Here is a 72,089-nt window from a genome sequence, read left to right as displayed (position 1 = left end):
AAACAAAGCAAGGTTAAACAGTTCTGAAATGCAAAGCAACAAGATAAATATTACCATTCCAAAAGTTAAAAACAGGGGAATATAAAGTATTCAAAACAAAGCAAGTCCAATATCCAGCAGGACACATATTAAGTCCTAGAGTTCCATGCTCAACATCTGAAGCAATCTTGTTGCAAGCTCCAAAAGGCTTGGGTGATTCCACCCCCATGGGACTTCTGGCAATTTCAACTCCTACAGTTTTTTCTTAATTCCTCTCTGCTTGCTTTTTGCAGTTTTCCTTGGATCATCCACATTCCTGGCTTTCCCAATCTTCTGGGGTCTCCATTGCACCTTTGGCTTCACACTTATATTTTAACAAATTGCCCTCTCAGAGGCACACTGCTTGGCCAGCCAGGCCCTTTGCTATCGAGGTAGAAGACCTCTTACCCTCAGAATTTGTGCATTTTCCTTGCACCTAAAATCAGCACCTTATGGATGCCACCAAGGTTTGCTGCTAGCTGAAGCAGTAGCCAGGCTTTTCTCTCTCTTGGCTGTAGGGGTCAGTTGCCTGGATCACAGGGCTCTGTTTACCTGATTGTGATAAAAACTTCTCCGTGTTGCCGCCATTCTGGAACCTCATGTGGCCTCTGTTGCTATTCCGGAACCTCATGTGGCCTCTGTCGCGTTCTGGAACCTCACTTGGCCTCTGTCACCATTCTGGAGCATGGCACTCTGCAGCTTTTCCCTCTGAGCAAATTGTTTCACATTTTCCATGAGGCTGCACTGGGTGGAGACCTGCTACCTGGAATTCCCTGGGGTCATTTTTCTTATCTCTCTGTTTCTCTTCAGGAATGAAAATCTCAACTGTGTCTTTACAATCCACAGCCTTCCTGGAATTTTCCTTCTTGCCAAACTCCCAGCATTGTGAATTATCCTGCTAGGCTCTTTGCTCTTGATTAGAAACATAAAGCTGGCTGAAAGCCCCCAACAAGAGCCATGCCTCGGTGTGAATGTTTGATTGTTTTTAATTTCCTTTTCAAGATTAATCAATCCATTGCCCTTTTTCTCAGACTGAGGCAAAGTCTCTGGGCAGGAGCAAAATGCATACAAACTTTCTGCCAAGCCATAACACACATCATGTGGAGTCCAACAACCAATGCAGTCCTTCCAAGCAGAATCCTCCCAAGCCTGGTCTTTACCATGAGGTTTCTATCAGCCTCCTGGTGTCTGCAGCTCTGACCAGACTCTCCTCTACAGAACAGCATAAGGTTCTCCAGCTCTATGCATCCAGGCAACATGTCAAACCTTTTCCAAACTCTTCCCACAAGCAATTTCCAAAGCCTCTCAAAAAACATGGTCAGGTATAGTTACAGCAAATGACACTACTCCTGGTACAACATTCCATCTTAGTTACTTTATGCTCATCGCTGAGACAAAATACCTCATGCCCAAGTTGGGAAAGGAAGGGATTATTTCTTACAGTTTTTGGAGGTTTTAGTCCACACTCATTTGGCTCCCAGGCAGGCGGGCATGGCTGGGCCCCCTTTCACAGTGGCTGCAAACAGCCATCTCAAACCAGCAAAGAGAAAGACACACCTTCTTCCTGCCGTTACATCACATCCTAGCTCCACCCCCATGTGGGTGTAGCACTGACACCATCAATCCAAGCACTAGACAATAAAACGATCACAAGTGCACAATGCAGATTCATGAGGCATGGGGGACACAGACATAAACCATGACAGTGTTTAATATAGACGTACATGTTACTAAATTTTGGTTGGAAAACTGAACAGACAGTCTGCACTCTCAATGTTTGAGTGTTTATCCATATTTTATGCTTTGATTTTGCAACTTGAAGAACTAATTCTCATAGATCAGTATGTAATATATCAACTAGGTATTTCTTAGTGCTAATTTTTTGAATTCCTTATTATTCTACTTTTTTCTATTTTCTTTTCTTCTTTCTTTATCTATTTCAATACAAATAAATCTAAGTGACAGAAGTTGGTCACCAGAGATTAAATATCATATTGTTTCTGTTGTTGGATGCATGGAAAGTTAATTAAGGAATGCAATAGAGGATAAATGTTGAGAATTAAGAAGAATTCTTTGAAATAGGGAAGAGAAGAAAAGAATAGGACGAGGAAAGGAAATGAAGAAATGATTGAGTTATAAAATGGAAATTATTGTAAATGGTGAAGGTAAAATTGAATGAAGGCAGATGAGAAGAACATGGGCATAAAGCATAATTTTGATATCTTATGCACAGGTGCACATTCTCTATGTTGACTGTGAACAATATGCCTGAAAAGTATGTAGTACAAGAAAGTAAAAAAAATAAAACAAATTCAAAAGAAATAGATACAATAAAAACTTTCAGTACATCTCTAATGTGCCATCTGGAAAACAGTGAGGTGGGATTCAGGTCTCCTTCTATTGAATCCTTGATGGAAGGCCTAGCTGGAAAACAACAAGTTTGCATGGGGAACCACCTCCAAAGGCAAATTCAAGAATGAGAAAATGTCAAAACTGAGGATGGTAGAAAACTGGAACACACATCTGTGTTTGTGAAAGCAGACAAAAGAGAAGCTTTGGAAGAAATCAAGTGATATCTATCCCTGAAGTGGTAGCCCTTCTTCCTGGCTTCCTTTCGTCTTCCTTCCTTCCTTCCTTCCTTCCTTCCTTCCTTCCTTCCTTCCTTCCTTCCTTCTTCCCTCCTTCCCTTCCTCCATTCCTTCCTTCCTGCTTTCCTTTCATTCTTTTGGTTTTTGATTCAGGTTAGTATGTAATGCCAAATGCCTTGAAATTGCAATGATTTTCCAGCCTCATCCTCCTGAGTGCTGGGATTATTGATGTGTGCTAAAACACCTTGCAATTCAGAATTATTGTGTTTGTATTTTGAAGGGGTTAAAATTAAACACAACGAAATAGAACAAAATAGGACATAAGAAAGCAATGTAAGAGATATAAATTTCAAAGCTAGATGAACTCAGATCTTCACCATCTATAAAATCATCTCTTGTTTTATTCCAAATACTTGTCCATGCCTTGGCTTACAGAGAAGTCATAAAAAAACATAATATAAAACTGATCTGAACACAATAAGAGAGGCATTTTAGGTCTTCGATACCAGACAACAGGGAAGTCACTAATGACTGGCCTAGAGTCTCTAGTTCACTTCAAAAAAGTTGTCCATATTTTCAGATATTGAAGCTAAGTTAAAACAAACAGGCTAAAATAACACCATTATTTAGAACAAAGCAAAACACGGATAAAAGTATTGGCCTTCAAAGTGATAATAGAAGCAAATCTCCTCTAAGTTCTATTTTGTTTTGTTTTGTTGTGTTTAATTTTATCCCCTTAAATTTACAAAAACAAGAATCCTGAGTTGCAGGATGTGGTAGCACACATCTATACTGCCAGCATTCAGTAGGCTGAGGCAGGAAAATCACTGCAATTTCAAGGACATTTGGCATTTTATAATAACCTGGATCAAAAACCAAAAAAAAAGTAAGGAAAGAAAGAAGGAATTAATAAAGGAAGGATGGAAGGAAGAAGGAAAGGGAAGAAGAAGAAAGGAAGAAAGACTACCACTTCACAGACAGATATCACTTGCTTCTTTCAAAAGCTTCTCTTTTGTCTGCTTTCACATACTCAGATGTGTGTTCCAGTTTTCTACCTGACTCAGAAGTGTTATATACCCTCAGGATCCAGCTCTGCTTTTGAACTAAAAGGCTAAACGCTTAGTCATTGGGGTCTTTGAGCCCATCATTTTCAGCCACCACTTTTCTTTTACTGGGACACATTCACTTCATCACTTAAAGACACGGGAAACTGCTAACTTATTTACAACTTTTTATAATTGATTATTATCCTTAATCATTTCTTTCCAAGTTTAAAATTTAATATTTATGTAATACATATATGGAAATTTGTCCACATCTTATTACTTACATTGGAAACTAGATGCTATTTATCTCTTTTTCTTTAAGTTTTTGGAGTAAATGTCCACCCAGTAATTTATATTTGGTTATTAAATAGAAGAGTATGAGGTGTAGGTCTTAGTTAATTTCTACTCATTGCTGAGACAAAATACCTGAAGGCCAAGCTGTGAAAGAAAAGGTTTGTTTCTTACAGTTTTGGGAGGTTTCAGTCCACACTCAGTTGGCTCCAAGGCAGGTGGGCATGGCTAGCCACAGCCCATGGTGCATGCAAACAGCAAACAGGAACCAGCCAAAAGCAAGACATACCTTCTTCTTGCCATTGCATCATATCCTGCCTCCACCCCTATGTGGGTAGAGCACTGACACCATCAATCCAAGCACTAGGCAATGAACCAATCACAAATACACAATGCAAACTCATGAGGCCTGGGGGACACACACATAAACCATGACATTCCACCCCTGGCCCCCTAGACTCATGTACATCTTTTATACAAAAGACATTTAGTCCACCTCCAAGAGATGCCAAAGTCCTAACAGTTTCAGCATTGCTGAATAGTCCAAGTCCCAAATCTCCTCCAACATCTATGGCAAACTCTGAACTGTAACCCCCTGTACAAATGAAACAAAGTTAAGCGTTTCTGAAATGCAAAGGCACAAGACAAACATTACCATTCCAAAAATTACAAACAGGGGAATATAAAGCATTGGAAACAAAGCAAGTTCAACATCCAGCAGGACAAACCTTAAGTCCTAGAGTTCCATGCTCAGCATTTGAAGAAATCTGGTTACAAGCTCCAAAAGGCTTGGGTGATTCCACCCCCATGGCACTTCCTGGGATTTCAGCTTCTGCAGCTTTTTTCTTAAATCCCCTTTGCTCGCTCTTTGTTGCTTTCCTTGGATCATCCACGTTCCTGGCTTTTACAAACTACTGGGGTCTCCAGTGCACCTTTCACTTCCCCTTTACATCTTCACAAATTGCCCTCCCAGGGTTAGACTGCTTGGTCTCCGAGGCCCTTTGCAATCAAGGTGGAAGCCATCTTACCCTCAGAATTCGTGCATTTTCCTTGCACCTAAAATCAGCACCTTTTGGATGCTGCCAAGGTCTGCTGCTAGCTGAAGCAGTAGCCAGGCTTTTCTCTCTCTTGGCTGTAGGGGTCAGTTGCCTGAATCACAGGGCTCAGTTTTCCTGATTGTGAGTAAATCTTCTCTACCTTGCCGCCATTCTGGAACCTCATGTGGCCTCTGTTGCCATTATGGAGCATGGTGCTCTGCAGCCTTCTCCTCTGAACAAATTCTTTCATCTTTGACATGAGGCTGCAAAGGGTGGGGACTGGCTTTTTTGGGATGCCCAGGGGCCATCTTTCTTATTTCTCTGTTTCCCATCAACAATCAAAATCTCAACTCTGTCTTTACAATACACAGCTTTTCTGGAATTTTCCTTCTGGCCAAACTCACAGCATTGTAAGTTATCCTGCTGGGCACTTTGCTCTTGATTTGAAACATATAGCTGGCTGAAAGACCCCAACAATAGTATTGCCACAGCCTCAAGGTTTGATTGCTTTTTAATTTCTTTTTCAAGATTAATCAGTCCATTGACCTTTGCCACAGGCTCAGGCAAAGTGTCTAGGCAGGAGCAAAATGCAGACAGACTTTTTGCCAATCCATAACACAAACCATGAGGGGGTCCAACAACTAATGCAGTCCTTCTTCCCAGCATAAACCTCGCAAGCCTGATCTTTACCATGAGGCTTTCTAGCAGCCTGATGGTCTCCTGAGCTCTGGCCAGAATCTCTTCTACAGAATAGCCATAGCTGTTCCAGCTCTATGCATCCAGGTGACATGTTTGAACCTTTCCAAAGTCGGCTCACAAGCCATTTCCTAAGCCTCTCAAAAAACATGGTCATGTAAATTCACAGCAAATGGCCCTGTTCCTGTTTACCAAATTCTGTCTTAGTTACTTTTTACTTGTTGCTGACATAAAGTACCTGAAACCCAATCTGGAATAGGAAAGGTTTATTTCTTATAGTTTTTGGAGGTTTGAGTCCACACTCAGTTGGCTCCAAGTCAGGTGGGCATGGCTGGGGTGCAGGCCATGGTGGCTGCAAACAGCAAACAGGAACCAGCAAAAAGCAAGACATACCTTCTTCCTGCCATTACATCACTTCTTGGCTCCACCCCTATGTGTGTGGAGCACTGACACCATCAATTCAAGCACTAGGCATTGAACCAATCACAAATAAACAATGCAAACTCATGAGGCCTGGGGGACACAGACATAAATCCTGACAGGGGAGAAACTGCTTACCAGCACCAGTATCTATTCTACTTTTGGTTTTCTAGTGTTTAGCTGAGCACATTTTGAGCAGATAAACCATATTATCTAAGGTTTTTGTCCAGCGAGTGTGATGATGAGATTGGGTTCTATTTGGAAGTGTGCAAATGAAAAGGATCCACATAATTTCTCTAGGATTTCTTACAGACAAGAGTATTTCATCATTATTCATTTTTATTGTGGGTTTAAACACAAGAAGTCATCTCAGGGACATTTATCTTTTCTATACCCTATATGTGGAATCAGTCATTTCTTCAAAGAATTCTGGTATTTCTGTGTGTTTTGTGCTGATATAATAACGTTTATGAAGCAGTGTAGTTTCTGAAGTAATTTTCTTAGCTCATTGCTTTTGAGATTTAAGAGAATGTTTCAGGCATCTATTTGTCTAATCTAGGGATGGATGATATAACAGTAGTTATTACTACTGAATTATTCATGGCCTGCATTAGTCTCAAGTGTTATGACTCATTCTTGTGGAGATTAATTCATTCCTATGTAATTGGACCCATGCCAGTGAGTTGCAACTTTCAATTTTCCTAGGATACAAATGGTGTATGCATGGGGAAAAAAGCACAAGGGTCACAGTACAGAAATCTGAGACCACTTGCAGGCCTCTTTCTTGATAGAAATTACAACAAAGCAGGAGGAGAGAGAGAAAGAGCAGGAGGAAGACACATTCCATTGGATGTAGCACATTTATATGTAGCATTGGGAGATTCAGTATCATGTGCAACCTCTCCATCTAAGAACTTATCCCTATAACTTGTCTCAGGCACACAATGATCTTCAAATTAGAGCAGTAAGCCCTGTGAGTTGACTCAGGAAGACCCTGTTCTTCCTACTAGCCTTGCTTTGGCCACACATGTGATCCATTTTCAGCTTCAGCTACTCCCCTGAGTGAGCCAGACTTTCTCTACCCCTGATTGTAGTGCTATGATATCCTAATTAACTTGTAGTAGGTTCTAACTCTTTAAGGTTTCATTACTCTATTACTGCTACACTATGAACCCAGTTCCTGGAAAATGAAACTTAAGAGTTCAAATCAGCACAAGACTTTGCTCAGTAGCCTAAGCTCCTATTTCTCAAGCATGTAGTCATGAATTTGATCTCTAGTACCAAAAACAAACAAAAAAAATTTCAAACCATACCAAAACCATGGCAATGTGCAATAATTCAGGCAGCTGTGCAAACTACTGAGCCCCTGGTCAGCATTTCCATTGTTGAGACAAATATGCTTGACACATAACATAAAGCAGGAGGGGTGGGTTTGATTTGTGTCTTCAGAGTTTAGGTGGCTCCAGGCAGAAACTTTGTGAAAGAATTCCTGGTAGAGTAAATCTGTCGTTTTCATGGCAAGAAGGAAAGGATCAAAGAGAAAGAGCAGTGAGAGATTCTCCCCCACCCCAGGAACAGCCACTGCAACTCAGCTCCAGGGGGCCCCAACTCTTAACAGCCCATTCAACTATGAACATCCATGGATGAGTCCCCTCAGAAGTGTAGTTCCCAAGTCAGAGACTCCTAATCTCATCAGATTGATGATTTGGATTAACTGGAACAGAGTCATGTGACCAGTCAATCCAAAGGTACTTGAAGTGGCAGATAAAAGTGCTGTGTGGAGATATTTGGTTTTAGAATTTCAATTTAGCTGTGCCGAAGTAATCTCAGCCACCTGGTAGTGAAATAGGTTTACTAAAATATTTGATAAAGCCTAGGCAATTTAGGAACTTTGTGAGACCTTGTTTCAAACAAAACAATCTGAATTGGTATGATAATCCAAGGTATAATCCCCAACACCATTCCTTAAAAAAAAAAAAAAAAGCAGCCTGTAAAATGGTATTTTAGCGTCTTTAGAAATTGATAATTTTTTTGGATATTCAAGTTGTTATTGTGCTGTTTTCAACATTATGTTCAGAGCTTTTCTATCTGATACACTACTTCAAATTTCACCTATATTTTATTAAAAATATACTTTTTTCCCAAATGTGTAACTTGGTTGTACCTCCAATATGCAGTGGCTTATTTCTATTTTGTATTCTTGTTTATCATCATAATACCACTGCATTACATTGAGTTGTATGAACTGCTTGCTTTAGCTTGTTCATGGCACATGAAGTGTGTGTTTGAATATCTGTGTGTGTATATGTATGTGTGTGTGTGTATGTGTGTGTGTGTGTGTAAATGGATCCTATGTCTTCAAACATGAATGTAACCCTACAATTGATATCCTCCACACACAATCCATGAGATAATTATTTCTCTAGTAGAGGCAAAGTGGAAGGAGAGTAGCTGGACACATCCTCCAATAAACATTTTGGTTGTTTTCATAGCATTTTTTCTTCATTCTTTTGTCTTTTGTTGACACAGGGTCTTGCTATGCAGTTCAGGCTGGCCTTGAACTCACTTTGGAGCCCAGGCTGGGCTCCAATTCATAACAATCCTCCAACCTGAGCCTGGGTAATCCCAAGAGCTGGGATTACATGCTTTAGCCACCATGCCCGGCTTATAAAATTTCTTCTTTATTTAGGACTGAAATTTCAGAATCACTGGCACTTTCTGTTCTTGACAAACTCAGGTAGGATTGTACTTCCACAGAAGTTTCTCCTAAATGGGGATTTCTTCCTAAACACATGTTTTGGCCACCAGAATTGAGTGTCCATAGGGTTCAGCCTATTCAATTCCTTTTACTCTTACTTGGAACTTCAAATCCACAAAGATTCCTGCAGTGCAGCCTTATATTCTCACATTTCCCTTTGTAGAATTTCTGAATTTTTATGATGATATGGGAGTTTAATTCCTCTCAAGTCTTCAGAAGTCTTTCTGTATTTCTTTCCCTCCTTCATGCATAGTTTGATTACTGTTGATTCTTTATATGTCCTTGTGAGAAATGATCTAGCTATATAGTTCTCACTGGTCTTAAATTAGCAAGGATCCTCCAACCTCAACCTCTGGAGTGCTGGGATTAGGGGTGTGTACCACCCCGCCTAGCTGCTGTTGATTCATGAATACTCAAATTTCAGAAACGTGCTTTAACTCTTTAGAAATTAGGCAATAGAAGAAAAAGACCAGTGGCCTTGTTTACAGTCCCAGAACACAACAGTCTCAGGCAGTAGGATGATGGAAAGTGTAAGGCTTGCTTGGACTACAAGCAAGACACACTTTCAAATTTCAAACAAAGAAATAAATGACAAATAAAAAAGAAATTCAAAAGTAGCAAAAAGTAATCTTTTTCTTTAATGAGACAAAATACTGGTGGTGTAAGTATTAACTTAATCTGTTAATTTGAGTAAGCATGCCTAACTCCATGGGATTAGACCCACCCTAGGGTGGATACTCGCCTAAGTGGTATAAAAGGGAAGCCAAGAATGAAGAGTTACATCTTTTCCAGAAGAAATCACACCTTTCTCAACTCAGATCCAAGCCTTCAACAGGATTCTCTGTGTCTTCAGCCTGACAACAGACTTTTTGTGTCTCCCATATGTGACTCTGCATGCAGTTTTGGTAAGTATTCTTCGAACTTTTTGCAGATTTGATTACATTGCACTAAATCTGTTTATTTAGAGAGCACTGCCAGTCACAGGTAGGGATAATTTAGGTAGTTTACATTGGTCTGTATCATAGTATCTTAGATTTAAATCAACAAGGAGCCCTTGTGGAAGCAGCACTATTTCATTTTAATTCATCTTCATGGCATTACTATTAGAAAGCAATAAGAATACTGACTGGACATGCTTAAGGGGAGTCAGACAGTGGGTGAGCTCCAAGATTGGCATGATGTCATTAAGGACAGTTTTCTGTCACTTGTCCTGAAAAATAATTCTCCCTTGTCATGGGCAAGCTTCTCTTCCATGAGCCTCAGTTTTTCTTCAGCTGTTGATCTTCCCTAGTGGTGGCAGGCCTGTGTCAGCCAGCCAAAGGGCACAAGTAAATGACTCCTCTAGAAGGCTTGATGTGCATACTGCTTATGAGAATAGGGAACCCAGGTCCCTCTGTCAGCGACTTTGGTTGATTCCAGGTGCACTATTTGTTCCCAGTTGCAACTATATGAATCAAATGGGATGGATTGGGGAAGTTACCCAGATTAGCCTGGCTGCTCTCATGTAGGAGAGGAGGACAAAGGATTGATAAACCAGGAGAATACTGAAGAGAATTGTCCCAGTTATTTGGGATCAAAGAGGGAGCAAAGGAGAGCAAGTGAGTGGGATAGACATCTGCTGGTCAAATCACAGGCTCCTAATGCCAGAGCAGGGACAATAGAGAGAGGTACAGCATTTTTTCTCTTATCCTGAGGAAGGTTTTTAACCCATCAAATTCCAAAATTCTGTGTGAAGTACAATACAGTGTCATAGGCCAAAAGCGTAGATGAGGAAAGGTGTTTCATTTGGCCCATATAACAATGGCTTCAGAGCCACAGTTTCTCTGAAGTACACTCTAGTTACCCGTCAAACACATGGACTGCTTCAGAATGTTAATAGCAATGGGAAGGTGTTAGTGATACAGTTGACCAAGAGGCACGCTAGCTTGCTCTTGTAATCCCAGCATTCTTGGGGATTTACGTAGGAGGTCTCTGAAAAGTGCACCCCAAATTTGGAAGCCTAGTGAATTAATTAGACTGAATCTCAACACCATAAAATGAATAAAAGGACAAGACATGTAATTCAGTGGGCAGTCTCTATGCTCAATCTCCAGTAGTAAAAAACAAAACAAGATGCACTGTGTCATAGAATGTCATCAGAAGGTAGATTTTTAATAATGTAATTTGCTGCTTGTAGGACTAAATTTTGCTGTGGAGTTCCAGCTCTACTCAATGCTTAGTGATTCTCATGCCACAGTCATCTGAGTGGTAAAATTATATGCATATATAGTGGTATAAGTATTAACTGAATGTGTTAATTTGATTAAGGCATGCCTAACTCAAATGGATTTAAATAGCATAGGAATACCCACTCTAGGGTGGATCCCCACCTTTTATACCACTTAGGCGAGTATCCACCCTAGGGTGGGTCTAATCCCATGGAGTTAGGCATGCTTACTCAAATTAACAGATTAAGTTAATACTTACACCACCAGTATTTTGTCTCACTACAGAAAAAGATTACTTTTTGCTACTTTTGAATTTCTTTTTTATTTGTCATTTATTTCTTTGTTTGAAATTTGAAAGTGTCTCTTGCTTGTAGTCCTTTGCATAAAAGGAAGCAAAAAAGGAAGGGTTACATCTGTTCCAGAAGAACTCAAACTGTACTCAAAAAATATTAAAAAGGGGATTTCTTTAGTGAATTGTTTTTTAAAGGAATCAAGACAGGACTGAATAGTGACTAATTATTAAGTAAATATTGGTAAATGTAAGTCTGATTAATTAATTTTTTAAATCTACACATCAGGCTATCTAGTTTGTGACTGCCGTATCTCCCTGCTTGTCTTGGATCTGCTGAATAGAGTGACATGTCTACAGTCTGGTGAAGAAAGAAAACCTGGGAGACCCTCTTTCACTTTCACACTGGTGCTGTCAGGAATTCAAGAAATGTCCAGTGGGCCAGTAGCTGAGAACCAGCATGCCACAGAGATCAAAGTAGTGAAATTCTCCTACATGTGGACCATCAGTAACTTTAGCTTTTCCCTAAAGGAAATAGGTAGTGCCATTGAAAGTTCAACCTTTTCACCTGAAGCAAATGGTAACCTGAAATGGTGCTTACGAGTATATCCAAAAGGGATCAATGAAGAAAGCAAAGATTACCTGTCCCTATGTCTGGCACTGATCAGCTGCCCGATGAGAGAAGCTTGGGCAAAATTCACATTTTATATTGTGAATGATAAAGGACAGAACACCAAAGGTCTATCGAGTCAAGAAATTCAGAGATTTGATCCAGGCACAGAATGGGGATTCAGAAAATTCATCCTTAGAGATTTTCTTTTGGATGCAACCAATGGGCTACTCCCTGATGACAAGCTGACCCTCTTCTGTGAGGTGAAAGTGACACAAGACACTACCGACAGTTTTAGCCTGAATCACAAGAATATAGTGAAGGCTTGTGAGAATTGGTTAGCAAGTGATCTAGCAGGGCTGTGGAAGAATTCCCTGTTGGCAGACTGTTGCTTCTTTGTGGCTGGCCAGGAATTCCAGGCTCACAAAGCCATCTTAGCAGCTCGTTCTCCAGTTTTCAAGGCCATGTTTCAACATGAAATGCAGGAGAGCAAAAACAATCGAGTTGAAATCAGTGATATGGAACCTGAAGTTTTCAAGGAAATAATGTTCTTCATGTACACTGGAAAGGCACCAAACCTTGGCAGAATGGCACCTGATCTGCTGGCAGCTGCAGACAGGTATGGCCTGGGGTGCCTGAAGCTCATGTGTGAGAAACACCTCTGCTGCAATCTCTCTGTGAAGAATGTCATCAAAATCCTCATCTTGGCTGACTTCCACAGTGCACATCAGTTGAAAGTTTGTGCAGTGGATTTCATCAACTTGCATATTTCTGACATCCTAGAGACTGAGGAGTGGAAGTCCTTAGTGGTGTCACACCCTCATTTGGTGGCTGAAGCCTACCAGTCTCTGGCTTCCATGCATTGTGCTTTCCTGGGACCCCCATATAAGCGTGTAAGGCTGTCCTAATATCCAACCTGTCCATTTATCTCCCACAAACAGGGGTCACAGTGGTTACCACTGAGCCTTTGCTAGAGAGGACAATCTTTGGAGTGTTCACACTTCTTCAAGGAAACACTGAATTTTGTTTGTCCCTAGGAATAGATGGTACCAATTTTCAATTTTAATAATGAGCAGATAGGAACTTAAAATTTAGGAGAGTAACTTTTGAAAAGTCCTCAGAATGTAAGTTAGAGGTAATCAGAATTCTGGCTTTTACAATATAATGCATGCTAATTTTTGCAGTGTTGATCCCAAAGTAAAAATCAAAGGATTCAGCAGCAAAACAGACACACCTAGGGGTAGATCTGCCATAAGAAAGTAGGACGTTTGTCTCTTCCTTCATTTTTTTTTCATGAATAAAGTTTAATCTTACTTTATGCAGTTGTGTGAGTTCTTTTCCTTTTTGTACATTGAATAGTTAAAAGTCTGGGGAAATTTGAGGATGGCCAGATGCCTTGAAGCCCACCCATGTGCTGGAATCCCAGATTTATATTCGCACTAATCAACTTCAGGAATGGGAGAAGAACAACACCCAGGACTTGAACATTTGGACGAAAGGAATTACCTGTGAAGCATCTTTTTGCTCCCTTGTGTATGACAGAGGGACATTGCCATGCATTCCAGGCACTGGCCTGCACATCCCAGCAGTGATAGTGCAAGAACTGCCTGCCTCTGAAGGAGCATACCAATCATCACGTTCCTGGGTCAAAGAGAGGGAAAAGTGTTCCATTTTAAGAAAAACGAAAAGTTAGAGAAAAAAATAATAGAGACAATTTGTGTATTACACAAGAATTCATGTTCGGGGAGCAAATTTTAATCCTTTCAACTTTGCCAATATAAAGGTGCTAGTAAACATGCCTCCTTGTTGTACAAAATCCAAGGGAGTCCTTACACTGTTAACAGTTATTGCTTGCAAGAACACAATATACATTCTTTTCCTATCTTAAAAATGAGGGATGGGGGATAAAAGAGGCATTAGGAGTTTTATGTGGAAGATGATTATTTTGACAATTTTACCTTTAACAGCAATCACTGTTGGTGGTGTTTTGGAACCACTCTGGACATTTCAATTTCATGGGCGTTTAAGGACACATGAGAGTAGAACCTCACTTGTCTTCAACAGGTGCATAGTGATATAAAAATGTGTAGCCCTCAATTATACATCAACTTTAATGGCACTCTATGAGAATGCAAATGTGAGATAGCAACTTGTATAAATTCTAAAGAGGCAGGAGGCTCTCCCTGAGGCTCTTCTGCTCTACACTTCCCCATGCTGCCTGCACTTGTTGGTTTCATACACCCGTGTGTTCTTCAACATTGCAACCTCACTCACAGAAATCTGTCTTTCTTGAGGGCTCCAGCAACAAGATAACAGTGATGAATGCTAAAGAGCATTTCACTCATTTGTCTTCACAAGGTCTATGGTCCTTAAATATTGTCAGAAATGTTTTTGAAGCATTTTGATGAATTTATTTCTCTTACATTCCCTTCTCCCTTTTCTTTAAAACCAGAAAATGCAAAGGAAAGCGACTGAGAGGAAAAATAAACATTTACTATTAAATGCTTTTTAAAAATATTAAGATTCATCAGCTGTTCATAACAAACTAGCTGCCTGTGTTGGAGCTATCGCAGTATCTTCTCATTAACCACACCTCCTACAAAGCAGAACATTCAAATATAAAGTGTTTTGTTCTTGGAAATATAAATTATTGCTATTTTTAAAATAAATCTGCATATTAAAATCAGGGTTCCATCTCTACCTCAAATTAACTAACAAAGAAATAACTGACATAGTGAAAATTTCACTTGTTGAAAGAAATGAAGCAGAGTGTATTAGAGCCTACAATTGTGCAGGACCAGTGCCACACTCTGAGACTCCTAGAGTGCAAGTATATGTCACAGTAACTTAATGTCAAATGATTTTGGAGAGATAGAAATTAAAAATGAAGCACAAATACACACAAATAGTTTTAATTGCAAAGATAAATGAAGCCATGCAAGGTCTGCAGTTTAGGTGGCTGGAGGCAGGATCATTGTGATCTAAGGTCTAGTTTAGCTCTCTGGCAAGAGAGGGAGGTGGGCTCTTAAGAATTTGCAAGTGGTCTTGGGGATGCATAATCAACTCCTTAGGCTGGTGTCACTCTTTCAGAATCTTTTTGACTGAAAAGTGGTTTGCACCCAGGAAAGAATTGTCTCCCTATATCACAATCCCAGTCTCGTAGATTTATGTGTTTTAAACAATAGCAAAAGATTCTAGTGAAAATGCCACTGTTTGATTTCTCATGCTATAAAAACTAGTTGATGGCAGAAGACCAACAAGCATTTCTCATCAATTTTCAGTCCTTTTAAGGAAACAAGGTCCAACTGCACTTGGCAAGACTGAACTCACCTCACCAGCCTATCTGTGTCATCCAAAGATGCCTGGGTACCATCCTTTTACCTTTAACAACAATCATTGTTGGTGTGGTTTTGGAACCACTCTGGACATTTAAATTTCATGGGCCTTTAAGGACACATGTGAGTAGCACCCCAGTTGTTTTCAACAGGTCCATAGTGATATAAAAATAAAGTAATATAAAAATACAAGACATTCGGGTAAATATTTCAACACTTAGATGACTAAAGCAAACAGATTAACAAAGTTTCCAGGTGGCAGTACAGTTGGACACAGTGAAGCTGAGGGACCCACTCCCCTTCCTTCATTCTACTATAAACACAAATATCTTGATTATCAATATGTAAGTTAACTGGGACAGTGAATCATCGAAATTAGTAAGAGATGGTGGGGGATGCCAGGAGAATTAGACGGTTCTCACCATAGTGGGAGGCACCTTCAGGCAGAGGGATCTGGCCACCAGAGAAGGCAGTTGGAGTACAGCTGTCTGAACACTATGGAGGGCACCTGAGTCTGATTCCTAAAGTACATGAAGCCTGAATCATTGAGGTTCCTGCTCCTCCTTCTCCTCCAATTTACTGTCTACATTCTGTCAATTCCTGTTGATCTCATCTTTTGGTCTCAAAAGACACAGTAATATTATTTTTATGAGATGTATGCTATGTAATTCTTTTTATTTGTTTACTTATAGTTCAGACAAAAAAAAATCTGGTCTATTTTGGGGCCAACTGACTGTAACAGCTGCCCAATTGATGGATTAGATGTAGCAGCAAGTTTCCCACCGTTGATTTATCATTGTCGAAGGCCATTGTAGAAACCCAGAATTTCTGCACAAAATATTAGATGGAAACCTGTTCAAGCTCTTCTTTCAAGACTGACAAATATTTCATTAATGAGAAACCTCCCTAGTGTACCTAATGAAGACACTTATTCAATTTTCTGAATAAAGTTTCCTCTACCATTTAATTGAAAGTCAGTTGACGCGGTAGAATTTTATTAGCTTAACGACACTCTTATTGGGTGTATGTGTGACTGTGAGTATGGCGGTGCATTTTTGTAAAAAGATCTGTGCATAAGGAAACTCATTTCACCTTATGCAGGAGTATTTGTAGTGTCATTTAGCATATATTGGAAATGTCAAAATTTACAGAAATAAAATAAGACAAAGTCATCATAATTTAAAGAGTATTTAGAACATAAAGATGTCCAAGGGAGGGCAGAAAATATATAATTTTGTACTGTACTGATTTTTGTATTTTACTGATACTTAACAATTATGTTAGTTTCAGATATTAAAATTATGAAACAATAGGACTGTTCATTTAACTCACTGGCATACATGTTTGCCTGGCAAGTGTCAGGTCTGTGAGTTCACACCCTGCTATACATATATATATATATATATATATATATATATATATATATATACACACATATATATGTATATATATATATACACACATATATATGTATATATATATATATATATATATATAGAGAGAGAGAGAGAGAGAGAGACAGACAGACAGACAGACACAGAGAGAGAGAGACAGAGAGAGAAATACACTAGGTGTACCTAAAGAAACAAATCTGTCATATTTTGCATGCCAATATTAATATAGCAGTACATATGGATTATGTTGAAAGGACTATCAGAGATTAATACAATAACAGTTGTCTCTCTGGATGAACCTGCGTTGTTGCTTGAGTCTGGTGGTTCCACAAAGTCCCATGCAATCATGGAGGCAGGCTTATAGTGTGCCTGAATGACTCATGATCCAAATCTAGGATATTAGGTTTAAGTGCTACATTCAAATTTTTGAGTGGACTACATAAAATATAAGTGACTTAAAGATTCTTCTCCTTTTGCTGCTGTTGCTTGTGCTGGTTTCTGCTGCTGAGATCTGATACCATCTGCCATGTTTCATTCTGACTTGTAGACTGTGGATTATAGACTGAAGGCTCCAAAGATGGTAAACTGAGTTAATCTTTGGGTCCCTAATTTAAAGGTCAAATATTTTGTTTCAACAATGAGACAATAGTAACCAACAGAGAAATTGGCACCAGAGAAATGGATTCCTTTGAATACCTGTCCATGTATTTCAAGAGCCTTTGGGAATTTCTTGTGGGTAGATTTTGGAAATGTTTGGATGTCTCCTAATGGATAAAGCTATATCACATTATACTTTTTGCAGCATGAGTTTCTGCTTAGAACACGGAAGACAAGAATTTTGATAGAAATCATAACATTCAAGACCAGTTCAGGATGTTTGATCACCAAAATTGAGTATTTATATGACCAAACTATGCAATTCCTTCTGCTCTTACTTGGGACCCTGAATAAGCATAGCTTGGGTAGTTTTGCCTGTTATTCTCACAATTGCCTTGTGTAGAGGTGCAGAATACAGACTCACTATTGTCCTCTAAACCCTGTGTTACTTACATTGTTCTGTTCTGATATGCTTTGTTTTGTCCCCTTTTGTCTTTATCTCCTTGAAGTTAAATTTTTAAAAAATGAAAACTAATAGAGACTTCCCAGATTTTAATATGATTGAACTATTAGGAGTCGTTGAGTGGTTTTAATATGAAAGGAAATGAAGAAATAAGCATTTCATAAAGGAAACACAAAGTATATTTATACCACAGAATAGTACTCTGGCAGGAAGGCTGATAATCTTGACTCATTTGTAGAAAAGTGGATGCACATGTGGATCCAAAACTGAATGAGGCCATGATATATTTGCACCAATGGTTATAGCAGCATAATTTGTAATCACTAAATGGTGCAAACAACCAAAATGCTCATCAGTGACAGAGTTGAGGTATTTTTAAACAAAGGAATACTATTCAGCTATAAAAGGATGATCTTGCAGGCTTTGAAGGTAAATGGAGGCAACTTGAGACTATCCTCATAAGTGAAATAAACAAGAGTTCCATTAGTAAATATCACATTGTCTTTCTAGTGTAAAAAACACAGAAAAAATAATAGATCCTAAATGGATAATGGATACTGTGATAATTATAGGGAGGGAAAGTGCTCTAAAGGGTATAATTGTATGTGTGTGTGTGTGTGTGTGTGTGTGTTTGTGTGTGTGTGTGTGTGTGTGTGTGTGTGTGTGTGTGTGTGTTTGTCTTAGTTACTTTATGCTCTTCACTGAGACAAAATACCTGATGTCCAAATTGGGAAAGGAAATGTTTATTTCTTACAGATTTTGGAGGTTTCAGTCCAGACTCAGTTGGCTCCAAGACAGGAGGGCATGGCTGACTGCAGTCCATTGTGGCTGCAAACAGCAAACAGGAACAAGCAAAAAGCAAGATCTACCTTCTTCCTGCCATTCCATCACATCCTGGCTCCACCCCTATGTGGGTTAAGCACTGACACCATCAATCCAAGCAGTGGACAATAAACCAATCACAAGAACATAATGCAAACTCATGAGGCCTGGGGGACACAGACATAAACCACGACACTCCACCCCTGGCCCCTAGGACTCATGTACATAATTTATACAAAGGACATTTAGTCCACCTCCAAGAGTTGCTAAAGTCCTAAGTTTCAGCACTGCTGAGTAGTCCAAGTCCCAAGTGTCCTCCAAAATCTATGCCAAACTCTTAATTGTAAGCCCCTGTATAAACAAAGCAAGGTTAAACAGTTCTGAAATGCAAAGCAACAAGATAAATATTACCATTCCAAAAGTTAAAAACAGGGGAATATAAAGTATTCAAAACAAAGCAAGTCCAATATCCAGCAGGACACATATTAAGTCCTAGAGTTCCATGCTCAACATCTGAAGCAATCTTGTTGCAAGCTCCAAAAGGCTTGGGTGATTCCACCCCCATGGGACTTCTGGCAATTTCAACTCCTACAGTTTTTTCTTAATTCCTCTCTGCTTGCTTTTTGCAGTTTTCCTTGGATCATCCACATTCCTGGCTTTCCCAATCTTCTGGGGTCTCCATTGCACCTTTGGCTTCACACTTATATTTTAACAAATTGCCCTCTCAGAGGCACACTGCTTGGCCAGCCAGGCCCTTTGCTATCGAGGTAGAAGACCTCTTACCCTCAGAATTTGTGCATTTTCCTTGCACCTAAAATCAGCACCTTATGGATGCCACCAAGGTTTGCTGCTAGCTGAAGCAGTAGCCAGGCTTTTCTCTCTCTTGGCTGTAGGGGTCAGTTGCCTGGATCACAGGGCTCTGTTTACCTGATTGTGATAAAAACTTCTCCGTGTTGCCGCCATTCTGGAACCTCATGTGGCCTCTGTTGCTATTCCGGAACCTCATGTGGCCTCTGTCGCGTTCTGGAACCTCACTTGGCCTCTGTCACCATTCTGGAGCATGGCACTCTGCAGCTTTTCCCTCTGAGCAAATTGTTTCACATTTTCCATGAGGCTGCACTGGGTGGGGACCTGCTACCTGGAATTCCCTGGGGTCATTTTTCTTATCTCTCTGTTTCTCTTCAGGAATGAAAATCTCAACTGTGTCTTTACAATCCACAGCCTTTCTGGAATTTTCCTTCTGGCCAAACTCACAGCATTGTGAATTATCCTGCTGGGCTCTTTGCTCTTGATTAGAAACATAAAGCTGGCTGAAAGCCCCCAACAAGAGCCATGCCTCGGTGTGAATGTTTGATTGTTTTTAATTTCCTTTTCAAGATTAATCAGTCCATTGCCCTTTTTCTCAGACTGAGGCAAAGTCTCTGGGCAGGAGCAAAATGCATACAAACTTTCTGCCAAGCCATAACACACATCATGTGGAGTCCAACAACCAATGCAGTCCTTCTTCCAAGCATAATCCTCCCAAGCCTGGTCTTTACCATGAGGTTTCTATCAGCCTCCTGATGTCTGGAGCTCTGACCAGAATCTCCTCTACAGAACAGCATAAGGTTCTCCAGCTCTATGCATCCAGGCAACGTGTCCAAACCTTTTCCAAACTCTTCCCACAAGCAATTTCCAAAGCCTCTCAAAAACATGGTCAGGTATAGTTACAGCAAATGACACTACTCCTGGTACAACATTCCATCTTAGTTACTTTATGCTCATCGCTGAGACAAAATACCTCATGCCCAAGTTGGGAAAGGAAGGGATTATTTCTTACAGTTTTTGGAGGTTTTAGTCCACACTCATTTGGCTCCCAGGCAGGCGGGCATGGCTGGGCCCACTTTCACAGTGGCTGCAAACAGCCATCTCAAACCAGCAAAGAGAAAGACACACCTTCTTCCTGCCATTACATCACATCCTAGCTCCACCCCTATGTGGGTGTAGCACTGACACCATCAATCCAAGCACTAGACAATAAAACAATCACAAGTGCACAATGCAGATTCATGAGGCATGGGGGACACAGACATAAACCATGACAGTGTTTAATATAGACATACATGTTACTAAATTTTGGTTGGAAAACTGAACAGACAGTCTGCACTCTCAATGTTTGAGTGTTTATCCATATTTTAAGCTTTGATTTTGCAACTTGAAGAACTAATTCTCATAGATCAGTATGTAATATATCAACTAGGTATTTCTTAGTGTTAATTTTTTGAATTCCTTATTATTCTACTTTTTTCTATTTTCTTTTCTTCTTTCTTTATCTATTTCAATACAAATAAACCTAAGTGACAGAAGTTGGTCACCAGAGATTAAATATCATATTGTTTCTGTTGTTGGATGCATGGAAAGATAATTAAGGAATGCAATAGAGGATAAATGTTGAGAATTAAGAAGAATTCTTTGAAATGTGGAAGAGAAGAAAAGAATAGGACGAGGAAAGGAAATGAAGAAATGATTGAGTTATAAAATGGAAATTATTGTAAATGGTGAAGGTAAAATTGAATGAAGGCAGATGAGAAGAACTTGGGCATAAAGCATAATTTTGATATCTTATGCACAGGTGCACATTCTCTATGTTGACTGTGAACAATATGCCTGAAAAGTATGTAGTACAAGAAAGTAAATCACTAAAACAAATTCAAAAGAAATAGATACAATAAAAACTTCCAGTACATCTCTAATGTGCCATCTGGAAAACAGTGAGTTGGGATTCAGGGCTCCTTCTATTGAATCCTTGATGGCAGGCCTAGCTGGAAAACAACAAGTTTGCATGGGGAACCACCTCCAAAGGCAAATTCAAGAATGAGAAAATGTCAAAACTGAGGATGGTAGAAAACTGGAACACACATCTGTGTTTGTGAAAGCAGACAAAAGAGAAGCTTTGGAAGAAATCAAGTGATATCTATCCCTGAAGTGGTAGCCGTTCTTCCTTTCGTCTTCCTTCCTTCCTTCCTTCCTTCCTTCCTTCCTTCCTTCCTTCCTTCCTTCCTTCCTTCCTTCTTCCCTCCTTCCCTTCCTCCATTCCTTCCTTCCCGCTTTCCTTTCATTCTTTTGGTTTTTGATTCAGGTTAGTATGTAATGCCAAATGCCTTGAAATTGCAATGATTTTCCAGCCTCATCCTCCTGAGTGCTGGGATTATTGATCTGTGCTAAAACACCCTGCAATTGAGAATTCTTGTTTTTGTATTTTGAAGGGGTTAAAATTAAACACAACAAAATAGAACAAAATAGGACATAAGAAAGCAATGTAAGAGATATAAATTTCAAAGCTAGATGAACTCAGATCTTCACCATCTATAAAATCGTCTCTTGTTTTATTCCAAATACTTGTCCATGCCTTGGCTTACAGAGAAGTTATAAAAAACATAATATAAAACTGATCTGAACACAATAAGAGAGGCATTTTAGATCTTCAATACCAGACAACAGGGAAGTCACTAATGACTGGCCTAGAGTCTCTAGTTCACTTCAAAAAAGTTGTCCATACTTTCAGATATTGAAGCTAAGTTAAAACAACAAGCTAAAATAACACCATTATTTAGAACAAAGCAAAACACAGATAAAAGTATTGGCCTTCAAAGTGATAATAGAAGCAAATCTCCTCTTAAGTTCTATTTTGTTTTGTTTTGTTGTGTTTAATTGTATCCCCTTAAATTTACAAAAACAAGAATCCTGAGTTGCAGGATGTGGTAGCACACATCTATGCTGCCAGCACTCAGTAGGCTGAGGCAGGAAAATCACTGCAATTTCAAGGACATTTGGCATTTTATAATAACCTGGATCAAAAACCAAAAAAAGTAAGGAAAGAAAGAAGGAATTAATAAAGGAACGATAGAAGGAACAAAGAAAGGGAAGAAGAAGAAAGGAAGAAAAACCACCACTTCACAGACAGATATCACTTGCTTCTTTCAAAAGCTTCTCTTTTGTCTGCTTTCACATACTCAGATGTGTGTTCCAGTTTTCTACCTGACTCAGAAGTGTTATATACCCTCAGGATCCAGCTCTGCTTTTGAACTAAATGGCAAAACGCTTAGTCATTGGGGTCTTTGAGCCCATCATTTTCAGCCACCACTTTTCTTTTACTGGGACACATTCACTTCATCACTTAAAGACACGGGAAACTGCTAACTTATTTACAACTTTTTATAATTGATTATTATCCTTAATCATTGCTTTCCAAAAAATTTAATATTTATGTAATACATACATGGAAATTTGTCCACATCTTATTGCTTATATTGGAAACTGGATGCTATTTATCTCTTTTTCTTTAAGTTTTTGGAGTAAATGTCCACCCAGTAATTTATATTTGGTTATTAAATAGAAGAGTATGAGGTTTAGGTCTTAGTTAATTTCTACTCGTTGCTGAGACAAAATACCTGAAGGCCAAGCTGTGAAAGAAAAGGTTTGTTTCTTACAGTTTTGGGAGGTTTCAGTCCACACTCAGTTGGCTCCAAGGCAGGTGGGCATGGCTAGCCACAGCCCATGGTGCATGCAAACAGCAAACAGGAACCAGCCAAAAGCAAGACATACCTTCTTCTTGCCATTGCATCACATCCTGGCTCCACCCCTATGTTGGCAGAGCACTGACACCATCAATCCAAGCACTAGGCAATGAACCAATCACAAATACACAATGCAAACTCATGAGGCCTGGGGGACACACACATAAACCATGACATTCCACCCCTGGCCCCCAGGACTCATGTACATCCTTTATACAAAAGACATTTAGTCCACCTCCAAGAGATGCCAAAGTCCTAACAGTTTCAGCATTGCTGAATAGTCCAAGTCCCAAATCTCCTCCAACATCTATGGCAAACTCTGAACTGTAACCCCCTGTACAAATGAAACAAAGTTAAGCATTTCTGAAATTCAAACGCACAAGATAAACATTACCATTCCAAAAATTACAAACAGGGGAATATAAAGCATTGGAAACAAAGCAAGTTCAACATCCAGCAGGACAAAACTTAAGTCCTAGAGTTCCATGCTCAGCATTTGAAGTAATCTGGTTACAAGCTCCAAAAGGCTTGGGTGATTCCACCCCCATGGCACTTCCTGGGATTTCAGCTCCTGCAGCTTTTTTCTTAAATCCTCTCTGCTCGCTCTTTGTTACTTTCCTTGGATCATCCACGTTCCTGGCTTTTACAAACTACTGGGGTCTCCAGTGCACCTTTCACTTCCCCTTTACATCTTCACAAACTGCCCACCCTGGGTTAGACTGCTTGGTCTCCGAGGCCCTTTGCAATCAAGGTGGAAGCCACCTTACCCTTAGAATTCGTGCATTTTCCTTGCACCTAAAATCAGCACCTTTTGGATGCTGCCAAGGTCTGCTGCTAGCTGAAGCAGTAGCCAGGCTTTTCTCTCTCTTGGCTGTAGGGGTCAGTTGCCTGAATCACAGGGCTCGGTTTTCCTGATTGTGAGTAAATCTTCTCTACATTGCCGCCATTCTGGAACCTCATGTATCCTTTGTTGCCATTATGGAGCATGGTGCTCTGCAGCCTTCTCCTCTGAACAAATTCTTTCATCTTTGACATGAGGCTGCAAATGGTGGGGACTAGCTTTTTTGGGATGCCCAGGGGCCATCTTTCTTATTTCTCTGTTTCCCATCAACAATCAAAATCTCAACTCTGTCTTTACAATACACAGCTTTCCTGGAATTTTCCTTCTGGCCAAACTCACAGCATTGTAAGTTATCCTGCTGGGCACTTTGCTCTTGATTTGAAACATATAGCTGGCTGAAAGACCCCAACAATAGTATTGCCACAGCCTCAAGGTTTGATTGCTTTTCAATTTCTTTTTCAAGATTAATCAGTCCATTGCGCTTTGCCACAGGCTCAGGCAAAGTGTCTGGGCAGGAGCAAAATGCAGACAGACTTTTTGCCAATCCATAACACACACCATGGGGGGTCCAACAACTAATGCAGTCCTTCTTCCCAGCATAAACCTCCCAAGCCTGATCTTTATCATGAGGCTTTCTCTCAGCCTGATGGTCTCCTGAGCTCTGACTAGAATCTCTTCTACAGAACAGCCTTAGCTGTTCTAGCTCTATGCATCCAGGTGACGTGTTTGAACCTTTCCAAAGTTGGCTCACAAGCCATTTCCTAAGCCTCTCAAAAAACATGGTCATATAAAGTCACAGCAAATGGCCCTGTTCCTTTTTACCAAATTCTGTCTTAGTTAGTTTTTTACTTGTTGCTGACATAAAGTACCTGAAACCCAAGCTGAAATAGGAAAGGTTTATTTCTTATAGTTTTTGGAGGTTTGAGTCCACACTCAGTTGGCTCCAAGTCAGGTGGGCATGGCTGGGGTGCAGGCCATGGTGGCTGCAAACAGCAAACAGGAACCAGCAAAAAGCAAGACATACCTTCTTCCTGCCATTACATCACTTCTTGGCTCCACCCCTATGTGTGTGGAGCACTGAAACCATCAATTCAAGCACTAGGCAATGAACCATTCACAAATAAACAATGCAAACTCATGAGGCCTGGGGGACACAGACATAAATCCTGACAGGGGAGAAACTGCTTACCAGCACCAGTATCTATTCTACTTTTGGTTTTCTAGTGTTTAGCTGAGCACATTTTGAGCAGATAAACCATATTATCTAAGGTTTTTGTCCAGCGAGTGTGATGATGAGATTGGGTTCTATTTGGAAGTGTGCAAATGAAAAGGATCCACATAATTTCTCTAGGATTTCTTACAGACAAGAGTATTTCATCATTATTCATTTTTATTGTGGGTTTAAACACAAGAAGTCATCTCAGGGACATTTATCTTTTCTATACCCTATATGTGGAATCAGTCATTTCTTCAAAGAATTCTGGTATTTCTGTGTGTTTTGTGCTGATATAATAACGTTTATGAAGCAGTGTAATTTCTGAAGTAATTTTCTTAGCTCATTGCTTTTGAGATTTAAGAGAATGTTTCAGGCATCTATTTGTCTAATCTAGGGATGGATGGTATAACAGTAGTTATTGCTACTGAATTAAGGATGGCCTGCATTAGTCTCAAGTGTTATGACTCATTCTTGTGGAGATTAATTCATTCCTATGAAATTTTACTCATGCCTGTGAGTTGCAACTTTCAATTTTCCTAGGATACAAATGGTGTGAGCATGGGGATAAAAGCACAAGAGTCAGAGTACAGAAACCTGAGACCATTTGCAGGCCTCTTTGTTAATGGAAATTACAACAAAGCAGGAGGAGAGAGAGAAAGAGCAGGAGGAAGACACATTCCATTGGATGTAGCACATTTATATGTAGCATTGGGAGATTCAGTATCATGTGCAACCTCTCCATCTAAGAACTTATCCCTATAACTTGTCTCAGGCACACAATGATCTTCAAATTAGAGCAGTAAGCCCTGTGAGTTGACTCAGGAAGACCCTGTTCTTCCTACTAGCCTTGCTTTGGCCACACATGTGATCCATTTTCAGCTTCAGCTACTCCCCTGAGTGAGCCAGACTTTCTCTACCCCTGATTGTACTGCTATGATATCCTAATTAACTTGTAGTAGGTTCTAACTCTTTAAGGTTTCATTACTCTATTACTGCTACACTATGAACCCAGTTCCTGGAAAATGAAACTTAAGAGTTCAAATCAGCACAAGACTTTGCTCAGTAGCCTAAGCTACTATTTCTCAAGCACGTAGTCATGAATTTGATCTCTAGTACCAAAAACAAACAAAAAAAATTTCAAGCCATACCAAAACCACGGCAATGTGCAATAATTCAGGCAGCTGTGCAAACTACTGAGCCCCTGGTCAGCATTTCCATTGTTGAGACAAATATGCTTGACACACGTAACATAAAGCAGGAGGATTGGGTTTGATTTGTGTCTTCAGAGTTTAGGTGGCTCCAGGCAGAAACTTTGTGAAAGAATTCCTGGTAGAGTAAATCTGTCGTTTTCATGGCAAGAAGGAAAGGATCAAAGAGAAAGAGCAGTGAGAGATTCTCCCCCACCCCAGGAACAGCCACTGCAGCTCAGCTCCAGGGGGCCCCAACTCTTAACAGCCCATTCAACTATGAACATCCATGGATGAGTCCCCTCAGAAGTGTAGTTCCCAAGTCAGAGACTCCTAATCTCATCAGATTGATGATTTGGATTAACTGGCACAGAGTCATGTGACCAGTCACTCCAAAGGTACTTGAAGTGGCCGTGGCAGATAAAAGTGCTGTGTGGAGATTTTTGGTTTTAGAACTTCTATTTAGCTTTGCCAACGTAATCTCAGCCACCTGGTAGTGAAATAGGTTTACTAAAATATTTGATAAAGCCTAGGCAATTTAGGAACTTTGTGAGACCTTGTTTCAAACAAAACAATCTAAATTGGTATGATAATCCAAGGCATAATCCCCAACACCATTCCTTAAAAAAAAAAAAAGCAGCCTGTATAAATGGTATTTAACTTCCTTATAAATTCATAATTTTTTTGGATCTTCAAGTTGTTATTGTGCTGTTTTCAACATTATGGTCAGAGCTTTTCTATCTGATACACTACTTCAAATTTCTCCTATATTTTATTAAAAATATACTTTTTTCTCAAATGTGTAACTTGGTTGTACCTCCAATATGCAGTGGCTTATTTCTATTTTGTATTCTTGTTTATCATCATAATACCAGTGCATTACATTGAGTTGTATGAACTGCTTGCTTTAGCTTGTTCATGGGACATGAAGTGTGTGTTTGAATATCTGTGTGTGTATGTGTATGTGTGTGTGTGTATGTGTATGTGTGTGTGTGTGTGTGTGTGTGTGTAAATGTATCCTAAGTCTTCACACATGAATGTATCCCTATAATTGATATCCTCCACACACAATCCATGAGATAATTATTTCTCTAGTAGAGGCAAAGTGGAAGGAGAGTAGCTGGACACATCCTCCAATAAACATTTTGGTTGTTTTCATAGCATTTTTTCTTCATTCTTTTGTCTTGCTATGCAGGGTCTTGCTATGCAGTTCAGGCTGGCCTTGAACTCACTTTGGAGCCCAGGCTGGGCTCCAATTCATAACAATCCTCCAACCTGAGCCTGGGTAATCCCAAGAGCTGGGATTACATGCTTTAGCCACCATGTCCGGCTTATAGCATTTCTTCTTTATTTAGGACTGAAATTTCAGAATCACTGGCACTTTCTGTTCTTGACAAACTCAGGTAGGATTGTACTTCCACAGAAGTTTCTCCTAAATGGGGATTTCTTCCTAAAAGCATGTTTTGGCCAACAGAATGGAGTGTCCATAGGGTTCAGCCTATTCAATTCCTTTTACTCTTACTTGGAACTTCAAATCCACAAAGATTCCTGCAATGCTGCCTTATATTCTCACATTTCCCTTTGTAGAATTTCTGAGTTTTTGTGATGATATGGGAATTTAATTCCTCTCAAGTCTATCAGAAATCTTTCTGTATTTCTTTCACTCCTTCATGCATAGTTTGATTACTGTTGATTCTTTATATGTCCTTGTGAGAAATGATCTAGCTATATAGTTCTCACTGGTCTTAAATTAGCAAGGATCCTCCAACCTCACCCTCTGGAGTGCTGGGATTAGGGGTGTGTACCACCCCGCCTAGCTGCTGTTGATTCATGAATACTCAAATTTCAGAAACCTGCCTTAACTCTTTAGAAATTAAGCAATAGAAGAAAAAGACCAGTGGCCTTGTTTACAGTCCCAGAAAACAACAGTCTCAGGCAGTAGGATGATGAAAAGTGTAAGGCTTGCTTGGACTACAAGCAAGACACACTTTCAAATTTCAAACAAAGAAATAAATGACAAATAAAAAAGAAATTCAAAAGTAGCAAAAAGTAATCTTTTTTCTGTAGTGATACAAAATACTGGTGGTGTAAGTATTAACTTAATCTGTTAATTTGAGTAAGCATGCCTAACTCCATGGGATTAGACCCACCCTAGGGTGGATACTCGCCTAAGTGGTATAAAAGGGAAGCCAAGAATGAAGAGTTACATCTTTTCCAGAAGAAATCACACCTTTCTCAACTCAGATCCAAGCCTTCAACAGGATTCTCTGTGTCTTCAGCCTGACAACAGACTTTTTGTGTCTCCCATATGTGACTCTGCATGCAGTTTTGGTAAGTTATTCTTCGAACTTTTTGCAGATTTGATTACATTGCACTAAATCTGTTTATTTAGAGAGCACTGCCTGTCACAGGTAGGGATAATTTAGGTAGTTTACATTGGTCTGTATCATAGTATCTTAGATTTACATCAACAAGGAGCCCTTGTGGAAGCAGCACTATTTCATTTTAATTCATCTTCATGGCATTACTATTAGAAAGCAATAAGAATACTGACTGGACATGCTTAAGGGCAGTCAGACAGTGGGTGAGCTCCAAGATTGGCATGATGTCATTAAGGACAGTTTTCTGTCACTTGTCCTGAAAAATATTTCTCCCTTGTCATGGGCAAGCTTCTCTTCCATGAGGCTCAGTTTTTCTTCAGCTGTTGATCTTCCCTAGTGGTGGCAGGCCTGTGTCAGCCAGCCAAAGGGCATGAGTAAATGACTCCTCTAGAAGGCTTGATGTGCATACTGCTTATGAGAATAGGGAACCCAGGTCCCTCTGTCAGTGACTTTGCTTGATTCCAGGTACGCTATTTGTTCCCAGTTGCAACTATATGAATCAAATGGGATGGATTGGGGAAGTTACTCAGATTAGCCTGGCTGCTCTCATGTAGGAGAGGAGGACAAAGGATTGATAAACCAGGAGAATACTGAAGAGGATTGTACCAGTTATTTGGGATCAAAGAGGGAGCAAAGGAGAGCAAGTGAGTGGGATAGACATCTGCTGGCCAAATCACAGCCTCCTAATGCCAGAGCAGGGACAATAGAGAGAGGTACAGCATTTTTTCTCTTATCCTGAGGAAGGTTTTTAACCCATCAAATTCCAAAATTCTGTGTGAAGTACAATACAGTGTCATAGGCCAAAAGCGGAGACGAGGAAAGGTGTTTCATTTGGCCCATGTAAAAATGGCTTCAGAGCCACAGTTTCTTTGAAGTACACTCTAGTTACCCATCAAACTCATGGACTGTTTCAGAATGTTAATAGTAATGGGAAGGTGTTAGTGATACATTTGACCAAGACGCACACTAGCATGGTCTTATAATCCCAGCATTCTTGGGGATTTACGTAGGAGGTCTCTGAAAAGTGCACCCCAAATTTGGAAGCCTAGTGAATTAATTAGACTGAATCTCAACACCATAAAATGAATAAAAGGACAAGACATGTAATTCAGTGGGCAGTCTCTATGCTCAATCTCCAGTAGTAAAAAACAAAACAAGATGCACTGTGTCATAGAATGTCATCAGAAGGTAGATTTTTAATAATGTAATTTGCTGCTTGTAGGACTAAATTTTGCTGTGGAGTTCCAGCTCTACTCAATGCTTAGTGATTCTCATGCCACAGTCATCTGAGTGGTAAAATTATATGCATATATGGTGGTGTAAGTACTAACTGAATGTGTTAATTTGATTAAAGCATGCCTAACTCAAATGGATTTAAATAGCATAGGAATACCCCCTCTAGGGTGGATCCCCACCTTTTATACCACTTAGGCGAGTATCCACCCTAGGGTGGGTCTAATCCCATGGAGTTAGGCATGCTTACTCAAATTAACAGATTAAGTTAATACTTAAACCACCAGTATTTTGTCTCACTACAGAAAAAAGATTACTTTTTGCTACTTTTGAATTTCTTTTTTATTTGTCATTTATTTCTTTGTTTGAAATTTGAAAGTGTGTCTTGCTTGTAGTCCTTTGCATAAAAGGAAGCAAAAAAGAAAGGGTTACATCTGTTGCAGAAGAACTCAAACTGTACTCAAAAAAATATTGAAAAGGGTATTTCTTTAGTGAACTGTTTTTTAAAGGAATCAAGACAGGACTGAATAGTGACTAATTATTAAGTAAATCTTGGTAAATGTAAGTCTGATTAATTAATTTTTTAAATCTACACATCAGGCGATCTAGTTTGTGACTGCCATATCTCACTGCTTGTCTTGGATCTGCTGAATGGAGTGACAAGTCTACAGTCTGGTGAAGAAAGAAAACCTGGGAGACCTTCTTTCACTTTCACACTGGTGCTGTCAGGAATTCAAGAAATGTCCAGTGGGCCAGTAGCTGAGAACCAGCATGCCACAGAGATCAAAGTAGTGAAATTCTCCTACATGTGGACCATCAGTAACTTTAGCTTTTCCCTAAAGGAAATAGGTAGTGCCATTGAAAGTTCAACCTTTTCATCTGAAGCAAATGATAACCTGAAATGGTGCTTACGAGTATATCCAAAAGGGATCAATGAAGAAAGCAAAGATTACCTGTCCCTATGTCTGGCACTGATCAGCTGCCCAATGAGAGAAGCTTGGGCAAAGTTCACATTTTATATTGTGAATGATAAAGGACAGAACACCAAAGGTCTATCGAGTCAAGAAATTCAGAGATTTGATCCAGGCACAGAATGGGGATTCAGAAAATTCATCCTTAGAGATTTTCTTTTGGATGCAACCAATGGGCTACTCCCTGATGACAAGCTGACCCTCTTCTGTGAGGTGAAAGTGACACAAGACACTACCGACAGTTTTAGCCTGAATAACAAGAATATAGTGAAGGCTTGTGAGAATTGGTTAGCAAGTGATCTAGCAGGGCTGTGGAAGAATTCCCTGTTGGCAGACTGTTGCTTCTTTGTGGCTGGCCAGGAATTCCAGGCTCACAAAGCCATCTTAGCAGCTCGTTCTCCAGTTTTCAAGGCCATGTTTCAACATGAAATGCAGGAGAGCAAAAACAATCGAGTTGAAATCAGTGATATGGAACCTGAAGTTTTCAAGGAAATAATGTTCTTCATGTACACTGGAAAGGCACCAGACCTTGGCAGAATGGCACCTGATCTGCTGGCAGCTGCAGACAGGTACGGCCTGGGGTGCCTGAAGCTCATGTGTGAGAAACACCTCTGCTGCAATCTCTCTGTGAAGAATGTCATCAAAATCCTCATCTTGGCTGACTTCCACAGTGCACATCAGTTGAAAGTTTGTGCAGTGGATTTCATCAACTTGCATATTTCTGACATCCTAGAGACTGAGGAGTGGAAGTCCTTAGTGGTGTCACACCCTCATTTGGTGGCTGAAGCCTACCAGTCTCTGGCTTCCATGCATTGTGCTTTCCTGGGACCCCCATATAAGCGTGTAAGGCTGTCCTAATATCCAACCTGTCCATTTATCTCCCACAAACAGGGGTCACAGTGGTTACCACTGAGCCTTTGCTAGAGAGGACAATCTTTGGAGTGTTCACACTTCTTCAAGGAAACACTGAATTTTGTTTGTTCCTAGGAATAGATGGCACCATTTTTCAATTTTAATAATGAGGAGATAGGAACTTAAAATTTAGGAGAGTAACTTTTGAAAAGTCTTCAGAATGTAAGTTAGAGGTAATCAGAATTCTGGCTTTTACAATATAATGCATGCTAATTTTTGCAGTGTTGATCCCAAAGTAAAAATCAAAGGATTCAGCAGCAAAACAGACACACCTAGGGGTAGATCTGCCATAAGAAATTAGGATGTTTGTCTCTTCCTTCATTTTTTTTTTCGTGAATAAAGTTTAATCCTTCTTTATGCAGTTGTGTGAGTTCTTTTCCTTTTTGTACATTGAATAGTAAAAGTCTGGGGAAATTTGAGAATGGCCAGATGACTTGAAGCCCACCCATGTGCTGGACATCCCAGATTTATATTCGCACTAAGCAACTTCAGGAATGGGAGAAGAACAACACCCAGAACTTGAACATTTGGACGAAAGGAATTACCTGTGAAGCATCTTTTTGCTCCTTTGTGTATGACAGAGGGACATTGGCATTCATTCTAGGCACTGGCCTGCACATACCAGCAGTGATAGTGCAAGAACTGTCTGCCTCTGAAGGAGCATACCAATCATCAGGTTCCTGGGCCAAAGAGAGGGAAAAGTGTTCCATTTTAAGAAAAATGAAAAGTTAGAGAAAAAATAATAGAGACAATTTGTGTATTACACAAGAATTCATGTTTGGGGAGCAAATTTTAATCCTTTCAACTTTGCCAATATAAAGGTGCTAGTAAACATGCCTCCTTGTTGTACAAAATCCAAAGGAGTCGTTACACTGTTAACAGTTATTGCTTGCAAGAACACAATATACATTCTTTTCCTATCTTAAAAATGAGGGATGGGCGATAAAAGAGGCATTAGGAGTTTTATGTGGAAGATGATTGTTTTGACAATTTTACCTTTAACAACAATCACTGTTGGTGGTGTTTTGGAACCACTCTGGACATTTCAATTTCATGGGCATTTAAGGACACATGAGAGTAGAACCTCACTTGTCTTCAACAGGTGCATAGTGATATAAAAATGTGTAGCCCTCAATTATACATCAACTTTAATGGCACTCTATGAAAATGCAAATGTGAGATAGCAACTTGTATAAATTCTAAAGAGGCAGGAGGCTCTCCCTGAGGCTCTTCTGCTCTACACTTCCCCATGCTGCCTGCACTTGTTGGTTTCATACACCCGTGTGTTCTTCAACATTGCAACCTCACTCACAGAAATCTGTCTTTCTTGAGGGCTCCAGCAACAAGATAACAGTGATGAATGCTAAAGAGCATTTCACTCATTTGTCTTCACAAGGTCTATGGTCCTTAAATATTGTCAGAAAAGTTTTTGAAGCATTTTGATGAATTTATTTCTCTTACATTCCCTTCTCCCTTTTCTTTAAAACCAGAAAATGCAAAGGAAAGCGACTGAGAGGAAAAATAAACATTTACTATTAAATGCTTTTTAAAAATATTAAGATTCATCAGCTGTCCATAACAAACTAGCTGCCTGTGTTGGAGCTATCGCAGTATCTTCTCATTAACCACACCTCCTACAAAGCAGAACATTCAAATATAAAGTGTTTTGTTCTTGGAAATATAAATTATTGCTATTTTTAAAATAAATCTGCATATTAAAATCAGGGTTCCATCTCTACCTCAAATTAACTAACAAAGAAATAACTGACATAGTGAAAATTCCACTTGTTGAAAGAAATGAAGCAGAGTGTATTAGAGCCTACAATTGTGCAGGACCAGTGCCACACTCTGAGACTCCTAGAGTGCAAGTATATGTCACAGTAACTTAATGTCAAATGATTTTGGAGAGATAGAAATTAAAAATGAAGCACAAATACACACAAATAGTTTTAATTGCAAAGATAAATGAAGCCATGCAAGGTCTGCAGTTTAGGTGGCTGGAGGCAGGATCATTGTGATCTAAGGTCTAGTCTAGCTCTCTGGCAAGAGAGGGAGGTCAGCTCTTAAGAATTTGCAAGTGGTCTTGGGGATGCATAATCGACTCCTTAGGCTGGTGTCACTCTTTAAGAATCTTTTTGACTGAAAAGTGGTTTGCACCCAGGAAAGAATTGTCTCCCTATATCACAATCCCAGTCACATAAATTTATGTGTTTTAAACAATAGCAAAAGATTCTAGTGAAAATGCCACTGTTTGATTTCTCATGCTATAAAAACTAGTTGATGGCAGAAGACCAACAAGCGTTTCTCATCAATTTTCAGTCCTTTTAAGGAAACAAGGTCCAACTGCACTTGGCAAGACTGAACTCACCTCACCAGCCTATCTGTGTCATCCAAAGATGCCTGGGTACCATCCTTTTACCTTTAACAACAATCATTGTTGGTGTGGTTTTGGAACCACCCTGGACATTTAAATTTCATGGGCCTTTAAGGACACATGTGAGTAGCACCCCAGTTGTTTTCAACAGGTCCATAGTGATATAAAAATAAAGTAATATAAAAATACAAGACATTCGGGTAAATATTTCAACACTTAGATGACTAAAGCAAACAGATTAACAAAGTTTCCAGGTGGCAGTACAGTTGGACACAGTGAAGCTGAGGGACCCACTCCCCTTCCTTCATTCTACTATAAACACAAATATCTTGATTATCAATATGTAAGTTAACTGGGACAGTGAATCATTGAAATTAATGAGAGATGGTGGGGGATGCCAGGAGAATTAGACGGTTCTCACCATAGTGGGCGGCACCTTCAGGCAGAGGGATCTGGCCACCAGAGAAGGCAGTTGTAGTACGGCTGTCTGAACACTATGGAGGGCACCTGAGTGTGATTCCTAAAGTACATGAAGCCTGAATCATTGAGGTTCCTTCTCCTTCTCCTCCTCCATTTTACTGTCTACATTCTGTCAATTCCTGTTGATCTCATCTTTTGGTCTCAAAAGACACAGTAATATTATTTTTATGAGATGTAGTTCATGTAAAAACACAAACACAGAGTAAAATTCTTTTTCAGTATTACTCACTGTTATCCTGCTTGTGGGGGCCTAGAGATATTTATGTGAGTCAGTTTGCAAGGTGTAAGAACACACATGTGTATGTAACCAGCAACAGCAGGAAGCATCGGGAAGTGTAGAGCAGGAGAGTCAGAGGGAGAGCCTCCTGCCTCTTAGTATTTATACAGGTTGTGACCTCACATTTACATTCTCATAGAGTGCCATTAAAGTGAATGTGTAATTCATGGTTACACAATTTTATTTCACTGTTCACTTTTAAACACAACTGGGGCCATACTCTCACGTGTCCTTATATGTCACTGAGTTTAAAACCCTCACAGTGGTTCCAAAGCAACACCAATAGTGATTTTTGTTAAAGATAAAATACTCAGAACACTCACCTACCAGATAAAATCTCCAAATAATTCTTTATTTCTCCATGCCTCACTTTTAAGATAGGAAAACAGTGTATACTCTGTTCTTGCAAGCAGTAACTGTTAACAGTGTGAGGACTCTCTTAAATCTTGTACAATGAGAAGGCATGTTTACCAGCATGTTTGTATTAGTATAGTTGGAAGGACTAAAATTTGCTTAGCTGAACATGCATTCTTGTGCAATGCACAAACTGACCCTGTAATCATTTTTTTCTTTTCTTTTTTCTTAATATTCAGCAATTTCCCCTCCTTTTGCTCCAGGAACCTGATTGCTCTGATTCTTCAGAGGTAGGCAGTTCCATGCACTCTCACTCCTGGCATGTGCAGTCTACTGCTTAGAATGCATGCCAGGATCTCTCACTCATGGCCAAGGGAGCAAAGAGATGCATCACAGGCAATTCCTTTGGTGTAAATGTCCAAGTCCTGGATATTTTTCTTCTCCCATTCCCTAAATTGCTTAGTGCCAACTTAAATCTGGGATGTCCAGTCCAACGGGACGCCTCGAGTTACCTGGCCACCCTCAAACTTTCCAGATTTTAATTCTGTGGTGTATAAAGAAGAAACATTCAAACAACTGTGTAAAGTAAGATTAAATTTTATTTACAGAAAAAAATACCAGAGGAGGAGGCCATTGTCCTACCATCTAAGGGCAGCTCTAAACAATGGGTGTGTCTGTTTATCTGATGAACGCTTTGATTTTACTTTGAGATCAACATTGCAGCAATCATGGTGCACCATATTGTAAAAGTCAGGTTTGCAATTGCTTCTAAGTTACACTATAAGGACTTTGTAAAAGTTACTCTTATAAATTCTAAAGGTCCTATCTCCTTGTTATGAAAATTGAAAAGCGGTACTATCTATCCTTAGAGAAGCACAATTCATTGTTTCCTTGTAGAAGTGTGCAAGCTCCAAAGATTGTCCTCTCTATGAAAGGTTCAGTGGCAACCACTGTCACCACTGTTTTGGGAAAATAAACAGACAGGTGGGATCTTAGGATAGCCTAACACGCTTGTATGGGGGCCCCAGGACAGCACAATGGATGTAAGCCAGAGACTGGTAGGCTTCAGCCACCAAGTGAGGGTGTGACACCACCATGGATTTCCACTTGTCAGTCCTCAGGATTTCAGAAATGTGCGAGTTGATGAAATCCACTGCACAAACTTTCAACTGATAGGCACTATGCATGTCAGCCAAGATGAGGATTTCCAAAACATTCACCACAGAGAGGTTGCAACAGAGGTGTTTCTCACACATGAGCTTCAGGCGCTCCAGGCCATACCTGTCTGCAGCTGCCAGCAGATCAGGTGCCATTCGGTCGAGTTTTGGTGCCTTTCCAGTGTACATGAAGAACATTATTTCCTTGAAAACTTCAGGCTCCATATCACTGATTTCAACTTGACTGTTTTTGCTCTCCTGCATTTCATGTACAAACATGGCCCTGAAAACTGGAGAGCGAGCCGCTAAGATGGCTTTATGAGCCTGGAATTCTTGGCCACCCACACACAAGCAACAGTCTGCCAATAGGGAATTCTTCCACAGCCCTCCTAGATCACTTGCTAAACAACCTTCACAAGCCTTCACCATATGCTTATTATTTTGGCTAAAACTGTCAGTGGAGTCTAGTGACACATTCACCTCACAAAAGAGGGTCAGCTTGTCATCAGGGAGTAGTCCATTGGTTGGATCTAAAAGAAAATCTCTAAGGATGAATTTTCTGATTCCCAGTTTTGTCCCTGTATCAAATCTACGAACTTCTTTACTCGACAGACCTTTGGCTTTGTGTCCTTTATCATTCACAATGTAAAATGTGAATTTTGCCCAAGCTTCTCTCATTGGGCAGCTGATCAGTGCGAGACACAGGGACAGGTATTCTTTGCTTTCTTCATTGATCCCTTTTGGATACACTCGTAAGCGCCATTTCAGTTCACCATTTTCTTCAGGTGAAAAGGTTGAACTTTCAATGGCACTACCTATTTCCTTTAGGGAAAAGCTAAAGTTACTGATGGTCCATAGGTAGGAGCATTTCACTACTTCAATCTCTGTGGTGTACTGGTTCTCAGCTACTGGCCCTTTCGACATTTCTTGAACTCCTGACATCAATCAAGTGAAATGAAAGCCAGGTTTTCCAAGTGATAGGACAAAGATCCCTTTTTTCAGCAGATGGTAGAAATGTTACTCCTGTCAGCAGATCCAAGACAAGCAGGGAGATATGGCAGTCACAAAGTTGAGAGCCTAAAACGTAGATTTAAAAAACTAATTAGTGAAAGTTACTTTTACCAAGATTTTCTAATTAATTAGTCACTACTCTGTAGTGTCTTGATTACTGTAAGAAATAGCTCACAGAAGAAATCCCCTTTTAAAAATTTTTGTAGTGATATATGTGTGTAATTTTAACACTTAGATGCCTAAAATCACAAAGCATGGAGCGGAGCTGGAACTCCACAGCAAAACTGAGTCCTATATGCATCAGATACTGTATTTAAAAATGTGCTTTTTGGTTACATTCTATGACAAAGTGCATTTTGTTTTTTAGATTTTTACTACTGGAAATTGAGTCAAGAGACTTCTCTTTGAGTTACATGTCTTGTCCTTGTATTTATTTTGGGGTGGAGATTTGGTCTAATTAACTCACTACACTTCCATATTAGGGGTGAATTTTCCAGTGTCCTCCTACTTAAGTACCCAAACATTCTGGGATTACAGAAGTGCATTAGCATGCCTGTATGGCCAACTCTTTCTCTAACAACACATTCCCACCACTATTAGCATTCTGAAGCAGTCCAAGGATTTGACACCTTAAGCACAATGTACTTCAAAGAAACTGTGCTCTCAGAGGTAAGTGTTATATGGGCCTGATTAAACACCTTTCTTCATCTCCACATTCAGCCTATGCACTGCATTGTACTTCACACAGAATTTTGAATTTGATGGGTTAAAATCCTTGCTGAGGATGAGACAGAAAATGTTGTCTACCTTTCTCCATTATCCCTGCTCTGGCCATAGGAGGCTTCGATGTGGCCAGCACATGTCTATGCCACTCCCTTGCTCTCCTTTTCTCTCTCTTGCATCCCAATTGACTGAGACAATACTCTTCAGTATCCTCCTGGGTTATCAAACCACCATTATATTCTCCTACATAAGAGCAGCCAGGCTAATCTGGGTAATTTCCACACTCCATCCACTTTGGTTGATACAGTTGCAACTGAGAACAAATAGAGCACCTGGAAACAATCAAAGTCACCCAGCGAGGGAACTGGGTTCCTTATTCTCATAAGCAGTATGCACATAAAGTGTTCTAGAGGATTCCCTCATTTGAGCCCTTTGCCTAGCTGACACAGGCCTGTCACCACCATGGAAGACCAGCAGCTGAAAAACAATTGAGCCTAAGGGAAGAGAAGCTTGCCCATGAAAAGGGAAAAATGTTTTTCAGGAGAATGACAGAAAACTGTCCTTCATGACATGATGCCAATCTTGGAGCTACCCACTGTATTAATGCCGAGGGTTGTCCAATAGTATCCATGTTGTTTTCTAACAGAAATGCTGTGAAGATGAAATAAAATGAAATAGTGCTGCTCCTACAAGGGCTCATTGATTATTAGTTTTTTCTAATACAATTTAATTCTGGGATACTATTTCATAGACCCCTATGTACACAGATTAAAATATCCCTCCCTCTGCCAGGCAGTGCTCTCTAGATAAACAGATTTAGTGCAAAGTAAACAAATCTGCAAGACATTCCAAGACTGACTTACAGATCCTGCATGCAGAGTCACATATGAGAGAGATGAAAAGGTTGTTGGCAGGCTGGAGACACAAAGAACCCAGTTGAAATCCTGGAGATGTGCTGAGTTGTATGTGAGTTCTTCTCAAACTGCTGTGACCCTTCATTCTTGATGCTCCTTTTATGCCACTTATATGAGAATCCACCCTAGGGTGGGTATTCCTTTGCTATTCAAATCCAATTGAAGTAAGCATGCTTAACTCACATTAAAAGATTAAATTAATGCTTAACACCACCAGCCTTTTGTCTCCTTACAGAAAAAATATTTCTTTTTTATTTATCATGTATTTCTTTATTTGAAATTCGAAAGTGTTTTGCTTATATTTCAAGCAAGCCTTATACTTTCCATTATCCTACTGCTTGAGGCTGTTGTGTCCTGGGATTGTAAAGAAGGCCACTATGCCTTTTTCTTCTATTTCCTAATTTCTAAAGAGGTAGGGCTAGTTTCTGAAATTTGAGTATTCAAGAATCAACAGCACCGGGGTGTGGTGGTACACTCCTCTAATCCCAGCACTCCAGACACTGAGGTAGGAGGATCACTGCTATTTTAAAACCAGTGTGAACAACATAGACCCTGTCTCAGAGTAATCAAACTGCAGGAAGGACTGAATGAAGCAAGAAAGATTTCTGATAACCTTGAAAGGAATAAAACTGCCATACCATCACAAAAACTCAGAAATTCTCCCAAGAAAAATGTGAGAATAACAGGCAACACTGCAGGAAGCTTTGTGAATTGGAAGTCCCAAGTAAGAGCAAAAGGAATTGAGTACTCTGAACACTCAATTCTGGTGGCTAAAACATGCTGGTAGGAAGAAATTCCCATTTGGAAGAAACTTCTGGAGAAGATTTTGAGCTGGTCAGGAACAGAAAGCACCAAGGGATCAGAATTCACAGTCTAAATAAAGAAGAAATGCTATGAAATAAACCAAAGGATGTACTGTAGGGTGAGTCTAGTTCGTCTTGTTCTACTTTGCCTCTAGTAGAGTAATAATTATGTGAGGGACTGGGTATGTGGGATATCACGGTTAGCTTACATTCTTGTACATGTGTGAAGACTTGGGACCATTTATACACACACACACACACACACACAGATATTCAAACACTTCATTTCTACTGAACAAGATAAAGCAAGTAGATCATACACTTCAATGTAATGCAGTGTTATTATGATGATAAACAAGAGTGTGAAATAGAAATAAGTCACTGCGAATTGGAGGCACACCAAAGTTACACATATGGAGATAAAAAGTATATTTTTAATAACGTACCTTAAATATGTAGTAGTATATCAGCTAGAAAAATCTCTAAGCATAATTTTGAAAATATCACAGTAACTACTTAAAGATCCAGAAAACTTAACAATTTCTAAGTACTTTAAGAATACTATCGCAGCAGTCATGTAGCTCAGGTTCCTGCATAGGGGCCGGGTGTGCAGTCTTTCTCTTCTGCCCTCGTCCAGCGTCTTTCACCCAACATGCCTATGTTCATCTTGAATATCAACATGCCCCGCAGTCCGTGTCTGAGAGGTTCCTCTCCGAACTCACGCAGCAGCTTGAGCAGGCCACCGGCAAGCCCACCCAGTACATCACAGTGCATGTGCTCCCAGACCAGCTCATGACCTTCACGGGCTCATGGAAGCCCTGCTTGTTCTGCAGCCCGCACAGCATCGGCAAGATAGGTTAAGTGCGGAATTGCTCCTACAGCAAGCTGCTGTGTGGTTTGTTGTCCTAGTGCCTGCACATCAGTCGCAATAGGGTTTATATCAACCATTGTGACATGAAAGCTGTCAATGTGGGCTGGAACAGCTCCACCTTCGCTTGAGGCCATTTCTGCCTGAATTCACCTACACCAATCACTCCAGAGTCCCACAGTGATTTGTAACCCTCTTTCCCAAGGGACACCCCAGCCATTTCAAGACAAATAAATGGTTTGTTGACCAAAAAGAAAAGAATATCATCCTTTCAAGCTGCTTTTATTTTGGAGAGGAAAGTGTTGGGGATTTAATTGTGGCCTTTCATGCCAATTTAGACTGTTTAGTTTGAAACAAATTCTTGCTAAGTTTTGGGGTTTCTTAGGCTTAATCAGATTTTTTAGCAAACCCATTTCAGTCTGCCAGGGTGCTGAGATACTTAGGTACATCTAAATAGAAGTTATAAAATGAATAACATCCACACAGCATTTTTACCTGCCATTGCCACTTCAAGTACCTTTGGAGTGACTGGTCATACAACTCGTGTGCCAGTTAATCCACATCGTCAATTTGATGAGATTAAGAGTCTCCTGTCTTGGGGATTATACTCCTCAGTGGATTCTTCCTTGGATGTTCATAGCTGAATGTGCTTTTAAGAGTTGGGGAACCACGAAGCTGAGTTGTTGTGGCTGTGCCTGGAGTGGGGGAGAATCTCTTGCTGCTGTTCATCTTTTCTTCTTTCTTTGTTGCCATGAAAAGAACAAACTTGATCTACCAGGAAGTTTTCCACAATGTTTCTGTCTTGGAGCCATCCAAACTCTGAGGATACAAACCCAATTACAACTCTCCTACTTTAGGTTATATGTGTCCAGTATGTTTGTCTCAACAAGGGAAATGCTCAGCAATTTGTACACCTGCCTGAACTTATTGCAGATTGCCATGCTGTGGTTATGGTTTGGATTCTTTTTATTTTTTTTATTTTTGTACCAGAGATCAAATTGATAAGTTTCATTTTCAGGGAACATGGTTCATAGTGTAGTAGTGATAAAGTAATGTAACTTTAAGAGGTAGAACCTTCTAGAAGTTAATGAAAATATTAGAGCACTACAATCAGAGATAGAGAAAGTCTGGCTGACTCAGAGGAGCAGATGAAGCTGAAAATGGATCACATGTGGTGCCAAAGAAATGATAGTATGAAGAACAGTGACTTACTGAGTCAAGTCACAGGGATAACTGCTCTAATCTCAAGATCACTGGGTGCCTGAGACAAATGATGTGAATAAGTTCATAGATGGAGAGGTTTCACATGATACTGAGTCTCCCAACGGTATTTATAAATGTGCTGCATCCCATGGAATTTGGCTTCTTCCTGTTCCTTCTCTCTCCCTCCAGTTTTCTCCTCCATCAAGAAAGAGGGCTCCAAATGGTCTCAGGTTTCTGTACTGTGACTCTTGTCCTTTTTCCCCATGCTCACAACATTTGTATTCTAAAAGTTGAAAGTTGCAACTCACAGGCCTGTTGTGCTGGCTATTGTGGTTTCCTCCTGCAATCCCAGCACTGGGGGAGAGGCTGAGTTGGGGGAATTCTTGTGAGTTCAAAACCAGCCTGGGCTACAAAGTGAGCTCAAGGCCAGTCTGAACTGCATAGCTAGACCCCTTCTCAAAAATGACAAAAACAAGCAACTCACAGGTGTGGGTCACATTTCATGAGATTAGATTAGTCTCCACAAGAATGAGTCATCATTCTTCAGCCTAACCCAGGCCATGAATAATTCAGTCACATTAACTATTTATATACCACCTATATTACTAAGTTTCCTACGGTGAACCTCTCAAGGAATGTCCAGATAACTGGCTCCCAGTTGCTTAGGGGTGAGGGGGAGAAAATGTGATGTTTGTTTCTCAGCCTGCATTCTGGCAGGCTCACAGCTGATCATGGTGGGGGGAGAGGTTGCTTGGATTCCCAATGCTACCAGCATGGCACAGGTTCCAGTAAATGCCAGTTGAACTCAGTATAGTTACTACTTCCAAACATTGGGTCCAAGACATGAACTGGGTGAGGAGGAGATCTAAGACTTCTGAGCAAGCAACATATATGTTTTCTTTCTCTAGACTTTAGGTCTAGAGATATACTGTGTCAATATTCATGGTTTGTACCTGTCCAAAATCCATTTCCCTTGTTCCTCACACAGTTTGCTCAGAAGTTTACCCAGAAGAGCAATCTTTCCTTCTCAGCCCACCTATTTCTCATAGAGCCTTGACTGTACTCCCTTCATATTACCTCCCTGCAACTGGCATTCACCCACATGTGCTCCTGAGGGAAACCCTAAAGGTTGACTGATTAGAATCTCTTACCTGCTTTTCTCATTACCACAGGAAACATAAATACAGTGTGGCCTACTCAGCACAGCAGCGTGCAGTTATTCCTATCCCCAATCCAGGGCTCCCATCTTCTGTCAGAGTGGAGGAAGATGATAGGCCAGAGAACTCCCCATAAGGACCACCATGTGAATCATGTTCCCCTATGTATATGGAGAAAAAGTCGAAAAAAAAATAAAAACCGGCTTCCAGAAATTCCTCACAGGGTAGACAATGGACCCATAGCCCAGTAAGTTCTCTATCAGAGATGTCATCAACAAATCTTCCTCATGTTCTCAATGATTCTTCACTCCCCGTAGATCAGACCCTATAACTTCAAGTCTAGTGCACCTTATTTACTTCAAGAAAATCAACATTTTAATATCATATTATAGATATACAAAAAAAAGCAAATGGAATATCAGAAATTCATCTTGTTTCCTGTAGTCTCTTCTCATTATGTAAGCGTAAATTTGTGACCTCCCCAAACTAACTCTAAGTTTTTCTTTTGGGAAAAGGCTACCACAGTGGAAATGTCTTACTGAAAAGAAATTGAAATTAAACCTAAAATATTCTAAAATGAATAGTATGTTTTGTGTCTGAATATTCCTCCAAAATCTCATGCAGTCATGAAAGCAGGCTTCTAGATTTTGTGAATGACTCATGGTCCAAAGCTGGGATTTTAGGTGTGAGTGCTAGACCCAATTAGGTGTGACCTCCAAGCAAAATATGGAACAAGTAGAGTATTCTTTCTGTGCTCCACTCATTTAGCTCTTGTTTTTTTTTTTTTTTTGTTTTCTGCTGCCATGAAATGTTGCTCTTTGCCTTGTACTATGCTACCTTGGAGTCAGTTGAATACAGAGTGAAATGTCCACAAAATGAGATATAATAAACTTTTCCTTCTTTGACTTTAGATATTGGATGTCTTGTCTCATCTATGGGAGAAAATAAACAAGACTACTTTTGGTATCAGAAGAGTTGGTTTCTTGCTATGGATATACCTGAACATGCAGTTCAAAAGCCTTTGGGAATATCAGCGCAAATCGCTTAGACTGTTCTATGTGAGAGATTTCTTTTTTAAAACTTTGATTTTCACAAGACAGGGTCTTGCCTTGTAGTGCCAGCTGTATGCAGACAGTTAGCAATTCTCCTGCCTCCATTTTCTCAGGGCTGAGATTACAGGCATACACCACCACACCCAGCAGAAAGGAGATTTCATAGATTACCTATCCCTTCCAGTGATCAATAATGTCATGTAATTGACTGATATACTATAAATCTTAGTAAATATATTTCTAAAGTATTATTTTAATCTGTTAGGCTCTCTACTTCACAACTCCTATGTCATCCTCCTTGTGCCAGATTTCCTGATTGAAAGAAAATTTGTACCAACAGGTGAAGAGAGAAATTTTTTGTTCTGTCACTTGGGAAACTTAGTTTCACTTTCACCCTGACTGGTGATGTCAAGTGTTCCAGATGCTCCAGCCCCAGAAAAAATGTTGAATGCACCAGAAACTGACTGGCACTGCACCACAAAATTTAAAATAATGAAATTGTTCTACCTATGGACCATCTGTAACTTTAGTTTTGCCTAAAGGAAATGGACAAATACATTCAAACTCCAACCTTTTCATCTGAAGCAAATGATAAACTAAAATGTTGCTTATGAGTATACCCACAAGGGATTGATGAAGAAAGCAAAGATTACCTGTCACTATACCTGATATTGCTCAGATGTTCAAAGAGGAAATTTCATGCAAAATTCATCTTTTACATTCTGAATGCCAAAGGAGTGAAAACAAAAGAGATCTCAAGTCAACAAGCTTATAAATTTGTGCAAGAAAAAGCCTGGGGATTCAGAAAATTCATCCTTAGAGAATTTATTTTGGATGCAAACAATGGATTTCTCCCCAGTGACATCCTTTCCCTCTTCTGTGAAGTGAAAGTAGCACAAGATCCCACCAATAATTCCAGCCAGAATCTGAAAAATGTGAAGGTTCCTGAGGGCTGCTTGGCAGAAGATCTAGGAGGGCTATGGAAGCATTCCCACTTCACAGACTGTTGCTTGTGTGTGGCTGGACAGGAATTCCAGGCTCACAAAGCAATGTTAGCAGCCTGCTCTTCAGTTTTCATGGCTTTGTTTGAACATGAAATGCAAGCATGCAAAAAGAATCATGTTGAAATCAGTGACACGGAACCTGAAGTTTTAAGGAAATGATATACTTTGTTTACATTAGAAAGGCACCAAAACTAGGGATGATGCCACCTGAACTTCTGGATGCTGCAGCCAGGTTTGGTCTGGAGTGCCTGAAGCTCAGGTGTGAGAACCACCTCTGCAGCAATCTCACCTTTTAGAATATTGTGGAAATCCTCATCTTGGTTGATGTCCACAGTGCACATCAGTTGAAAACAGACAGTATTTCATCAACTATCATGTTTCTGACATCCTGGACACCTCTCCGTGGAAGTCTGTGGTGGTGTCATACACTCATTTAGTGGCTGACGCCTGTCACTCTCTGGTTTCCACGCAGTGTACTTTCCTGGGACCCCACGCAAGTGTCTGAGACCATCCTAAGATCCGACCTATCCATTTGGCGTCTTAAAAACTAGCCACATTTGCTAATAGTGAATCGCAATTTTATAGCACTGTCAGGAGAAGTTTCACTCTTTTATGAGGAAGCACTGAATTGTGGCTCTCTCAGGACAGATGGGAACCCACTTAATGTCAGAAAATGCAGGTAGGATCTTGAGAATTTAGGAGTACTGGGTCATGCATTCTCAAGTCTCCCTTTAATAATGTACGTACTTGTTTTTTTCAATGTCAATTCCAAACTAAAACCAAAACCCTTAGCAATGGGGAAGACAAACCTGTCAGATGAAACTACCTTCAGAAGGAGGAACCATGAACTTCATCACATAACTGCAAGACTCCTTCCTGGCTTTCTTTGCAGTCACCCATATTCTCATACCCTACTTCTCAAAGTGGCTTTTTTCTCTCCCTGTCCTTTTTCTATAAATAAAACTGAACCTTACTTTATGCAGTTGTATGACACCTCCTTCTTTGTCTGTGTGTTAGAGTGAAAATATGGGGAAAATTTCAGGGTGTGCTGGTGACTTCAGGCCCATCCAGGGAATGGACACAATGGATGAACAGTGTCACTAATTAACATAGGGAATGGGAGAAATAAATGACACACAACTCAGGCTGCTGAAAGCAAAGGACAATCACGTGATGCGTGTCTCTGCTCATGTTGTCCTGGCCCAGTGACACAGACATGCACCATAAGCACTATCACACATTCCCGCAGTGGTAGAGCAAAAACTGTGGTCCTGAGGGAGCAGTCCAATCATGTTCCTGGAGAAAAAGGAGAGGAAAGTGTTCAGAATTAAGAAAATGCAAATAAATGGGATTAAATGTAGAATCCTTTTGTGTATTTCTGAGGTATTCATGTTGACAATCAAATTTTATTCCTTACAACTGCCCTAAAACATAAGTGTTTACAAATTCACATTACAAATTTCAAAACGAGCTCTCTCACTGTGAAAATTTAATGTTTGAAAGAACAGAATATATGTTTCTATACTATCCTAATAGTGAGGAATAGAAGAAAAAAGAGAAAACAGGAGACCCTATCTCAATGTTTTGACTTTTGCAAAAATCACTAGTGGTGGTGTTTTGAAACTACTAGACTCTTTAATGGCTCCGAGCTCTCTAAAAAACCCTAAAGATATGATTCCAGGTTTAGTGAATAGGTACACATTTGGAACCATTTGTTTAACTATGGCTTACTATAGGTCACCACTTATATATTGGTTATGTAAATCTTTTAAGAGTATAAAAATGAGATAACTACCTGTATAATAATTATACAATAAAAATGCTAAAGGTGTTCATTTTCTCTCTTCCTCTTCTTTCCATGGGTTGATCTCACAGCCTTGTACTTGCCAAGTAAGTGCCTCTTTGCCTAGCCTTACTGATGGCTTTTGCAGATATTTGTCATACATGTGTCCTATCCTTGTGTACTCACACATAGAAACCTCCCTTATACACATGAAGCAGGCTGACATTGTTGAAAATGGAACAAAACAATACACTCTGTGCATATATCTTGAAAAGAACTGTGGTTCTTAGATGTTGTGGGAAACGTTTTTGGCGTTATCCCACTATAGCTTTATTTATCTTCCATTCTCTCCTCCCAATTAAGGCACATAAAACATAAACAAAATTAAAAAATTTAAAAAGGAAATTTTATTATGAACTTCTATGTGAAAACTTTCACAACACAGCTTCCTCAGCTGTCCATACCTGGCTTGCTGCCTGTGTAGGAGCCATCTCAGTTGCTTCTGATTCACTTCTCTTTCTACAAAGGAAAACATAAATGTTAATTTATTTCTTTTCAAAAATATAAATAATTACTATCTTGTAAATGAAATGTGGAAATTAAAAAGTATGAGTTTCTATCACTGCCTCAAATGAACAAAAAAAAACATAGAAAATGAGCACGTCAGAAAAGAAATGAATAATAGAAATCATGTTCATACTCACGTAAAAAACAAGAACAAAAATAAAGCAAAAGTAACAGAGAAAAAACAAAGATAGAAAGGATTAAAGAAAGTCTACTTCATGGCATGCTTCTGCTGTCACTTGGAAAGAATATCTACTGACATAACCCCTATCCAAGTTAATAATATATGCAAAAAAAGATAAATCAATTGAATTCTGTATATCCTTTCATCTAAACATGATTGTGTTAATAACTTCTGTTGAGTACATTACATTCTGTGACTTATTTATTTATTTATTTTTATTCTGAAGGTAGTAAAAATACAACAAAACAAGCCAAGGCAATGCCAATCAAGACCGTGCAATGAGATTGGTATATAACTTCAGAGCAGGATACAGGCATAACAGTAATAGATACCATAGTATATCTTATTATTTTCATAATAGTTGTCCATTCAATCAGGTGTAACAAAATCAAACCAAAAACATAATACTACAAAACCTATCAAAACAGAATATTGAGTAGAACAAGACAGTTAATAAGAATGAAGCAAAAACAGTGTAACCATATTTGCCTTCAAAGAGAAGTTAGAAGGAAATCCCCCATATTTGCTATATTGCATATGATCATACTCCCAAGAGATGCTCAGACCTCTGTCCCCAGGTCAGCACAAGCAACACAACACAACAAGACAGGCATTTAGTTGCTTTCTGTGCCTTAGCTGCTATCAATTCCATCTGTCCTCAACACCATCCAGTTGCTAAATGGGGGTGGAGGTGGATGGAACATTTGATTCTCAGCTCATGCAGAGATAGGTTCACATGAGATGCTGACTTCTTCTCTAACTGGCTCACCAACTGCTTTCTCATGACATGGCTGCTTACCAAGATGGAGGGCATGTGGCTTTCTTACTCAGATTACTAAGTTCCCACATGCCTGAATCTCAGTAGATGCTGACTTGTTGTCCTCCTGGCTCACCTGCTGCTGTTGGGGAAATGATTGCTTGCAAAAAAGGAGGACATGCTGCTTTCTTGCTTAGCCAAATAAGTTCCAACATGGCTGGATCTCAGAAGACACTGACTTCTTCTATTCCTGGCTTCTGGCTGCTTGCTCATGCTGTGGCCACTTACCCTACTTTCTGTCATTTAAAGTAATAAGAACTAGGGTAATACACAGATTCCCTGGAGTGAGGAACCATGAAGTTGGTCCTCTGTCAAGCTCCTACTGAAAGTCCTAATTAAGGAGACAGGTTTCCAGAACTAGCCTTAAATTCCAAAGGTGGCGTATTAGTACTTGTAATAGAAAATTTTAATTGTGATTATTACATCCTATTGAAATGTTTCCAGGGCTTTCAAGTGAATTTAAGTTTCTAGATTTTGTTACTAGCAATTTTGCATCATATCAGATCTAGTTCATTGACTATACTGAGTACTTGTCTTTTCATACATATAAGGAGCAGCAAAACTTATATGACAAGCACCTGGATACCTATGCAGAGAAAAAAGAAATGAGTTTATGTGTAAATATTGGACGTAATTTTCAAATGCTAATAAAGGAATACAGTTTTAGAACCATAAAAAATATTAGGTTGGAAGAAGTTGTTGGTAAATCTTCCCTCTTGCAGCTTGAGATTTTACTTTCTAAGTTCTTCAGTTCCTTCTAATTCAATGGCTCTCTGGTCAGCTGAGGGAGGTAAAAATAAATTTACAGGTTCAGAATGGACAGGGAAAACCTCTCTGCAATTGTGGGTGACCCTCTGAGCACATGTGGAGCCTCTTACCCACCCTAAACCTGTACTGTGTTGTTGCCTTTTTCCACTCCTTTCCCCCAGGAATTCTAGGAATTGTGGCTACACCACGGTGAACTTTGCCTCCTGAACAATCAGAATATGCTTTGTTGGGGCTCTTCTTTTATAATTTGACATGGAAATTCTATAAAATTTCACATCATTAGAGCCTACTTCAATTCCCTTCGTCATGGGTAGTTTTTCAGATTCTCAGTATTGTACCTTCACATATTTTTCTACATTTCCTAAGGATTTTAGGGCAGAAGGATAATCCTGGTTCATGATACCCTGCATGGATGAAAGCTGAAATCTCCATGCCCATTTCTAGATGAGTGAAGCAAATGTTCCAAACACAAAACCAATTTTTAAAAAGATCAAATGTAGTGGAAATTTTTTCTCAATGCTTTTAAGGAAAGCAGAGAACACATTAACACTATACAAAATAGAGTAAATTTGTGGACAAATTTCTAAGTACCATTCTCCATCATTGTTTTTAGTCCCTGGGATGCATTAATATAAACTATTTTTTCAATATTGTTGACTTACTTGATTATCTCTTTTTAGTTTAAAACAATAATCTCTATTATTTTTCTGACCAAATTTACTTTCTGATTCTTTGTATTTTATTGCACTACTTGGCTTCACTGGGACAAAAAAATAAAAACAACTTATACTTCTATTGTTCTTTCTTTTCTCTTTCAGTTATTTTATCTTACATTGCTGCATTTAATAATTAAGAAATTATTTTGAAATGTATAGAAAAATTGAGCAAAATTTCTCTAAACAACTATTAATTCATTCTCCCTACACAGTTTACTTTTCCTTTTATACTAATGTTTTCTGTTGATATAAACCTTTTATGATTGATGAAGCAACATTGTTATATTATTATTAATTAAATCTGATAAGATTCATATTTTCTGCAGGACTTTGGTAAACATATGTAACACATCAACTAGTGTAGAACTACACAGAATTGTTCCTTTGTATATTTTTTTTATTCTACCTATTCACCTCTGTGTCAATCCACCTGAATTCCTGACAACCTGTACTGTTTTCTCCATTTATAAAGCATTGATGTTTTAGGAATCTAATTTTTGGAGTCGTATGCACTCTCTTTTTCATAATAATGTATAAATTATTCAGCGTATTCAAAAATGGAGAGCTCATTTGTTTTGTAGTGGTGCTTTTCATTCAATTTGCTGATATTTTGTTGGAGATTTTTCTATCTGTTATCAAAACAAATATTTGCCTGTACTTAATTTGTAATGAAATTGTCTGGCTGTGTGTCAGGTTCTGATTGAGCACCTAAAACAGTTTGAAAGCAATGCAATCTTTTCTAACTTTTGGCAGAGTTTGAGAAACATTGCAGTTGTTCTTTAAATATTGAATAATATATGCTGAAAAAGCCTCAAGTCCTGAATTTTCCTTGACTAGAGATTTTATTCATGAATATATCTGTGTTTCTGGATTCAGGTTGTAGTATTTCCATTCTCCTTCATTCCCTTGCATTTTCCTCTCATTCTCTCTCTTCTTTTTCCTTTCTTTTTATTTTCTTTTGAGACAAAGTGTTGCTATACAGTTCAGGTTTCCCTAGATTCCAACATATAGAAGAGGCTGGCATCTAAATCAGGGTAATCCTAACCAGGTGTAGAAGTAATCCTCACAGTTTCGCCAGTTCTGGAATTAAGGCATGGACTATGATGTCTGGATCAGCTTATAAAATTCTGCTTCACAGATGAAATTGAGGAATAAATTAGGTAGTTTTACAGTTGAAGGGTAAAGATAGTACAGCATACCTGAATTTATGGGACACAATGAAAGCAGTCCTAAGAAGGAAATTTATACAGTAAATGCTCATATCAGCAAAAGAGACCCAGCACATATAAATAACTTAATGTGCAGTCTCAAACTTCAGGAGAAAGAAAAGCATGCTAATCCAAAATCTCATACAAGGTAAAAAATTATAAAGATCAGAACAAAAATGAATACAGTGGAGACAAAAAAGGAATAAAAAGAAAGAATGAATCAAAGAGATGGTTCTTTGAAGGAGCAGAAAAATTGACAAAATCTTAGACAACCTTATCAAAAGAAGGCAAGAAAAGACCCTTGCCCACACAATTGTGAGTGAAACAGGAAAAATCACAACAAACTGTAAACATCAAGAAAATCATCTAGACCTACTCAAAATTTTACCTTCTAGATGGCCAAGGAACTTCTGAGCTTCCTACCACTGGGCATTTTCACCAGGTCTTGAGCCTGCTTTCCACACCCCCAGTGAACCTTTCTCTATCCTGAAAACAGGGTGGGCTGAGGTGAGTGTCCCCACACCATCCTATGTCCCAGGAGTTTAAAACCATTGCTCCCACTGGCCAAGTAAATTCTGAGCTTGCTGCCACAATGGACCTTCTCTGCAGGATTGAGCCTAACTGACTCAATCCCAGGTCCTCTCTCAGTTTGGGAAGTGGGGTGGCTGGAGTCCCAGGAGCTGAGGGCATAGAAGACAATTTCCAACAGGCCCAGCGAAGCCTTAGAACAGCACTTGAAACACAGAAGTTTAGTAAAATGACAAAATGAAAGATCAAAATACAATCTCAAACTTCCAACCCATCCCAAGAAACCTTGGGCACTATGTACATAGCAGAACATATATGTTGTGAAGCTGAAATACTTGAAAAAAATAGCAACTGAAATAAAGAAGCAATTCTGGATAGCTTTAAAGGAATTGAAACTAGAAATAATCCTCCAGGTAAAAGAAGAAATTATAAAAGAAACGCTGAACACATCTAAAGAAGACACATTTAAAAAAATTAAAAGAACAAAACAACAATATAGTCTCCCTGAATGAAGAATTTAAGAAACAAACAGAATATATGAAGCAGATTCAAAGGGATATACAGGAAATTAAAAGTTTCATTGAAAGTGTTCAAAACTGCCTCAATGAAAGTGAAGACAGAATTTCAGACCTTGAAGAGAAGATAGCAGTTAGTGAACAGGAAATGAAAGATCTTTTAAAAAATATCAAGAAACCAGGAAATAACAATTCAACAGCTGCAAAATGATGCAAAAGAACAATAACATAAGATTAATAGGGATAAATGAAAAAGAAGGGGACAACACAAAGGATATCTAGAAGATATTTAGAGAAGTAATACCAGAAAATTTCCCAAACTTGAGAATGGAAACTGGTATTAGCACCAGTGAAGCATATAGAACTCCAAATATCCATAACTAAAATAAAACCACACTCAGACATGTAATAATCATCATCACAGAAATCCAACAAAAGAGTGCAACATTAACAGCTGTCAGAGAAAAAAGACAGATCATCAATAAAGGACAACCTATAAGAATTACAGTGAACTTCTCAGCACAAACAATAAAGAAAAAAAGATCATGGGATGAAGTATTGCATTTCCTACAACAAAATGATTTCCAGCCTAGAATGCTGTACCCTGAAAAGCAGTCCTTCAAAATGTATGTAGAAATAACATACTTCCATGACAGAAAACAGGTGAAGAACTTCATGATCACTAAGCCAAACCTGCAAAGAATACCAAAAAACAGTTTAGATACACTTAGGAAAAAACCTCTGAGAAAATCAGTCAATTTAACAGAATGAAAAGATAAAGATGCAATAGCAGAAAGATAATATATCAACAAGAAACCAATATATAACAGTTATAACTATTAATATAAATGGTCTCAATTTACAAATTACAAGAAACAGACTGGCTGAATGGATCAAGAAACAACACACACCGATATGCTGTCTACAAGTAACCAAAAGGAAACTCACAGTCTGAAAGTCAAAGGATGGAAAACAATACTTCATGCAACAAGAACCCTCCCCCCCAAAAAAGTGGGTTAGCTATTCTACTTGCAGACAATGTGAACTTCAAACTAAGAATGATCAGAAGAAGGTCATTACATACTGGCTAGGGGAAAATTTCAAGAGGAAGAGATAACAATGTTAAATTTATATGCACCAAATTCGAAAGCACCAAGTTATACAAAGAAAGAATTAATAGAAATGAAAATTCAAATTAGCAATAACACAATTACAACCGGAGACAGTAATGCACAATTGACGCCAAGGGAAAGATCAACCAGACACAAAATCAGCAAACAAATGACAGAACTGAATCACATCTGTGAACAAATGGACTTGATAGACATATACACAGTGTTCCATCCAACAACATCAGAATACACATTTTTCTCAGTTGTACATGGGACATCCTCTAAAATAGACCACATACTAGTCCACAGAACATATTTAAATAAATGCAAAAGAGTTGAAATTATCCCATGCAAGATATGAGATCATAGAGAGATGAAAGTAGACATTACAGACAAAAGAAACTGCAAAAATGCCACAAAGACATGGAACCTGAAAAACACACTCTTGCACAGCGGGTCCCAGGGGAAATTAAAGAAGAAATTAAAGAATACTTACAAGCAAACAAAAATACAAATAAAACTTACCAGAATCTGTGGGATGCAATGAAAGCAGTCCTAGAGAAAAATTTATTGACTTGACTTCCTACATCAGGAAAACAGAACGAATACAAATAAATAACCTGATGCTACACCTCAAATATCTAGAAAAAGGAGAGCAAGTCTAGCCCAAAGCCAAAAAAGAGAGGAAATTATTAAAATCAGAGCAGAAATTAAATACAATAGAGACTAAGAAAAAATCCAAAGAATCAATGGATCAAAGAGTTGGTTCTTTGAAAAAATAAATAAAATTGATAACCCCTAGTTTATTTTATTGTAAAAAGGGAACAAAAAGCTCAAATTCATGCAATAAGGTACAAAAAGGTTGAAATCAACACAGACTCTGTAGAAATACAGAAGATCATCAACACTTGTTTTGACAACCTCTACTTTCATAGATTTGATAACACAGAAGAAACAGTCAGATTCCTGGAAAAATATGAAGTACCAAAGCTAAGTCAAGAAGATATAAAACTGCTAAATAACCCAATTTCTATTAATGAAATTGACAATGTAATTAAGTGCTTACCTAGAAAGAAGAACCAAGGTCCAGACGGATGCACTGCAGAATTCTACGAGAAATACAAAGAACACTTGCCGAACCTCCTCAAAATTTTCAATGAAATCGAAAGGGAAGCAATCCTTCCTAAGTGATACCTAGAAGCAAATAATAGTCTAGTACCAAACCTAAGAAAGACTCAAAGAGAACTACAGGTCAATCTCCTTCAAGAACACAGACTCAAAAATCCTCAATAAAATATTGGCAAATAGAATGCAGCAAATCATCAAGAAGTGTATACACCATGACCAAGTGGGATTCATTCTAGGCATGCAGGGATGGTTCAACATATGTAAATCAGTAAATGTAACCCACCATATCAGTAAAGCCATTGATCTTTGGGTCTGTTTTCATTCCAATACCGTGATGATTTTAATACAGTTACTTTGTCCTTGGAAGGCCTTTACCTTAAAATCAGGCACAACACAAGGATATCCCTTATCATTGCTCCTAGTTAACATAGTAGTAAAAATACTAGCCAAAGCAATTAGACAAGAGAGAGAAATAAAAAGGAGAAGGATAGGAAAAGAAGCAGGTGAATTATCATTATTTGCAGATGACATGATACTCTATATAGAAGACCTCCAAAACTGAATTGAAAGACTCCTAGATATAATAAATGAATTCTGCAATGTAGGTGGATACAAAATCAATACTCAAAAATCAATAGCATTCCTATACACTAATAACAAAATCACAGAGAGGGAGAGAAATAAGAGAAGGCACACCTTTAAACTAGCATCCACAAAAATGAAATACTTAAAAATTATTCTCATGAAAGATGCAAAAGAACTATATAGTGAAAATTATAATACACTGAAAAATGAAATTAAAGAGGATCTCAGAAAATGGAAAGACATTCCTTGCTCATGGTTAGGAAGAACAAATATTTTAAAAATGGCCATTCTCACAAAAATGTTATACTGATTCAATGAAATCCCAATACATAATCCAAGAATTTTCAAAGGCCTTAGGTCTTTTCTAGAAGCTACTTATGGCCTATGAACCTCAGAGTTTAGTATAGGTGGAGAGACAAAACTGGACTCTAAAGAACACTGGGAAACTGCCAAGATTCTGGAATTAATTTGGCATCATAATTTCTATTGCACTCCTATCATCACAGTGCACCCCCTATAGGCATAGCTCACTGCTTTAAGATTAGATTTGGGAAGCCTTTTTCCCTGATTCCAGTGCTTCAAGACCCTAGGAGATTAGAACTTAGACTTCTGACAGCAAAGAAAAGCCTCAGTTAAAACTTTAAAGGACCATCAGCAAAATGTGCTGCTGTGACAACCACTTCTTACATTCTCCTGTACATGTGTTCAAAGCTGGTGACAAGGCCTTAGTTAAATCCTGGAAAGAGGAGTCGCTTAAATACGGTTGGAGGGCCCTAATGCGGTCACTGTAATTACATCCATTTCTTTAAGACTTGCAGATTGCAGGCAGTTGATTAATCAGTACGGGGTTAAAAGGTGCAAACTTGGAGTACAAAAATTACTGACTCCCTATTGTCAACTGTGACATATTCACCACTCAAATTCTGTCCACTCTAATGTTCTAGGAAACTACACAACATGAAGAAGTGGATGTGTCCCTCTGAGGTCTGAAAAATGTGTCACAATGTAATGAATAAAAAAAAAAAAAAAACCAGAGTGTCAACTTAATGCCAGCTGCATTAAATCAGCATGGTGCTGACCACAGATACTCCACTTACAGAAAGTTGTCACCATCAATTGAGATCTGGACAAGACTCGTGAAGCATTTTAGATACTCCTGCTTGTTGCTCTTTGAGTCTTGGTTCTCCTGGAGCAGGTCATCATGACTACCTTCCAGTGTGAGTTGAACCATTGTAAGCAGAGGAGCTTGAGACCATGTTTGTAAGAGTGGCTGTGGTTCAATTGGGGGAACTCTGGTCCTTACATTGAATATTGCTTTCTGGCTCTGGAGAGAAACACATGTGCCATTTAAATTCCAAAACAAACTTGTCATAATGCATTTCTGTCATGTATCAACTGTTCTTATCATCAGAGGAGCCCAGAACCTCCATGTTGCTGTGGACAACGGTGGCACTTTTCAGGATAGCACTGATCTTTGTTTTGGGCATGACATCTTGGCTCCAGCACAGAACCTTCAACCTACCAACACAGTTCCCTATCCCTGTTGTCATAGTCTTTCCATCTTCCAGCGCTGACGTTTGGTGCTTACTAGTGAGGATCCATAAAACAGATGAAAATGAGTCCTTTGTGTGGGCTCCAGACTCTAGTTTTGGGTGGAATATAGACACATGGGAGGCATTGTAATAGGCTCCTGCATGACATTGCTGTGGGACACAGGCCCTTGCATGAGTATTCTGAGTCGTTAGTGTTGTGGATAGGTTTCTTGCATCTTTTTCTGTTAAACTCTGGATGACCATCATAAATAATGTTATAAATTCCATGTTCTGATGGTAATGGCTCTCTTGAAATCCATTACTACAACAAGCAATGAAACAGCTCCACTAAAGAACACAATGAAGTGACCAAGTACCCAAAATCCGGCCCACATCAGCTTAGAAGCTGAGGAGTCAACACACAGATGAAGATTGAGGAGACACTGTACACTAGACTATAGTTATCTTCAATGTTCTGCTATCCAATTGGGTTCTTGATCCTATTCCTCTTGGATGTCATGGTGTTTGCTGTTGACCTTGGGACAATGGCCCTAACGAAGTGGGAAATTCCAGAGGTGATTGCTTTTGTTCTATTATCCCTACTTGTTGCTATTAAACTAAATATTCAACTATTTGAAATGATTTTCCTAGTGCTAACTTGATTAATACTTCTGGGATTACACTTAACAGTCACAACCCAGGCTTCACCTTTCCTGCTCTTCATCCTGCAGGTGAAGTTTCATGACATTATTTCACAGATAAAAATAGCCAGTGCTGATGAACTTGGATGCATCCCTCTGAATATAGCATTGAATCTCCAAAAGTAAACAATATTGGAATTAACCAGGCTATAAAAGCAGGATTTCCCTCTGTTGTGTTTTTATCCCCATAGGCTATTTTTGGAAGCCCAACAGAAAGCAGAGCAGAAGGTCTATAGAAGACTTCCCTGCATGGAAGGTACTAAAAGACACTTAAGCATAATTTAGGTGACATAAACCTGGTGACTTATGGATTGTATATGAATCCTAAGATGAAGCAGAATTATAATATTAAAAGAGAAGCATACTGTCCAAAGTGATGTTGTAGGACCATAGGATTCTGGGTATGGCAGTATGGGGGGTTATACCTTACAATTAGAAAAAAAAGTGACTAAAATCCAATGACCCAGGGGTGGGCTCAGAATAACGAGTTCTAACATGTATATAGAGAATAGTTACAACGTTGCAGAACTGCATAATCAGACAAGTTCTGTTTGCGGGTTTGAATCATACTCAAGGATATTAATAATCCAATTTGAGCAAGAAGGCTCATTTAGGGCATTCAAATATATATGCAAATATACGGAAGGGAACAGAGCAAAGAATTCTTTCTTACATACCAAGGACTGAAATTTTGGTCTGAAACCCTGCTGCATTTTTTCTTACACTCTCCTGCATGTTGCATGTTTGTGTAAGCCTGATGCCAAATGTCTTATCTAAGGCACCCCTAAAAGAAATACCTCACCCCTGCTAGATATGCAGGATGACCCAGGCCAAAAAGTGCAAAATCTAGGATTTACTTTATAGGACTAATAAACTTCTAAAAATGTCACACCCCATGATAGTAAGGAACTTCTGGATGATTAGTAGACCAAATTAAACTTTTATGAACCTATAGCTTCCTCAACCATAGTTATACCCAAAGACCCTGTTACCTGGAAGACTGAGAACCCATACCTTTAGTCATGATAGAGACTGTTTATGAACAAGAATTTCATGTAGGACAGGGTGACAATGAGGTTACATGAAACCAGACTAGGGTTCAGGATTGCACCTACTGGGAGGCTCAAGAGTTGTGGTTTTCTCTACTAATGGGTTGTTCAAATGCCTCAACCATAGACCAAACTTTTACTATGACACTACCTTGCCTACTACCAAAGCTCATTCACAGAGTGACAGCTGCACATGTAGGGAGTCACGACTGATGCCTTTTGGTTAACCACTAGACATGACAAAGCAGACTGCTCTACTGCAAGTAATTGTAAGGGCATGCATCCTGTGACACTTGCAATTAGTGCTGGAGCACTAGCCCATTCTGAAACATGACTCTAGAGGCTTCACTGAATAACACACAGCATACAACAGAGCATCATGTGGAGGTAGTCAGTCATTAAACTGTTTCATAACCAGGTGAACTCCCTGGCAAATGTATATTTAAACAAATTTAGAACGGGACTTAGCCTTTCTTTAATGGAACAAGCAGGGCATTCTACTTTAATAAGAGAAACTGCAGTTTCTATGCAAACAATTAATGGATAAACATAGAACCTTTAGACAAATCAGGACAAGAATCAAAGGGGGAAAACTGCACAATGAAACTCAATATGATATTGTTCAATTGGAATGTGTAGCTGGACTCAATCCTAGAAGGAATCACAGGGCCAATATTTAATATCATAGTTGTCCTCAAATTTAGGTCATGCCTAAAATTAACTGGATAATACATAGGATTCAAAGTAGTATATATCAATCACATATGATACTATTGGATGACTGTAATACCACTCAGCTGAACTAGTAACCACCACCTCATGAAGGTCTAGCTATATCCTAGAAAATAATATATTGTTGAGTGGAGAATGTGAGGGCATTCACATCCCCCAGTACTGTTTCTCTTTTCTGCTTTTGCACTAGAAATACCACAAATCCTGGTCTTCAAAATTCCTCTTACTTTGTGGTTTATATGGATATCTAGTTAGCAAACAGAACTGAAATACTAAGTGAACTTTGGCCAAATCCCCAAAGTCTGCTCCTCTGCAATAACTGGTCAGAAAAGATATGGAAAAGGAAAAAAAGTGTTTTCATCTCAAGCCACCAAAAGGCAAGTTTCCTTACATTTTGCATCTTGATTAACCAGACATGTAAGAAACTCTTCTAAGATTCCAAAGCAAAATAAGTACTGCATTGATGGGATTCATAGCAACCCTCTAAACTTGTGGACTTGCATAGCGATTTATAACCAAAGTGAAAAAAGGCATCATCAGTGTAGTCACCAGTCTTAATGTCCCATGGCTGACCTGCACTGTTTAAAATATACCTCACCTGTTTGTGGAACTAAGTGTCCCAAGCGTTAATATCTTGAAAATGCCATAACAATAAAACACAACCTGTGGAGTCCAACATCCAGTGAAGCCCTTTTCCCAGAAGAAACTTGCAGAGCCTGTATATTTTCCTGAAAGGATTTCTATCTTGTATCAGCTGTGTGTTCTTTTGTGATCTGAGGTGCATCTCTCACATAGATCAACCTAAAGGATTTCAGCTCTACTATTTCTAAAGGCTTTTGAACTGCATGTTCAGGTATAGACACCACAACAACCCAACTCTTTGGGTACCAAATGTAATGTTGGGTATTTTCTCCCACTAATGAGACAAGATATCCAATATTTAAAATCAAGGAAGGAAAGGTATGTTTATATCACATTTTGTGGACATTTCACTCTATAATCAACTGACTCCACGGGAGAGTAGTGCATGGTAAAGGGCAACATTTCATGGCAGCAAAAATCAATGAAATCAACAAGAGCAAAATGAATGAAGCATGGGAAGAAAATTCTTCCTGTTCTTTATTTTGCTTGTAGACCACACCGACTTGTGTGTAGTAGCACTCACACCTTTAATCTCAGCTTTGGACCATGAGTCATTCAGAAAATCCGGAAGCCTGCTTCCATGACTGCATGAGATTTTGGAGGAATTTTCAGACTCACACCAAACACTTCATTTTACAAATGTCTTAGAATGTTTTAGGTTCAAATTTAATTACTTCTCCGTAGGATATTTCCAATGTAGTATCCTTTTCCAACAAGAAAGATTTATACATAGTGTGGGTAGGTCACAGATACACTCTCACATGATCAGAAGTGACATGGGAAAGAAGACCTATTTTTGTTATTCTTTTTGTTCTTTTTTTGTCTACCTGTAATATGTTATTAAATGCAGATTTTGTTTAATGACATAAGGTACACTAGATTCGAAATTATAGGGTATGAGACACAAAGAGTGAAGAATTATTCGGAAAATGAAGAGGTTTGTTGATGACATCTCTGACAGTGAACTTACTGGCCTATATGTCCCTTTTCTGTCCTGTTAGTCACTTGTATAAGCCTAATTTTGACATTATCACTCCCCATTTCCATTGGGGAACTTGATTCATATGGTTGTCCACATTTGGCATTCTCTGATCTATCATCTGCTTTCCATCTGAGGGAAGATGAGAGGCTGTGGGACAGGGTAGGAACACCAGAATGCTGGTAACTGAGTAGGTTATCAAAGACTGTGTTTGTTTGTTTCTTGTGGTAATGAGAAATGCAGGACAGAGAGTGCAATGATTCAAACTTTAGAGTTTCCCTTAGGATTACATGTTGGTGAATGCCAGTTGCAGGGAGGTTATAGGAAGGAAATAGATTCAAGACTCTATTAGAAATAGGTTGGCCGGCCAGGTGTGGTGGCTTACGCATGTAATGCCAGCACTCTGGAGGCTGAGGTGGGAGGATCATTGCAAGTTCAAGAGCAGACAGGACTACAAAGTGAGCTCAAGTCCAGCCTGAACTGCAAAATGAGACTCTGTCTCAAAAAAAGACAAAAAAAAAAAAAAAAAAAGAAAGAAAAAGAAAAAATAAATAGGTTGGCTGGGGGGGAAGAGGTGGTTCTTCTTTGTAAATTGATCCAGTGTCAGGAGCAAGGGACATGGATTTGGGATAGTTACAAACAATGAATATTAGCAGACTGTCTCTAAACCTAAAGTATAGGGTAAGAAATCAATGTATGCTACTTGCCCAGAACTCTTAGATTTCCTCCTCCCCCAGTTCACTCTTTGGGCCCAACTTGTGGAACTAGTAAGAATCCAGAGTTGCAGGGTGTGGTAGCACAGATCTATAAGCCCAGCACTCAGGAGGAGAATTTCTCTTTCCCTGAGTGTAGTGCTCTCATATTCTAATTCACATTTTCAAGGACAATTGGCACTACATAATAACTTGAATCAAAAAACCAAAGAATGAAGGAAAGGAAAGAAGTAAATATGGAGGGAAGAAGAAAGAAAGAAGAAATGAATAAAGGAACAAAGAAAAGAAGGAAGGAGAGAAGAGAAAAAAAGAAGAAAGGAAGAAATAAAGACTATAATTTATGGATATATCTCACCTGCTTTCTTCCAAAGCTTCTGTTCTGTCTGCTTTCAGATACTCACTAGAGTCCTCCAGTTTTCTACCAGGCTCAGCATCATTATATATCCTCAAGGTCCAGTTGTGCTTTCCAAGTAAATGGCAAAATGCTCAGTCATTGGGGTTATTATGCATCCATCTTTCTCAAAAACTACCCTTGCTGTAATGAAACACATTAGTTTCATCACTTCACGACATGGGGACCTGGTAAATTATTCACAACATTCTATAATCCACTACTATCCTTAATCATTGCTTCCTGGGTTCAGATTTTAAATTTTATCTAATCCAAATAAGGTAATTTATCCACTTCTTATTACTTACGTTGAAAACTTATTACTTATTTAAACTTATTACTTATGTTGGAGTAGAAGTCTACCCAGTACTTTACATTGATTATTAAATAGAGTAGTACACGGGGTATAAACTGCTTATCAACACTGTTGTAGTCAGGGGTTGTACACAGAGAACAATTCAGGTGGGACATGGAGTTTATAATATTTTTATAATAGTCACCGGAAGTAACACAGGAGAATGCAGGAAATCTATCCACAACACCAATGACATAGATGATTTAGTCAAGAGCCTAAACCCCATGGCAATGTCTCACGTGAGTCCAGATAAAAACCCAGCGCTCAGGACAATGCCTCCACGAGTCCAACTGGAAGTCCAGGGCCCACAAGGACTCATGCCAGTCTCTTGTACAGATTCATGCCGGGAAGACCCAAGGGTCAGCGGTGGAAGCCAGAAAGTCCATGCCAGCAGGATGAAGGAGCTGTGCTAGTGGGATGAGGGTTCTACACTGGAGCTGAGAAGTCACACTTACAACAAAGAGCGGGGCTGTCCTGAAAGGAACCACAGCTGTCCTCAGCGACACGGAGGCCCCGAGCTCCTCTGGCGACAAGCACAGTCAGGAACGTGCCAGGAAGCAGCGTGAGGAGTTCACCCTGGAGACCAGGCAGCACATGTCTTCCCCTCCGGAGCCAGGAAGCAATGCTCGATGTGAAGACCAAAGCTTCTCCAGGAGAACCAACAGCTCAGACAGCAACTTGTAGGAGAACTAACAATGCCTCCATAATGCCTCGATCCCTCTCTACACCTTTTGTCTTCTCCACCTATTTATCCTGGCAACCCTTCTCAGGTGGAGGATCTTCTCTCAATGCATACTGATGTAATCCAGCTGGTGTTAAGTTGACCACCAGTTATCAAACCATAACAAACACCAATACCTATTCTTCTTTTGGTTTCCTAGTTTAAGCTGAGCATAGGCTGCCCAGATAGTTCATACTACCTAACCTTTGTGGCCAGAGAGTTTGATTATGGGATTAAGTTCTATTTGGAAGTATGCAGATGAAAGAGATCCACACAATTTCTGTGGCCTTTCTTAGAGAAGAGTGTTTCCTCACTATTCATTTTTACTGTGGTTTTCAAACATGAGAAGACATCTCAGGAACATCTATCTTTTGCCTACCTTATATCTGGAAACAGTCATATCCTCAAAGAGTCCTGGTATTTTTGCATGTTTTGTGCTAAATAAAAAGCTTTGTGAAGCGGTGTAGTTTATGAAGTGATTTTGTCAGCTCATTGCTTCTGAGATTTAAGAGAACAGTACATGCATCAATTTCTTTCTGATGAGGCTCTAGTGGTAACTGGTATAACAATAGTTATTATTACTGAATTATTAATGGCCTGGGTTAGGATCAAGTGTGATGACTCATTCTTGTGGAAACTAATCCATTTTCATGAAATGTGACCCACTCCTGTGATTTGCAACTTTCAAGTTTCCTAGGATACAAATGGTGTGAGCATGGAGAAAAAGCACAAGAGTCAAGAGTACAAAAACCTGAGACCATTTGGAGCCCTCTTTCTTGATGGAAAGTACAATGAATCAGGAGGAGAGAAAGAAGGAGCTAGAGGAAACCACATGGGAGCTCCATGGGATGCAGCACATTATTATTTATACAGTTGGGAGATTCAGTATCATATGAAACCTCTCCACCAAAGAGCTTATCCACATCACCTGCCTCAGGCACCCAGTGATTTTGGGATAAGAGCAGCTATCCCTGTGACTTGACTCAGGAAGTCCCTGTTCTTCAGACTAGCCTTGCTTTGGCACCACATGTGATCCATTTTTAGCTTCAGCTGCTCTGCTGAGTTAGCCAGACTTTTACTTTCCCTGAGTGTAATGCTGTCATAGTCTAATTAATTTCCAGAATGTTCTAAACCTTAAGGCTTTATTACTTTATCCCTGCCACACTATGAACCCAATACACAGAATAAGAGTCCCATCCTAGAATAGGAGTTCAGATATGTAGGGGATTTATCTCAGCAGCACAAGCTCCTGCTTTACAAGAAAGTAGTTTTGAATTCCATCTCTGGTATGGAAAAAAAGAGTTCAAACCATACCCAAATCATGACAATCTGCAATACGTTTAGGTAGCTTTGCAAAATGCTGAGCCACTTGTCAGCATTTCCTTGCTGAGACAAAACTACTTGACACACATAACCTAAAGCACGAGTGGTAGACTTTGGTTTGTATACTCAGAGTTTGGGTGTTCCAAGGCACAAACATCATGGAAGAACTTCCTGGATGTGCAAATTTGTTCTTATCATGGCAACAAGGAAAGGATCAAAATGAACAGCTGCAAGAGATACTCCCCCACCCCAATCTATTCCACAATATGCAAGATCCATGGGGCGCCAACTCTTAACATTACACGCAACTGTGAACATCCATGGATGATTACACTGAGGGTTGCAGTTGCCAAGTCAGGAGATTTGTAATCTCATCAAGTTGATGATGTTGATTAACTGGCACAGGAGTCATGTGACCAGTTATTCCAAAGGTACTTGAAGTAGCAGTGGCAGATAAAAATGCACTGTGGAGATTTTGGGTTTCAGAAATTCAGTTCAGGTGTGGATAAGTAATCTCAGCATCCTGGTAGACTGAGATGTTTTGCCAAAAATTGGATTAAGCCTAAGAAACTCAGCTAATTAGTGAGATCTTTTTTTTCCAACTAAACAATCGAAATTGGTATGAAAGTCCAAGATTTAATCCCCAAAACCATCTTCGTCAAAAAAAAAAAATTCAGCCCTTAAGGATGGTATTATTAAAGTCATTAGGAATTGTTAAATTTTCTACATCTTTAAGTTGTTATTGTGCTATTTTAAAATTTATGCTCAGAGCTTTCCTAGCAGATATACTACTTCACTTTTAGGCTATATTTTTCATTAAAAATATTCCTTTTTATCATCATTGGTGTTACTTTGTGTGCCTCCAACGTACAGTGATTTGATTCTATTTCACAATCTTGCTTATAATCATAATAATACAGCATTACATTGCAGTGTTTGATCTACTTCCTCTGTGTTATTCAGGTATCATGCATTGTGTGTTTGGATATCTGTGTGTGTGTGTGTGTGTGTGTGTGTGTGTGTGTGTGTGTGTGTAAATGGCTCCCAAGTGTTCATACATGTGCAAGACTGTAAGCTATCACTGATATCCCTACACACCCAGTCCCTGAGATAATTATTTCTCTACTAGTGGCAAAGTAGAACAAGAGTAACTGGACTCACCCTACAGTAAACACTTTTGTTGATTTCATAGCTTTTCTTATTTATTTAGGACTGTACCTTCTGGTTCTTTGGCCTTTTCTGTTCTTGACCAGCTGAAGTAGGATTGTAGTTCCAGAAGTTTCTCCAAAATGTGGTCTTTTTCCTACATGCATGTTTTGGCAACCTGCATTGAGTGTTCTTAGGGTTCACAGTACTCAATTCCTTCTGCTCTTACTTGGAACTTCAAATCCACAAAGCTTGCTGCAGTGCTGCCTGTTATTCTCACATTTTCCCTGGGAGGATTTCTGAGATTTTGTGGTTATATGAGAGATTATTTTCCTCTCAAGCCTATTGGAAGTATTTCTGTTTCCTTCATTCCAACATGACTAGTTTGATTAGTGTTGATTTTTTTTTTTTTTGTGTGTGTGTGTGTGTGTGTGTGTGTGTGTGTGTGTCTTTTTGAGACAGGCTCTAGCTATGTGGTTCACATTGGTCATACATTTGTTAGGATCCTCCTACCTCAGGCTCTGGATTTCCAGGATTAAAGGCATGTACTACTATGCCTGGCTGCTGCTGTTGATTCCTGAATACTCAAATTCCAGAAACCTGCCCTACCTCTTTACAAACTAGAAAATAGAAAAATTAGGCATAGTGGACTGTCTTAAATCCCAGAATACAACAGTCTCAGGATCATGGAAGGCCTAGAAATAGCTTGGACTACATAACAAGACACTGTTTCAAAATTTTTAACTAAGTAAATTAATGAAAATTATAAAGAAATTCAGCAGCAGCAAAAGAAATCCTTTTCATTAAGAAGACAGAACACAGGTATAGAAAGAATGAATTGAATCTGTTAATTTGAGTAAAACATGCTGAGCTCAAGTGGATTAGAGTACTTTGCAAAGATCCCCCTTAAGGTGGATCCTTATCTAAGTGGTATCATAGGGAATCCAAGAAGGGTGGGTCACATCTGTTTGAGAAGAACTCACCCTGTTTTCAGCACAACTCCAAGATTTGAAATGGGTTCTTTGTGTCTCCAGAGTGCAAACAGCCTTTCTGACTCTACTTAATGTATGTGACTCTGTGTGCCGCAACTCTAAGTTAAGCATTTAAATCTTGTAAATTTGATTACTAGCACTTAATGTGTTTACCTAGCAAGCACTGTCTAACACAGATAGGGATATTTCAGGTAGTGTACCTGGGGCTCTATGAAATAGAATCCCAGATATAAATTGTATTAAGAAAAATAAATAACACGTCTGAGCTCTTGCCAAGACAGCACAATTTTACTTCATTTCATTTTTATAAAATTTCTTTTAGAAAACCACAAGGATATCACCAGGGGCATTAAGATAGCAAGTGAACACCAAGATTGGCATGATGTCATTAAGGAAAGTTTTCTGTCACTTACTTGTCCTGAAAATTTCTCCCTTGGCATGGGCAAGCTTGACATCCCTTAAGCACAATATTTCTTTAGCTGCTGGTCTTTCCTTGTGACAACAGACCTGTGTGAGTTGGGCAGAGGGCTCAAATGAGGGATTCCTAGAATGCTTGATGTGCACTGGGATAAAGAAATAAGAAACACAGTTCCCTCCCTCACTGCTTTTATCTATTCTTCATGGTGCCCTATCTAGTCTCAAATGCAACAGTATCAGGTGAAGGGGCAGGAGTGGGCACGTTACCTGCCTTGGCCTGGTTGTACCCTTGTAGGAGAGGAGGATGGCGATTTGATAACACAGAATTCTGGAAAGAATTGTGTGAGTCAATTGGCATGCAAAAGGGAGCAAAGGAAAACAAGTGGGAAGGAGAGGCGTCTGCTTGCCAAATTAAAACCTTCTATGGCCAAGGAAGGGACTGAGATACAGTCACATTTTCTGCCTAATCCTCAGCAAACTTTTTACCCCATTACACTCCAAAATCTATGTTAAGAATAATATAGTGCCATAGGCAGAAAATGGAGATCAAATACAGTGTTCAATTAGGTGTTATCACCACAAACCCCATAAATTTTCAGAGGGCACCATTTGTTTGAAGCACACTCCAGTTATCTGTGTCACAGCCCTAGACTGCTTTGGAAGGTTAACAGCAATGAGGTGTGTTAGAAAAACAGGTGACCAAACAGGCATGCTGGTACACACTTCCAATCCCAGCATTTCTGGGGAATTTAGCATGAAGGCTCGGAAACATAAATCCCATCTTTGTAAGTCTAGTAAATAAATTGGACCAAATCTTCTCTCCCAGATAAATAAATGGATGAGAGACATAAATCAGTGGCAAGTCTATCAATCTCCAGTAGCAACAAACAAAACAAAATCGACTGTGTCATAAAATATTACTAACGTAGACCTTTTAGTAAAATTTTTTGCTGCTTATGGAACTGAATCTTACTGTGGAGTTCCAGCTTTCCTTGAATAGTTAGCAATTCTTCTTCCTTGCTCTCCAGAGTGGTTCAATTACAGGAAAATATCATGATAACAAGCAAAAAGCAGACTTCTTAGGTGAAGTTTTTCTTCCAGGAATCAATTAACAACTGAGTAGTGACTGATACACTAGCAATCTTGGTAAATCTAATTCTAATTAAATATTGTAATCTACAAATCAGGCTCTGTACTTCATGACTGCAATATCTCTCTACTTGTCTAGGATCTGCTGACTGGTGTGACATTTCTAAATCTAGTGAAGAAAGAAATCATTTCTCTGTGACATGCGAAAACTTCTTTCTCTTTCGCACTAGTGATGGCAGAGGTTCAAGAAATGTCAAATGGGCCAAGTAGCCGAGAAGCAGTACACCACGCAGATCAAAGTAGTGAAACTCTCCTACCTGTGGACCATCAGTAACTAGCTTTTGCCTAAGGGAGAGAGGTCATGGCATTGAAAGTTCAACCTTTTCATCTGAACCAAATGATAAACTGAGATGGTGCTTACGAGTATATCCAAGTGTGGTTGATGAAGAAAGCAAAGTTTACCTGTCCCTGTGCCTGGCACTGATCAGCTGTCCAATGAGAGACACTTGGCAAAATTCATATTTTACATTGTGAATGATAAAGGACAGAAAACCAAATGTGTATTGAGTCATGAAATTTTTAGTTTTGCGCCAGTCACAGAATGGGGATTCAGAAATTTCATTCTGAGAGAATTTCTTTTAGATGAAAGCAATGGGCTTCTCCCAGGTCACAAGCTGACTTTCTGGTGTGAGGTGAAAGTGGCACAAGACTCCACCAACATCTCTAGCCAGAATGACTTGAATATGGATGTTCCTGAGTGCTCCTTGACAGATGATCTAGCAGGGATGTGGAAGAATTCCCTGTTGGCAGACTGTTGCTTGCGTGTGGCTGTGCAGGAATTCCATGTTTACAATGCCATCTTAGCAGCTTGCTCTCCAGTTTATAGGGCCCTGTTTTAATATGAAATGCAGGAGAGTAACAAGGTTGAGTTGAAATTAGTAACATGGAGCCTGAGGTTTTCAATGCAGTAATTTTCTTCATCTACACTGGAAAGGAACCAAACCTGTGCAGAATTGCATCTGATCTGATGGCAGCTGCAGAGAGGTTTGATCTGGAGCCCCTGAGGCTCATTTGTGAAAACCATTTTTGCAGCAACCTCACTGTGGAGAATTCCCTGGAATTCCTCATGTAGGCTCACCACCACAGTGCACATCAACTGAAAATTTGGAACTTGGATTTCATCAGCTATCATGTTTCTGACATTCTGGAGACATCCAAGTGGAAGTGCCTGGTGGTGTCTCACCCTCACTTGTTGGCTGAAGCTCACCAGTCTCTGGTTTCCATGCAGCGTGCTTTCCTGGGTCCCTTATGCAAGTGTCCAAGGCTGGCCTAATAAAACATCTCTTCTCTTATCTTTCCAAACAGTGGTAATTGTTGTTTCCACTGAACCTTTGTTAGATCAGGCAATGTGTGGAGCTTTATCCAATTGGAGCCTCTCCAATCTGTGGATATCTTACTGCAGTATGAGGAAATATTGAATTGTCCCTCTCTAGGGTTAGATGGAGCACCGTTTCAATTTTAAAGAAAAATGGATCATTTAGAATTTGGGAGAAGAGTAACTTTTTTGGAGTTCTAAGTATGCAACTTAGAGACGACAGGAAACATGGCTGATATAATGTCTTGTACCCTGATTGTGACAATGTGAATCCGAAACTAAAATAAAATTCTTCAGTGAGGAGACACAAAAACTCATGGGGTGGAGCTGCCTTAAGAGGAGGAATCATGACTGTACTCCATAAATGTAAGTTTCCAGGCCTTTTTCCCTACCACACAGCTCTGGGACCTGTACTCTACAGAGTACATTTATATGTCACCCTCCCTTTATGCTGTAAATAAAATTTAATCTTTTTTGTACAGTTGTTTGATTCCTCCTCTTTTAGAAATTTCTACATCTGACAGTCAAATGTTTGGCAAAATCTGATGGTGGTCTGGTGACTACAGGCCACCCATATGATGGATAACCCAGATTTATATAGCACTAAGCAGTTTGGGGTATTGGAGAAGAAAATTACCCAGGACTTAAGCATTGGGAACAAAGGAATTCCCTGTGATGCTTCTCTTTGCTGCTTTTGCCATGCCTGAGGGACACTGGCATGCATTCTAACCACTAGTCTGCACATCCCAGCATTGATAGTGCAGAAACTGCCTGCCTCTGAAGAAGCAGACCAATCATCAGGCCCCTGGATTAAAGGGAAGGAAAATTTCTCAGATTTAAGAAAATGGAAAAGAAAAAGAAAAACAAAACTGCAGGATCAGTTTGTGCATTCCACAAAAATTAATGTTCAGGGAAGCAAATTTTATTCTTTCCAACTGTTCCAGTACAAGAGTGTTACTAAGAATGCCTCTTCATTGTACAACATTCAAGAAAGTCCCCACATTATTAGCAATTACTAACTGTAAGAACAGAATATACACTGTTGTCCTCTCTTGAAAGTGAGGCATGATGGCAAAAAGGAGGAATAAAGAGATTTTTTTTCTGGTAGGTGAGTGTTCAGACAAATTTATATTTAACAAAAATCACTATTGTTGTTGATTTAGAAATACTCTGAAAGTTTCAAAGCTCAGGAGGATGTAAGAACAGGGGAGAGTTTGACCCCACTTGTGTTGCACAGGTGCGTAGTTAGATAAATTATGCAACCATGAGTCAGCACATGTACTTCAATGGCACTGTATGAGAATGGAAATGTGAGATAGCACCCTGTATAAATAGTAAAGGGGCAGGAGGCTCTCCCTGAGGCTCTCCTGCTGCACTCTTTTCCATGCTTCCTGCAGTTACTGGTTACATAGATATGTGTGTTCTTAAACCTTGCAACCTCACTCACACAAATATTTCTAGTCCTCCACAAGCCGGATCACCGTGAGTAATACTGAAAAAATATTTCACTCTGTGTTTGTTTTTTTTTGCATGAACTATTGTACTTAAATATAGTGGGAAAAGTTTTGGGGCCTTCCCCAGATATTTCTTTTCCATTCTTTTTCCACTTAGCTTTAAAACAAGAAAACCATAAAGAAGAAAAACAGAATTTTATCATTAAATGTTTTGAGAAAAAAAAAATCATAGCCAATGATTCTTCAACTGTCCATGCCTCACAAGCTGGCTATAGAGGAGCCAGCCTAGTTTCTTCTCATTAGCCACTCTTCCTACAAGGCTGAACATCCAAATGTTAATTGTGTTATTTTCAGAAATATAAATGTTATTTTGTAAAAAAAAATTGCAAATTACAAATTTTAGGATTCCATAGTTCATGTTAACTAACAAACAAAATAATGGACAAATTGAAAATTCTCACTGGTGAAATACAGAGAGCAGGTACGATTATCTAGGACCAGAGCAAGATTTCCCAGCTTTTTGAGTAAAAATAATTGCCACAGTGATTTAGTTTCAAATGCTTTTGTAGAGATGGAAATTAAACCAAAGGACAAATTCTCAAAAATATTTTAATTTCAAAGGTAAAGGAAAGGCAGTAAGGACAGCAGTTTAGGTGGTGAGTGGGGGTTCATTGTGATTTGGGGTCTATATTGGCCCTCTTGCAAGAGATAGAGATCAGCTGTTAAGGATAAGCAGTGAGCCTGGGTAGTGCTGACCAATTCCTTAGGCTACTGTCATGTTTCTGGAATATTTATGAGTGAAGAGTGGTCTAATGACAGGGAAATAATTGTCTCTGTGTAGTGAGCCCTGTCACATAGAATTCTGTATTTTAAAAGTAAAAAGCAAAAGGTAATATTGAAGGTACTAACTGATGGCTCATGCATAAAAAAATTCATGGCAGAAGATGAACAAGCATTTCTCATCAATTTACAGTCCTTTTAAGGAAACAAACCACCAACTGCACTTAGCAAGCCTGCAGTCACAACATCGAGTTATCTGTGTCATCCTAAGATGTCTGTCTACTGTCTTTGAGCTATAAGTATCCTGTTACATTTTTCAACATTTAAATGACTAAAACAAATAAATAAATAAACTAGTTTCCCGGGATGGCTAAGTGTTGTTAGTGGTAGTAGTATAGTGAGAAACAGTGAAGCTGAGGGACACACTACTTTTCTTCACTGAACTATAAACACAATATCTTGGTTATTTTTCAGTCATTGAAAGAACACAATGAATCCTTGACACTGAGACACTGAATCCTTGACACTAGGGAGAGATGGTTTGA

At 39.2% G+C, this 72,089-nt stretch overlaps 3 protein-coding genes, 1 long non-coding RNA gene and 1 pseudogene across 4 annotated transcripts; 3 read left to right on the top strand and 2 right to left on the bottom strand.

The window, feature by feature from the left end:
- The first annotated feature begins 11,779 nt into the window (after positions 1 to 11,779).
- On the top strand, positions 11,780 to 13,030 carry LOC134472348 (speckle-type POZ protein-like). Its single transcript, XM_063233682.1, has one exon. The coding sequence runs from the start codon at positions 11,780 to 11,782 to the stop codon at positions 12,866 to 12,868; it is 1,089 nt and encodes a 362-aa protein (XP_063089752.1). The 3' UTR covers positions 12,869 to 13,030.
- Positions 13,031 to 30,725: 17,695 nt separating this feature from the next.
- LOC100731561 (speckle-type POZ protein-like) lies at positions 30,726 to 31,814 on the top strand. The gene has a single exon (XM_063233681.1). The coding sequence runs from the start codon at positions 30,726 to 30,728 to the stop codon at positions 31,812 to 31,814; it is 1,089 nt and encodes a 362-aa protein (XP_063089751.1).
- A 4,531-nt stretch (positions 31,815 to 36,345) lies between these two features.
- LOC134472281 (speckle-type POZ protein-like) lies at positions 36,346 to 37,434 on the bottom strand. Its single transcript, XM_063233558.1, has one exon. It carries the CDS (start codon positions 37,432 to 37,434, stop codon positions 36,346 to 36,348), a length of 1,089 nt encoding a protein of 362 aa, XP_063089628.1.
- Positions 37,435 to 40,613: 3,179 nt separating this feature from the next.
- Positions 40,614 to 40,960, top strand: LOC134472347 (macrophage migration inhibitory factor-like; annotated as a pseudogene).
- A 4,207-nt stretch (positions 40,961 to 45,167) lies between these two features.
- LOC134472346 (uncharacterized) lies at positions 45,168 to 62,967 on the bottom strand. The gene is made up of 4 exons (XR_010042159.1): positions 62,703 to 62,967; positions 61,857 to 62,036; positions 47,493 to 47,547; positions 45,168 to 46,541 (listed from the first exon to the last, which is right to left on the bottom strand). It is a non-coding gene; the product is annotated as an uncharacterized LOC134472346 (long non-coding RNA).
- Between the last annotated feature and the right edge of the window lie 9,122 nt (positions 62,968 to 72,089).

The sequence above is a fragment of the Cavia porcellus genome, unplaced genomic scaffold (genome assembly GCF_034190915.1).
Source record: "Cavia porcellus strain 051 isolate PalLab524CR breed Dunkin Hartley unplaced genomic scaffold, mCavPor4.1 scaffold_23, whole genome shotgun sequence".
Classification (NCBI taxonomy): Eukaryota; Metazoa; Chordata; class Mammalia; order Rodentia; family Caviidae; genus Cavia; species Cavia porcellus.
The sequence above is the reverse complement of the archived record's forward strand: the minus strand, read 5'-3'. Positions and strand labels throughout refer to the sequence as shown.

Coding starts and splice junctions, on each gene's coding strand:
- LOC134472348 (XM_063233682.1), top strand. CDS start 11,780: ATGTCCAGTGGGCCAGTAGCTGAGAACCAGCATGCCACAGAGATCAAA.
- LOC100731561 (XM_063233681.1), top strand. CDS start 30,726: ATGTCCAGTGGGCCAGTAGCTGAGAACCAGCATGCCACAGAGATCAAA.
- LOC134472281 (XM_063233558.1), bottom strand. CDS start 37,434: ATGTCGAAAGGGCCAGTAGCTGAGAACCAGTACACCACAGAGATTGAA.